Source organism: Chenopodium album, chromosome 3 (genome assembly GCF_948465745.1).
Source record: "Chenopodium album chromosome 3, dcCheAlbu1.1, whole genome shotgun sequence".
Classification (NCBI taxonomy): domain Eukaryota; kingdom Viridiplantae; phylum Streptophyta; class Magnoliopsida; order Caryophyllales; family Amaranthaceae; genus Chenopodium; species Chenopodium album.
Window position 1 is genome coordinate 68,142,258 of NC_137836.1, and position 72,089 is coordinate 68,214,346.

The window sequence follows — 72,089 nt, forward strand, 5'->3', positions numbered from 1 at the left end:
AGAGAAACAGGAGTTGAATTCTGAATTGTTGAGTATGAGGAAGGAACTGAGGCAATGTAAGCAGCATGTTAGGAAAATAGAGAGTGATTACCTGCTGTTGAAGATGAGAAGGGTTGCTAGACTAAACCTAGGGGTTAATTGTGATTTATGGAAAGTGGTTGTTCTGTTATTTGTAGGGTTTTGTTGGTATATGTTTAGGATGTAATGTATTGCCAATAATAATGTTATATGTAATGTAGATCAGGTTTACCTTACTGCTTGCCTTTTCTCTTAGATCTTGCTAGGTCCTGTAATCACATTATGTAATGACTTGCTTGATTAATGAATGGAAATGATATTGAACTACTGAAATGAATTTGTATTTGCATAACTTGTAATACCTGCAGTGCTTGACTAGAAATTACAGATGATTGGCTCTGTTGGCTTGACAGGGGGTAGTCTTGACTGAAAGAGTACACAGTCTGATCTCCCTCATAGTCACTGTAAAATGCTCTCTGCACTTGTTGCCTTGGTGGAGCAGCTTGTGCAGAAGGTGGAGGGTGTGCTTGAAAATTTGCAGGCTGTAAAAATAGTAGTGTTAATGACCTATTATCAACAGATAGAACAATTTACAAATTAATAAAGTAGTCAACTTACAGTAGCAACTCTTTGATATCCATTGGGGTAAGTGTAGACCCCAACCCCTCTCATGTGCATTGGAACAGTAGGAGTTGTAGATGCTTCCTGTTCTGATGCACTGGGTTGGTTATGTGTGTTATGTTGCCTTTCTTGACCAGAGTTCTTGCAACCTCTTTTGTTATGGCCTGTGACACCACACAAGCTGCATTTCATGGCTGTTCCAATCTTTCTCAACCTCCCAGTTGCTGTTATTTCTCCCACCTGATACCTCCTGTTTTTCTTGGGTCTTCCTTGAACTTTCTTTAATTTTGGTGCAATGACAACACCATCAGCTTCAGGCCACTCTTGGGGCCCATTCAAAGGCTCTAGAAGGTAGTCATAGGCCTTAAGATAAGTCTGTTTTGTGAAGTACTCATTAACATAATGCTCAAGCTCATCCACTTTGTTCCACACAGCAACCACAGCATGTTTGCAAGGAATTCCACTTATTTGCCAAGCATTGCAACTGCAGGTTCTGTGTTGTAAGTTGACCACAAATTTGTCTTGGGTAGCACCCTGCCTCTCCCCATAACAGAAACCCCCATCCCAAAAAGCATTCCACCCCCTTGCCCATATCTTATTTCTCTCAAGAGTCTTTTGGATCCTAGGGCATAATAGTATGTCTTTGTTGCCTATTTCATCTCTTTTTTTGTGAAGCCTCTCCATTAATCCCTCTCTAATATCTTCTAACATAGTGATAATGGGCTTATGCCTTGAGGTGAGAATGTAGGCATTGAATACTTCACTCATGTTGTTTTCCACACTATGACAACATGACATAGGGGTGTAGAATGCCCTACACCACTTCTTGTAATTTCTGTTAAGCAAATCCTCAGCAGCATCTTCTGATATTGCTCTCATCTGATCAATGTTTGCTTTAAAATCATTTTATGTGTTGCTCTTTGCAATTATCCAAAATTGCTTCCTATATTCAAGCCCTCCTCCAAATACAGTCCTGAAATTGCAGTATACATGTCTGGCACACACTCTTGTCTCAGCCTCTGGGAATACAGCTGCAACAGCTGCTAATAAGCCTTTTTGCTGGTCTGACATGAAAGTGTATCCAGCCCCTTGTTGTGTCCCCAAGTCATCTGCAAGTAGGGAAAGAAACCAGGTCCAAGTATCTGTTTTTTCAACCTCTACAACTGCCCATGCAATAGGGAACATTTGATTGTTCCCATCCCTTCCCACTGCAACAAGTAATTGACCACCAAAATGCCCTTTTAGGAAGCAGCCATCAAGAGAAATAAATGGCCTACAATCTGCAAGGAAACCCTTCCTTAGAGCCTCAAAACAGATGTACAATCTCTCAAACACATGATCATTCAACTGCAATTTCACAGTGTTCCCACTGTTACACCTCCTTATTTCTGCAGCATACCTAGGCAGGAGAGAGTACTGCTCTTCATACTCTCCCACAATATTAGCCTGCCCCTTTTTTCTTGCCCTATATGCCATTAGTCTGCTCACTTTCAGTCCTTTCTCTAACCAAAGTGTCTGAATGATGTCATGGACCTTCATGTAAGGGTTAACTCTAAACCTATTTGCAAAATATTCTGCAATCCACTTTGAATTCATTCTCTTTATCTGCATAGACCTCCCACAAGTATGCTCCCCATTGTGAAGTTTAACCTGAAAATTCCTTTTACCCTGCTCAAAGGATGCCCATATCTTCCAAGGACAACCCTTTGCAAAATTTTTGCATTTAGCCCCAACCCTATTTGGATCATTCCTATAAAAATGTAAATTCCTTCCACTCTCAATTGTGTATTTTGCTAAAGCTTTCCTGAAGTTCACAGCATTTTCAAATTTCTGTCCTATAAAAAAATTAGACTTTGTATTGTCACTTTCCATAGCTCTGTGCCTTTTTTCACCTTGAGGTGGCATAAGGTATCCAAAGTCATCCTCATCCTCATTTTCACTAGGGCTGTCAACATCACTTTCACCCTCCCAATCATTGCCAATGAAATCAGCTTCCCCACCCTTAGATTCTGCTACCCTCTTTAACATATCCAGCTCCTCTTCATAACTCTTTTCCTCTAACTTATGTTGGCTTACCTTACTCCTAGCATTGAGGAGTTCATCATCATCCTCATCTGTCCCTTCACTATCATAATCAACATCAACCCCAACATCTTCATTTTCCCTAGGTGCTGAACACCCTACCCCACCACCAGTAAGCAAGTCAGTGAAAGATCCATGACCCAAACCCATACCAGTTGTATGTAATGTAGCCCCTAACTCATGTTCTTTGTAGATATGAATTACCTTAAACTCCAACAAAAGAGACAAGAAAGGATCAAATGTCTTACTATCAAAAGCCAAGAACCTAATACCATCAGCCAATGTTTTCCTAGGATCTAAGTAATGCATCTTCACAATGTCATCATGTCCTAAAAACTCAATTATATTCTTCACATAATCTGAATCCACACACTCAGGTATGTCCTCAAAGACATTAACCCTACCCCCACTATAATACATATCCCCCCTAACCAACCATTGACCACCATGATGAACCACAATGCAAGGGTTCAAAGCCATTATTCTGTCAAAAAGTAATGTAACACAACTTTAGATTTACCAAACCATGATCATCACAATCTATTTAAGTTATATATGGTTCTCAATCAATTTAAGTTATAATTAACACAATATTCATTAATTATACACACATAATTCAGTTCATATTACATATGTTTCACATTCTAATTTAGTTTGGATGAACACAATATTCAATTATGATACACCATGATCATCAAACATAAACAACACTTAATTAAATCAAACATAAATAACAACATTAAACAGATTGATAAATAACCATAAACCATTCAAATTCAACTTTTATAAACATCCAAATCCCAAAACCAGCTTTGTTAATTGTTTACAAATGCATACATACTTAAAATGAAACTAAACAATGTCATGGTAGTGACAAAATCACAAAAGGCCCTACATTTTGTCACTCCAAAAAACTACCTTCCCATGACGTTGAATAACTTTGCTATAAACACCATAATTAACTTAACTAAGCAGCATCATGACTATACATTCATTCCTAATCAGCTGCACCAAAAAAAAACCCCCCTTCCTACCCTACCCTCAGCCTAGGTCCACTAATCCTCCTTGAAGAGCAGAGGGAATCCATCGAAGTACACCGTCATGTCTTTGGTCATCCAGGCATGGAAGTCCCTGCCCCCATTGAAGACGATGTCCTTCATAACCCACTCCGCCACTTCAGCATGTGGGCCATAGAAGGGGAGACGGAGAGCCAAGTGACGGAGGCGCCACCAAATTCTCCACTTCTTGCACACCAGCTGGACGTTCACTTCGTCCTCCCAGTTAACCCTGCTGAAGATATGGGTTACGAGGAGGTCCTGTTGGCTGAACATAGGGTGCGCGTGCCCAAGAGCGTCCATACCTAAGGCCAAATCAAGGTATATATCAGTTTCTATCTAGTTCATGTCTCAACCCCTGTTTTACCCACACACCCATTACATCAAAACCCTAACCTAAATTGCAGAATCTCAACACACTAACAAAAATTTATATGATCAACTATGTTTTTTCATGGTGTTTACACAATAACAACACAAAATCATGAACAATTTTGAGAAAAAAAAAAAATTAAACTCATAATTCTAATCAACAAAATACCAAAACACAGAAATACACAACTATCACTATCAGAATTTAACACAAAACAACAAAGAAAAGGAATATACCTTCTTCTGAGTAGAGCTTAGCGTATTTGCAGGAGTTACACTCTGAATCAGCAGGCCACATTAATGAACACACACGTTTGAGAATTTCTCTGTTTAGGGTTTATGTGAAAGAAGATGAAAATGATCTTTTTACCTTTCTTCAATTCTTTATATAAGAAGAAATGAGTGGTGGAAAGGCTTCTGCCTTTTGAGTTCGCGCGCCAAACGAAGGTCATGATGGCTTTTTGCATTCTCGAGGCTTTCTCTGACATTTTTTTTTTTTTTTTATATTAAACTCTTAAATTCGAAGTAACCTGAAGCAACAGGTAGCAAACGGAAAGGTAACCTGCTCAGATGGTCATAGTACTCTAATTGATACATTTGTAAGTTCAGTACCTTAAGTGATACAAATAGCAAAGTTTAGTACCTTGTAGTGTATATTACTCTACTGTAATAATTAGGCTTCTTTTAATTTATATTTAAGGGACATCTAATCATGTTGTGGGATCATATTAACTTTGACTTGAATTGAACTTTCAATATCAAATTAAATTTTCATTATTTTCACATATTGGTTACTCCGTATTAAATATTAGCGATGAAAATAATGTATTGATGGACAATGAAAAGCATGAATGAAGAAGTGTTAGGGCCTGTTCATATTTACTTATTTTCAGTTCAGTTCAGTTCAGCTCCAATCAGTTCAGTTCAGTTCAGCTCCAATCAGTTCATTTCAGTTCAACTCTTAATTTCCCTCTCTCATAAAATATTCATTTCAGCTTAGTTCAGTTCAGTTCAGTTCAGTTCAGTTCAGCTCAGCTCAGCTCAGTTCAGTAAATATGAATAGGCCCATATAAAATAAATAAAATCAAATAAATAAATAAAAAAATAAAAAAAGTTAATAAAAACAGAGGACCAAAAGTATTAAATTAATTAAACTAATACAACTCAAATACGAGTTAAAAAAACGAAATTAAGCAATAATTAATCAAACACATCCTATATCATAATATCTTGCAAATCCTCTAATCAATATATAATATTAATCGATAATAATATACTCCAATATTACTTGCTTTCCGGTGCATCCACCTGAAGAGTTAACAACACTAAAAATACTTGCTTTACGAATCTAATGAAATAAACTTTTGTTCCAAAATAATAATAATAAAAAAAAAAAACATTTAATGATTTCGTTTGGTAAAATATGCTGTAATAATATTACTCCGTATAAAAATAAATCATATCAAAGGTACACATTAGTCAATAAAAATGAACACTCATAATTTGATGTAATACAATGGCCACAATTTTATTGTGGCCATTTGAAAACTGTCCGATTAAACTAATACAACTCAAATTTATTGTGGCCATTTAAAAACTGTCCGATTAAACTAATACACCTCAAATCGAGTCAAACCCTAGTAATTTCTACAATAATCCATCATCACGGTTCACTGGCATAGACAAAGGAAATAATTAAGCATCCATATAGCCCGCAGAAGTGAAGAACTCTCCTTACAAAATTGATAAACTTAAGCAATAATAAAACACATTATTCTATATCATAATATCATGCAAATCCCTTCGTTTGATAAAATATAATACTATAACAAAGTTCTAATAAAACATAGATAATCTTGAACTAATGACAGTACAATTCAAGAAACTACTGTAGTACTTAATTATCATGATAAACCAACCAATCCTTGTAACAACACCTCTCATTCTCGCTTCCATCCGTGTGATTATCGTCGTAAAGACATCCATGACATTCTTGACGGCTTTGATTAATAACCATAATCTTTTCCTCTTCCTTGTTGTTCTTCAATGGTGCATTATTAGAATCTTCATTCAAACACTTTGCCTCGTCGTTCTTGCTTTCATCCGTACAACTATTTTCGTAACTTTCTTCAAATTCTAGACCACTTTGATCAACCACATTCTTTTCGACTTCTCTTTTCTTCAAGGCGGCATCATCAAGTCTAGAGACAAAGCCATTAATCGTATTTGCGAAATTCTCTACTAGCATATCAAAGGAAGTGAAAGGACAAACGACTTTATCCTCAATACCATTAGTGAAGTAACGCTTAACGTGGTCGTCTACGACTACTTGAGACGTATTGCGTGGAAAGTACAAACTTTGATCACACGACCATAAGTTCCATGACTCTTCCAAGTTTCGATTATAGGGAAATTTAGGTTTAAGATCATCAATCTTTGGTTGAGTTTTGACAAGATCAGATGATGAAGCCATTGTTTTGTTTAAGGTTAAGCTTAAGAGAAAAGAATAATATGGTGTGGCTAAGATAATTTGTGAATTGTAAGTGTTAAATGAACGTTTATGCATGATATACATGGGTACATATAATATGCTTTGGGTTTCCTACAAGATTAAGGATTTAACATAATCTGATATTAATATTCTATCATCATAAATTAATTAAGGAAAGTTTTGGTGAGTGATATTTTGACCAAGTCTTATCTAATACGGATGAAATACAAAATATCAACTACGGAGTAACTTACTAATCTTATTTTATTTATATTATGCTTAAAAAATTTCGACAGGAAAATTTATCTTTTAGCTGTAGATATACTTTATTTCTATAACGATGCAAATTGTATATATCAACAAGTGCATGAAATAAATTTACTACTACACTCCTGTAATATAAATTATATAATATCTACTCGGGTATTATTAATGATAGGACATTTAATGAAAAATTATCTTCTAAAGCACTTTTTTACAAGAAATTACCTAATCAAACAAATGTTGTAATAAACTACCTTATAAAAGGATAAATGTTACGGAGTAAGGGTCTGGTCTCATACGTTTATTTTCAGTTCGGTTCAGTTTATAATTTCCTTTTCTTATAAAATATTCATTTCACTTCAGTTCGGTTTACTAGTAGAAAAAACGTAATGAGAAGTCCCAAATGGCAAGCGGTTATTGAATTCCACTTCCAATAACACCTAAAAAAAAAATTAAAACAAGCAAATGGCAAGTGAATTTTGGGTGAACCGCTTGCCAAAATGTAAATGGCAAGCGGTTTGGACATTGAACCGCTTGCCAAAATGTAAATGGCAAGCGGTTTGGACATTGAACCGCTTGCCATTTGCTAAAAAAACCCTGAAAGCGGGGTTCTCTCTCCTCCTCACGCCTCTTCTTCTCCTCTCTCCTCTCTTATTTCTCACGCTCGTTTCTCTCTCCTCTCTTCCTGCTCACGCTCTCTCTTCTTCTTTCTCCTCTTCCCTCATTTCATCCCCTCCATTCTCGATCTCCTTCATTTCTCTCTCCTCCTTTATTTCTCATGGCGATTTTTTGTATTTACACCATGAATTCCCTTCTTTTCGAGCTCCTCTTTCTCAACCCACAAAAATGGTGAGTCTTTTTTTTTCTTTATTTTTGATCTCCTCTACCGCCCGCAACACCAACAACAACCACCACCCGCAACACCACCAACAACAACTTCGACGAGCTTTGTTCTCGATCTCACGAACTTCGATTTTCATGGTTTTTCATGTCAAATTCGACCATGAAAACTCTAGATCTAGAGTTTTCATGGTCGAATTTGACCATTAAAACCCAAATTTCAAGCCAATTTCAAGGTTTTGGTGGAATTCAAGGTATCATCAGTTTTTTTATCTTTTATTTTGTTTTTTTAGTAATTTTTGGTAGATTTTTTTTATTTTTTTATTTTGTGATGAGGTTTAGGTCGTGGTGTCCTGGGGGATGAGGGTTTTTTTTTTATATTTTCTGGAAATTTATGTTTGATTGACTTCGAATTTGCTTATATTAGTTGATTTGTTGAATATTTTTGTTGAATTTGGTATTGATTGTGATTTATTTTGGTGAAATTGATTTTCTAGGGCGAAGAAACGTAAATTTGAAGCTGATTTTAAGGAAGGCTGTCAAAGGCTGGTGGCAGTGCGGTGGTGCGTGGAGGGCTGGTGGCGGTGGTTGTGATGGTTACGGTGGTGGGCTGGTGGCGGTGGCGGCAGTGACTTTTTTCTAAAAGTGTTTATTAGTTTTTTTTTGTTGAATTATAATGTAATTTTTTTTTTTTTGTGTTGAATTATAATGTAATTTTTTTTAGGAAGAATTATAATGTAATATTACAAATAATTATGGAAATATATATTTTTATACATATGTTTTATTTTTGTGTATCAATTTCTGTGAAAAAAATTTTAAAAAAAAATATTTTTTTAAGCCATACTGGGCAGCGGTTTGGCGCCAAAACCGCTGCCCTTTCACTACAAATGGCAAGCGGTTCAGAACCGCTTGCCATTTAAAAGCCCAAATGGCAAGCCCCTAAGGGCATGCGGTTCAAAACCGCTTCTTATTAGGGGGTTTGAACCGCTTGCCATTATGTTTTTTCTATTAGTGGTTTAATTCAGTTCAGTTCATTTCAATTCAGTTGATTTCAGTCTATTAGAACAGGCCCTAAGAGACTACCATTGGTCGGAAAGTCACAGTTGACTTTCATTTTTCGGCGTGGACCACATCACGTGCCAATCACGTGACTGTTAATTCACCATTTCCCTCCTTTTTTTTCTTTGTATGTGACGTGGTCAAAACCAGAAAATAAAAGTCAAGGATAACATTTTGACCAAGGGTGTCTCTTACAACATTTACCCTTTTATTAGCTAGTTTCTCGTAAAAAAAAGTGCTTTATAATGTAGTTTTTTTTTACAAAATGTCCTTAGTGATAAGCAATTGGTAAAAATATACGGAGTACTATATTATTCGTCCAAACAATGTCTAGGGTTGTTGTATGTAATTTGAGGGTTTTATTTTTTATTTTATTTTATTTTTTTGACTCAATGAGGTGCTTCTTGGGCTAATATGTTAATCTCAATTGTTTAAGCAAATTTACACTATATTTACTAAAAATAATCTTAACGAGTCCTTATTAAATAAGCATTGTTGCAACTAAAAAAACATTAAGTATGTAATTAATATTAAATAATATCACATGCTCATAATTTTAGTAATATATAATTATAAGATGTACTTGATAATCATTTAATCACGCTAGTATTATTCAACTAAAACTTTAGCATACCCCGATTTACAGTAATTTTATTGTAAATCTAATATTTCGCACTTGTGAAGAGTAATAGTATTAGTTTTTTTTTTTTTCAAAAACGACCCATATTTTCATAAAAGTGACTCATATATTTTATAAAATGACTCATATTTTCACAAAAGTTATACATCATCTCACTAGTTTTATTGTTCTTTTTTTTCCTCAAAAGTGACCTATATCTTTACAAAAGTGACACTAATTTTCTCAACAATGACCCATATTTTTACAAAAGTGACCCATATTAACAAAATACTCGTAAGAGCACATTAACATGGAAATCACTAAACATCAAACTAAAAATGCAAAACAAAGCTTGAAAATTAAAAAATTAAATAACAACATATAACATGAACGGTGAAAAAAAAATTAAGACACAAAAAAAAAAAAAAAAAAAAAAAATGAAAATCGACATACTATAGCAACAAAATTAAAACTAAAAATAGTTGCATGTAGATCGTCTTCAGGAGAAGGTAGATTGGGAGTCTTCTTTATTGTGTTTATGAGTAGCAACTAACTTGCAAATCAGCTGGAAAATAACAAAATCAATCGGTTTAAGGAACTCATAAAAATAAAGGGCAAGGATTAAATTACGTATCAAACTAAGAAAAAACATAAAAAAAAAAAAAAAAAAAAAATAGAGATATTAAGATAAAACTTGAGTAGAGGGGAGAGAAAAAAAAATAGAAAAGAGAGAAAGATGACCCCCTCTAATTTAAGCACATATGCCCTATTTGTTTGGATTGCAATTAGCTAGGAAGGTAATCTGGATTTCAATGGTACATTTTTTTTTTTCTTTCTTAAACGTATAGTGGTACATTTTTGTGTACTATAATGCATGTATAATGTATCATTTTTGTGTATTATTATGCATGTAGTGATATTTTTTGCCATCATATTTTCCACCTTCATATTCCCATTATTTACAAAAATGTCATCCTATATGCAATGTTAGTAAATAAGGCCTATGCGCCTATAAACCAATAATTAACCGATAAAAATGGCAGCTAGAAGAAGTAGAAATGAAATGAGGAGAGAGAGAAGTTACGTAAGAGTAGTAATTTTAATTTTGGGTGGGTAAAATTTGCACACGGGTAGAGTAGGGTAAGTTTCCTTTTTTTTTTTTTTTTTTTTTGTCCGTCACTCACTAATTAGTGAACACTCAATGTATGGTTGTCTTTTAATCAATAAACTCATAGTCTATTACCTTCCTATATATTACGAAGTATTTACTTTTAATAATTTGACCTTTTCACTGTTCATATACTCCGATACACTTTGATTACATACCTTTAATATAATTTATTATAGTTAGGGAAAAATATGATCATGTTTGGGAGCATATTAGATTTGACTTGAATAATACTTTCAAAGTCGTATCAAAAAATTTAGCGACAGATCGAAATAATACATTGACAAGTATGAATGGAGAAGTGTTACATTTTTAAAAAAAAAAATTAAGACATGTGAGGATCAAAAGTATTTATTAAACAAATACAACTCAAATACGAGTCAAACGCCCGCTAGTACTTAGACTAATTTCAACAATAATCCACCACAGTTCACTGACATAGACAAAGGTGAAAATTGATGAAATTAAGCAATAATTAAACACATCCTATATGGGCTCTATATCATAATGTCATGCTAAATGCTTATCCCCTTTCGTTTGATGAAATAGCATTATAAGAAAGTTCTACAGACTTTGTGAAGCTAATTTGGAGGTTAAATATCCAGTCTAGTTTGGTTTGTTCCTTTGCTATTGTAAAAAAAAAGGAAATTTTGAAAAATACGGCATGTATATTTGACATTTTGTACAATGTCACCTCAAGTTTTTTTTTTTTTTTTTTTTTTTTTTGCATTTTACCACCAAGTTTTTTCAAAAATCTTAAAAATTTCTACCACTTTTGCCCTTCACTATATGACGTCACGGTGGGTCCCACTAACCAATTTTCCTTTGAATTTTATCTTTCTTCTTCCCTAATCATCCTAATTAAACAATTATACCCTCGACTTTGCATTGTCGTTGGCTTGAAGAACAAATTAGCGAATAAAAACCTCTATGTAACACCTAATTTATTTGCAAATTAATATAAAAATTAGACGGAAGAAGAAGGAAGAATAGAGGTGAGAATCAAGGGAAAAAGAGACGTAGTGAAACCCACTGTACATCATATCATATAGAGAAGTCGGGCAAAAGTGGTGGGAGTTTTAATTAAGCTTTTTTTTTTAAGATTTCGAATATATAATTCTTTGACAAGTGTGAATAATGGAGAAGTGTCAGAAACTCTAGCGTGGACCTGGTCCACAATAATATTACTTTCTCCGTTTCATAATATTAGTCCCATATGGAATCAATCATATAAAATAAGAAAAGAAATATATCTGGAATCTAACATTAAAGTACAATATAGTTCATAATTAGTTTACCTTATTTAACTTTTTTGATTTTTTATTAGGAAATCACAAGTCATAATTGCATAATTTAAGGTAAATATTTCCTTACTTAGAGTCATGTCATCAATTCACAACCAATTAATTCCAAAAAAAATCAAGTTATAAATGAAATATATTCAATATGGGTAGATCTTTTTGAAACGCCCAAAATAGTATATGGGACTAACATTATGAAACGGAGGGAGTATTGTGAATCTAAGTTTTATATACACGTAACTGACATTATATTCAACATAGTGACCCCTAATTTTAATATAGTAACCTTATTTTTAACATAATAACCTTTTTTAAAACTAGTGTGACCTTTAATGTTATTATGAACTTAAAATACGATATTATATTAAATAATGACCTTATTTTAACATAGGGGTCTTTGTTATTCATATTGAACATTATATTAAAATTTTTATTAAAAAAATTAATCTCTTATAACTTTTAATGTCACACTAACTTATATTACAACATAATAACATTTATATATATATTAGTAAAGTAACCTTTATTTTTAATTAGTAAAACAATCATATTGTCTCTAATGTTGGTGTCCACAATAAATTTGTGTAAACCAGGTCCATTTAAGAATTTGTAGGAGAAGTGTTACAAGGAAAAAAAAACCCAAAAATAAATAAATAAATAAAGAAAAAGAATAGAGGATCAAAAGTATTAATTAAACTTTTTCTTTTTAGGGAAGTATTGATTAAACTAGGATGGCTTTTGAGTGGCTACAATAAAATTGTGATAATTGTATTATATCAAATCACAACCTTTTATTTTTATTGACTGATGTAAACCGTTGAATATTTTACCTTTGGGTTTTTCTAAGTTATACCCTTAAGGTATTCGAGTTTCTAAGGTGTACCCATGCTTTTTCAAGTTTTTAAGCTGTGCCCTTCAACTCCTTATCAATACCAAAATGTACCCTTATTAGTTATTTAAAAGTTATTTAAGAGTGTGATTTCGTGGCTTCAGTTTTCATTATTAGGGTTGCGGTGGCTAAGATTTCTTTCTCCTACCATTTCCTTACCTTTTATCATCTTTCTATTAAATTTATAGTTAACTTTAGGTGACGTGGAAGTCCCAATGAGGGTACCATTCATTAATGGTAGTGAGTTGAGGGGCACGACTTAGAAACTTGAAAAAGCATGGGTACACCTTAGAAACTCGAAAACCTTAGGGGTATAGCTTAGAAAAACCCTTTACCTTTTATTTTATTTGTTAAAATATTGAAAAAAAAAATTTTTTTTTTTAAAAAAAAAAAAAAAAAAAAAAAAACTACCACGTTCTTTTTTCAGTTTCTTCTTTGTTTAAGCAACATTTGTTTCCCTTAACTTCTCTTCAATCTTTCTTCATTGTTTTGAAGTGGATACAAATAATTTAATCATCAATTGTACTTTTACAATCCAGTTTTCTATTTAAATTACTTGCAGTTAAAGTATTTTTAAAGACCAAACTATATTGTATGGCTGTATCTTTTCAATATTGCCGCATCAAGCCATCAAGTACCTGTAATCTGTAATCAAGCAAAAAATTAAAGCAATCTTGAATTCAAGCAACTCTATTTGGATGGTTGGACTTGGAGCCAATTGTTATAAACAGATTGAAGAGAAATAATAAAAGGTGATACTGAAAAGAAACTGACAAGAACTTGAATTTTTTTTTCACGAGTACTAAATCCAGTACAAAATAACCTAAATGCAGAAATTAATTAATGATATGAAAATAATAAAATGACTGAAATACCCTTTTTCAAAATGAAAAAACTAATTTGCCATTTCACCAGGTTTTTTGTTTTTACATTTTTTACTTTGCAATTCATTATATTTGCCAATTTTTTTCATTCACAATTTTAGTCACCATTTTTTTTTTTTTTTTTGCAATTCATTTCATTCCACCATTTCCCTTAAATTCTTCAATTTGAGCCCTAGAGACGAAGAAGTCGTTCACCGCTCATAAACCATCCGGTCTTAGGTTTTTTTTTCGTTTAATTTTTTTGTTGAATTGTTATAATTTTTCATTATAATTACCCCGGCTTTGTTTTTCGAGGGTACTAGAGACCCCCAGAAATCTTAGCCGGGGGTATTGGAGACCCCCAGAAATTGTATAATGGGGATGCTAGAGACCTTCAAAAATCTTAGCCGTATAAGATGGAAAATTTATGTTGTTTGATTGTTCATCTATTACAGCACATAATTTTCATACCTCAAAAAAATGTCGTAGTAAACTTCATTATTGTCTAGGAATTTGTATAGTATTGAATACTCCGTATTAAATAGGATACAAGATTGAATACGTTAGAATATGGTTGTAAATTAAACAGTTGAGATGATCATATAGTTAGGAGTGTACATGATTTAATTTTAATCATTTAAAAAAAGTGTAAAGGATTAAGTTAAAAAAAGGACAAAATTGGAATATAATTTTTTTTAAAAAACATAACTTAATTCTGCATTTAGGTAAAATTGTCCTGCATTTAGTACTCCCTTTTTTTTTTAATTTTTTGTTGACAAATTTTTTTAAATATATAAAATAAAAATAAATCATATCAAAGGTACACATTAGTCAATAAAAATGAACACTCATAATTTGATGTAATACAATGGCCACAATTTTATTGTGGCCATTTGAAAACTGTCCGATTAAACTAATACAACTCAAATCGAGTCAAACCCTAGTAATTTCTACAATATCCATCATCACGGTTCACTGGCATAGACAAAGGAAATAATTAAGCATCCATATAGCCCGCAGAAGTAATGAACTCTCCTTCTCAAATTGATAAACTTAAGCAATAATAAAACACATTATTCTATATCATAATATCATGCAACTCCTTTCGTTTGATAAAATATAATACTATAAGAAAGTTCTAATAAAACATAGATAATCTTGAACTAAATGACAATTCAAGAAACTACTGTAGTACTTAATTATCATGATAAACCAACCAATCCTTGTAACAACACCTCTCATTCTCGCTTCCATCCGTGTGATTATCGTCGTAAAGACATCCATGACATTCTTGACGGCTTTGATTAATAACCATAATCTTTTCCTCTTCCTTGTTGTTCTTCAATGGTGCATTATTAGAATCTTGATTCAAACACTTTGCCTCGTCGTTCTTGCTTTCATCCGTACAACTATTTTCGTAACTTTCTTCAAATTCTAGACCACTTTGATCAACCACATTCTTTTCGACTTCTCTTTTCTTCAAGGCGGCATCATCAAGTCTAGAGACAAAGCCATTAATCGTATTTGCGAAATTCTCTACTAGCATATCAAAGGAAGTGAAAGGACAAACGACTTTATCCTCAATACCATTAGTGAAGTAACGCTTAACGTGGTCGTCTACGACTACTTGAGACGTATTGCGTGGAAAGTACAAACTTTGATCACACGACCATAAGTTCCATGACTCTTCCAAGTTTCGATTATAGGGAAATTTCGGTTTAAGATCATCAATCTTCGGTTGAGTTTCGACAAGATCAGATGATGAAGCCATTGTTTTGTTTAAGGTTAAGCTTAAGAGAAAATAATAATATGGTGTAGCTAAGATAATTTGTGAATTGTAATATGGTGTAGCTAAGATAATTTGTTAATTGTAATACGTTTATGCATGATATACATGGGTATATATAATATGCTTTGGGTTTCCTACAAGATTAAGGATTTAACATAATCTGATATTCTATCATCATATATTAATTAAGGAAAGTTTAGTGAGTAATTTTTTTACCAAGTCTTTTATTAAATACGGATAAAATACAAAATACTACGTATCAACTAACCATCTAACGAACCTAGTTTTATTTCTAATATGCTTAAAAAATTTCAATATGAATTTTTATCTTTTAGCTGTAGATATACTTTCTTTAACGATGCAATTTATCTGCATCAACAAGTGCAAGAAATTAAATCTACTACTACACTCCCAGTCTCCAATAATATAAAGTTTATAATATCTAATTAATTTGGATATTATTAATGTATAAGCAATTGGTAAAAATATGTATTATATTATTGGTCCAAACAATGTCTAGGGTTGTTGTATGTAATTTGAGGTTTAGGGGGACTCAATGAGGTGGTTCTAGAGGAATTTTAAAGGGAGGAATGTTAGGCATTTAGAAATGCATAACAAATGGTATTCATGTAATTATGTATATGTACAAACGAATAAATATTCTGATATCATTGGATGATCAAACGATACCATTGAATATACAGTGATACTATATGTGCACATAATGGTATTATATATGCATCGGTTGTACTAAATTTATGCGTAAATAGTACCACTGAGGATTCAATGGTACTATATAAACTTTCAGTGAAACAATCAGCATGTGGTCCCCCATCACGTGATATAATATGACCATAAAATAGGTGTGGTCCACCTACATGCCTCTCTCTTCCTATCTCTCTCCTCTTTTCTCTCTCTACCATGTGTTTTTATAATATTTTAATCAATGTTATGCATTAGTAAATGCATAACTTTCCTCCATTTCTAGTTCCTCGTGGTTCTAGGCTATGTTAATCACTATTTGTTTAAACAAATCTACGCTACATTACTTACTAGGCAATGTATTTCCAAATTTAATATTTCATAATCATTATAATTATAATTTATATACTCTGTATAATATAAAAAATAGAAATAAACAAAGAAAAACCTATTTTGGCTAGACCTAAAAAACATTCAAATTAAGAAATAGGATTTTTGGTATAAGTCCAATTATAGATACAAGCAATCTTTTCGTAAGAGTCGATTAGTAGTGAACAATAAAGATTACAGTAAAATCTAGGCAAGTGAATAGATTGACCTTGAACAACTACTATTAATTACTATAAGCTCGTATTTTATCTTTGTTACCTTTTCTTAACAATGAAAATCTGTTTGGAAGAATTGAGTCAACTACTAGAAGTCTAAAACTGCTAGTTTTCAAGCCAATAACAAATGAATAATAGACTTGTTCCTTATTTAATTGATAAAGAAATTGAATAAAAATTAGAATCTGAACTCAAGCACGAATGAGGGTTTTATTCTAAAAAAATTCAGATCTTTCAAAAAAAAAAAAAAAAAAAAAAAAAAGGTGTCAATATAAGGTCAAAATTTAGTCTGAATTGAAGTTTCACATATCTGTGATTTATACGCTCATTATCAACCCTCTGAATCAACCCTCTGAATCAAAGTTTCACATTATCAATCAGTGAGTTATATGTTCATTACCATTACAAAAAATGGTGCCCAATGAATTTTGGATAACCTTTCCACAGACATGGCATTCCAAATGCTTAATATCATCTCGATATTAATAATGAGGAACAAAACAGCTTGCAATCTAACGTCCATTCTGCAGCCTCCGAGCTGATGGCAAACATATCTGAATTATTCAGAAAAACAGAGCTTCCTTAGAGTTATGGAAGTCCTCCTTTTCTGATCTATTTCTTGTCCTTGCCAAACCTGAAATTCCGGTTTGCGATTTATCTCATGCTTCCAATGATAGCGAGCATCCCCCCACATGATAACTAAAGACCCCGGGGTCAGGTATACAGGGATTTTTGTTGCTAATGGAATTTCTCCATTCCCTTCTTCTGGTGAAAAGTGCATGACACAGGACGACTCCAAAGAGACTATAGCTATCCCGTCTTCAAATCGCATCAGATCAACATGAGCACAGATACCCTGTATGATTCTTAGCATATATTAGACTTTTATACATCAAGAGAATGTAACAAAGTATGTGCCCATGCTTTCACAGCTACAAACTTCGTAAATTCTGTAAAAACTAATAGCATGATGTAATGATGTGAGTAATGTCATCATTAAATTAATTTGCGCAATTCATTTGATGTGGATTAGAAATATGCAAGAATTTGGGCTTATCTTGCTAATAACGTTCTTCATCTAGTTAATTGAAACAGGATTTAATTGAAACAGGATTTGATAAACCAGATTATCATCAATATTGCACCATTACCCATCAACTTCAATTCCCTTCAAAGGAGGGATCAGAATATCTCAAAGAATTGTCAAACCATCATAAGGTGACAAAACTGGGACTGATCACAAGCAAACTAATCAGATAAATCCTGGCACTAAATCATAATAACATGGCCATGTGAATATGAAAGTTAGGCCCAACAAGCATACGAATAATACGAGTGACTGAGTTCACAAAATTACTTTCCATATGGATAAAAGAGGCTTGTTAGTAATCAATAATCAATAAAGCAACATAACCAAATCGCACCTCACCTGGCTGGTATACATTTACAATAAGTTGATCAAAAATTGGATCTCTAGACAGCAACTGAGAAGGCAATACATAGGCCTCACTATCAAGATTCAGATTTTCACTATTTGCTTCCATATCACCAAAACAGACAGCTTCATGTATTTGATCAGAAAGATCAAGTGCCCATAAAGGAAGGTCCCCAAATCTCATTGCCTGCACTGAGAAAGTTATGTTAAATTTTCATCAGTGATTGAGCAGATGTATGGGAAATATGAAGCAAGAAAAAGGCATTTAACAAATAAGACAGAAACACATCACATAAGTTAGCGTGGTTTGCTTCTCCCACTCCTTCCCTTCAGACCATTACAGACATAATATTCTGACTGAAATAGACATTCAAAATTTTCAGAGATCATTATGCTTTCCTAAGACAGTTGATTTCAATATTTCATAGCTTTTAAGCTATTACACATCAAAATTTTACAGTACACTTCTTTGCTTTCAGTGTTCGGATAATTTTAACCAAATAGATTGGGCAACTAACAATGAAGATTCAATTCATTCCTATTCTTTTCTTGGACCTCATACAATTTGACAACAACGATAACAGCAAAAGAAAACACTCAAGAAATCTACTTGCTCAAGTACACTATTCGTCTAATACTCAGCAGTCACAGTCAGTAGATTCCCCCAAACATCAACACAATTCACAAGAAAAATAGTTAACAAAATGAAGCTTTAGAGAGAGAGAGAGAGAGAGAGGAAAAAAAAAACAAAAACAAAAATAAAGGTAAAAAAAGATCCAGGGAGGATAGGCTGAAGGTTCAAAAAAAGAGTTGCTTTGAAGAGCCAGCTTTCTCTTCTACGATTCTACCAGGGTCCAGCCTCGTAGGAAGAAAAGTATTGCCATACATTTCTATTAAAATAAAGCATTTAGAAAAAGAAAAAACTACCAACAGTAAACATCATGGAAGTTGTATGATTTTGGTCTGAAATAGAAAGATGGAGAAATTTGAATAGAGACATACTTCCTCCATTCCATTTAGTTGACAAATTTCTTTAGGCACGTTTGCCAATATGTTATTTCAAAATTAATACTTCGTATCTTCAATCATCAATAAGAAAAAATAATTTTTTACTTGAAAAAAATACAATGACATGAATCTAACAAGACCAAACATAAGTTAAAATGAATTATGTTAATAGTTCCCAAAGTCAAAATGTGTCAACTAAAACAAACGAAGGAAGTATATCTTTTTCAATAGTACACAACTAAACTTATGGATCGGTACCTGGTTGTGACCAGCTTCAGTGAGCCACCCTTCTGCAAACAATTTTATGCTTTAGCAAACATGAAATCAACTGTAACTATAAGAAATTAATAACAACAAAGAGTTATATACTAATCCACCAAACACAATGCATTAGCTATGGCTGAAGGAAAGGCGAGTTAAGGGCCTAAAACATACAATCATGGCAGTGAAAAACTCAAATCTGAATCATGGCATCTATTTCGTCAAAAGAACAGAGCAAATGAAAATTTATAACAGAGTAATTGCTTCTTAATTATAATGTCTCATAAATAATTAGAGCCAACAGATAACTAATGAAATAGACGAAAATATAATGACAAACGAGCTCCACTAATACTTGTTTGAAATGGGTTCGGTACAGACGCTGCATAAATTTGAGCTATAGTAATTGCTTCTTAATTATTGTTTCATAAATAACAAGAGCCAACAAATAACTAATGAAGTAAACGAAAAATTAAATGACCAACAAGCTCCACAAATACTAAGTTGGAATGGGTTCTGTACAGACACTACTTAAATTTGAGCTATGCTCTTTTGATTTAACATTCAGCTAGGTATGATTTATTTCAGTTTGTAGTGAATTTAAATGGTCAGAACAAAAATTGAAAAAAAAAAAAAAAAAAAATTCAAACAGTAATAATGTTCATACTAATTATCAAGTCAATTCAATTTGCATCGAGTCAGTTTCAATCGATGTTAAAATTTTGGTCATCATGTTCACATACAGTTCAGCTTAATTCAGAGAAGGTAATCAGGTACAAGAACAAGACGTTCAACTCAGCTTTGCCAAGCAAAAACACCAAGTGGCTCACTAGAGTTCTCAGAAACAAAGTATCAAACTGTTTTTCTAGTTCATTATGCCTATTCCCCCTTTTGAACTTCAATTTAAATGATACGGTATCACTTTTTCCCTCTTCACTGTTAATTGTTATGCTACTTGAACTTGGAGACAGGATTCTACAATAAAACTTCAGGAAACATTAGAATTTGGCATAGAAAACAAAAAACAATCAAAGAGAACTTCAAGCACTAGACAATGGGCTTGTTTGGTACTCCATCCATCCCTTATAGTTTGCCCAATATTTCATTAAAGGTACCCCCTAAGAGATTGCTCCATTTCTGTTTTAGATTAAAGGGACCACAAGTTTAATCTCACGTAAAATACAATTGACTCCACCACTTTTGTCTCTTTTTAATTGCACTCACCCAAAAATTAACAAAGAAGAAAATAGCTACGGAGCAAAGCAGACAAACAATTGGGGGCGAAGGAATAATAGACTTTTTGTCATTTTTTATTTTTTATGTGGTGAAATAATCAAAAGGTATGTTTGATAATTAGTTTCTTAGTTGGGTTTTGCTTTATAATCAAATTGAAAGGCTGATTGGGGCTCTAATTGATCATAGGTAGGATATTATGCACATTATCAACAACTAATTTTACCAATCAAATTTGTGAAAAAACAACCATTAAAATCCCGATTTAAATCTTAGAATATTATAATTTTACGATTCATGTATATCATACGATTCGATTTACGATTCTATCCGATTTTACATATTTTTCTTAACTAGCGAAATCCTTACAAGTAAAAAACATGTTTATATAGGTTTTTATAAATAAATATTGTCAAGTATAGGGGTGAAACAAACTCGGTTTAAAACCGAACCAAACCGAAAACCAAACCGAATAAGAAATTTGGTTTGGTTTTTTTTGGAAGTGGTTCGGTTTCGGTTTTTAAAAAAAAAAAATCGGTGTGTGGTTCGGTTTCGGTTTGCAAAATTAAAAACCGAACAAAACCGAACCACACCGAAATATAGGCCCAAACTAAAAAAAACCCTAGCCCAACATATTTTTACCCTTAGTATATATAGGAAAAAACCCTAATCCCCCCTCTCATTTCTCTGAGTTCCCCCTCTCTCTCCTCTTCTCCGCCCTCTCTCTCCTCTTCTCAATCTCACTCTCTCTCCTTTCGTCTACATCTCTTCTTTCTTCCACCCTTTCTCCACTTTCACTCCCATCTCCTCTTTTCCCCACTCGCCCGCATCACCATCAACTAAGGTTTCAAGGTTTTTCGAACTCCATAAGGGCATAAACTATGGTTTTTCATTTCGTACAACATCAATTAAAGGGTTTCCATGTCAAATTCGACCATGAAAACTCTAGATCTAGAGTTTTCATGGTCGAATTTGACCTTTAAAACCCAAAATCGACGTTTTTTGGTGTAATGTGAGGACGTGAGGTAGTTCTTTTTTATTTCGTTTAATTTAATTTGGTTTAAGTTTTGTTTTTCTACATTATTTTTATGGTGGTTTGTGATTGAATTGTGATTTGTGGTGGGTGCGTAATTGCGGATCTAGGCTAGGGGTGTGGTTTTGTTTGGTTCGGTTTTGATTGGTGTGGTTTGGTTCGTTTTTTTTTTTTGCTAAATTTGATGTTTATTTTCTTTGATAGGAAAATTCGGTGCGGTTTGGTTTTTTTTTAGAAAACCGAAATTTAGGTGGTTTGGTATGGTTCGGTTTCAAAATTAAAGTGGTGCGGTGTGGTTTCCAAAATCTAGAAACCGAAATATGGTGGTTCGGTTTGGGCAAAAAACCAAACCGAAAACCGAACTTTCACCCCTAGTCAAGTATTGATTGCTTAATGGTTAAATAATTATTATCTATCAATAATTAGGTTTCAAACTCATAATTTCAATATATTTAATTAAATTTATATTTAACGTCATGATTATGCATGTCGGTAGAATCTTACGATTCTACGATTCGATTTTACTATTCGATTCTGATAGCCCCTTTTGATTCAAAGTAAAATCCCGATTTTAATAACTTTGCATACAATAGACTTAAACAACAAACACTAACACTAACACCAACTTGTCAAACAAGCCAAGTGAACTAGCCAGCGGCACACATAGAGCAACTACTCATAGCTATTAAGAACTAGCCAGCCAATTGTATTTTCCCAAATGCTCAATAGCACATCCTACATCCCTATCTCAATATCAAAGGTTTGTAATCCCATACGAAATCATTTTTTCTTAACAGAAAAGCCATTTCTTTGAAGAGAAACTGGTACCCGTATGTTTCACAATCAATTCGATCCATTGAATTTCACAAACCCAACAATGTTCTATAAAACTTTCATCATCAATGTAGGAATCAACAATTAAACAAAATATCAAACTACCCAATCCTTTCTTACATATCAAAAATTGAAATCCACAAAGCTGATTCTATCATTGCAAACTTAACCAACGACAATCACAAACACAAGGTAGATATAGCTTCCTTCCAACTAAAAGGGTACCAAAAAGACACCCATAAAATTCACATTTGTTTCGAATCTTCGGTCTCTCACAAACCTATAATGTTCTGTAGCATTCCCATCACCATTGAAGGAACCTTAAGCTCTACAACATCAAGATATAATCTCAAACTACCCAATTCATTCTAAATTTTGGCAATTCGAAACCTAATAATCTAAATTCAACAAAATCAATAATATAACCAAAATTAAGCTAAAAAAAACCGAAAGTTTGAGAAGAAATTACCAGTATGAATGGAAGAAAGAAGAGAAGATTGTTGTTGAGAAGAAAGAAAACCTCTGCAAAACCATAAACCCTTGATTGGAGCAATGCGTTCCCAAATAAAACTAGGGTTTGTTATTGATTGTGAGAGAAGAAGAGCGTGTTCTTCAGTGTCAGAATCTGAAGATGATGATCCTCCAAACACTTGTTTAAGCAGATTTTTCTGATTGTCTTCCTCCATAGCAACGCGCCAACGCCGTGCACTTGTTCAGTTGTTTGAGAACTACTCTCAAGTTATAAGTATGGTGCTCCTTGGGTACCATACTATGACCTTGTTCTTTTGAGCTTCTGGGCCGAGCAGAATAGAGCAGATTAAAATTTCAGGAGAGCAGAATTCATATGATGGAGGTATACATATATATATATAGTACAATAATTGATAGAGTTTGCTTGGAGAATAATAAACCCTAAACTTCTAGAGTGATATAAGATGGACATCCACAAATATGTTTAGATAAGAATAAATCATATATCTAGAATATTCCGGAATGATATAAGGAGCATAATGGTCATCCACACAATATTTCATTACACTCCCCCTTGGATGTCCATTATCGAAGACTGTGTCTCGTTAAAACCTTATTAGGAAAAACCCGATGGGATAAAAACCTAATGAAGGAAAAGGAGTACAACATTCTTCGTAATACGCTTGAGATGTCGCCTCATTAAAAACCTTACCAGGAAAAACCAATGTGGGACAAAACCATGGTCAAGGGAAAAAGAGTGCAGCGCGTATTTTCTCCCCCTGATGAATACATAACTTGAGATCTTCTAGTGCCGCAACAATGAATCCAATATGTTTGGATATCTTTTCATATGTAGTAAGTAATATATCATACGTTGATCTTCGAATCTCCTAAGCTGAAGTTGCATCTTCAATTCTTCAAGTCTTCATGTGAACATGTGAAGTGTCTTCATTTCACCATACATGTGTTTATCTCTAATATCACCATTCCAAATCACTATTTAATAGTTGATTAAAAAGGTTAAACTCATGCGGTTATGACTTCTTCTAGAAGTCGTTAATAATAAATATTGGTGATCATTATTTGATTTAACATTCATTAATAATAATTTGATGACAAAACTTGATAATATTAATGTCATTCTTCAATCTCATATGAATTATAATATAACATATGTACTTATGTACACTAATCATGGTTCTTCTGGACCATGAGAAAACATTCTCGCGCATAAGTATTCCATTTATATTATTTAGATGTTTCATGATTGACAGGATAGTTCTCTTGTAAATACAAATAGTAAATCTTAGTAACTCTCATATGCTCAAACTTCAGGTTGAGATGTCAATAATGTAGTCACATAGACTTTTCAAGAGTTTGATAATAATTGCAATATTCAAGACATAAAAATTTGTAGGGTTGGGCATTTAATAGGTCGTATATAAGTTCTTCAGGAACTCCTTATACATGATTCATAACATGTTATTAAATAAGTGTCATCAATAATTTCAATACAATTATAAGCCCATTGGAATATAAATATCTCTTTCTAATTTTTCATTAAAGTTGTAAATATGTCTTACTATATTTTGAATGAACATTCACATACACCACGGTCATTGTAAGAAATTAATCCATGCAATATGAGATATATAAAACATGGTAACATATAAACAAATTATACAATGAGTAATGCATCTAACTTCCTACATATGCAATAAACCATTAACTTATGATTCACATACACATGAATTTAAGACTCAAAATGATGCAAGACACTGTACATTGTGGATTTAAAATTCCATATTTCATTGGACTTCGAGTCCATGATAAACTTATGATCATTATCATTATGTCGACATCAAAATTACATATATTTCAGATCCCTTATTTATTAGTCCATTCCATTATGCATATGCATATTATTCATCGGTTCCATTATGTACCGGTATCATAAATTCCTTGAACTTACATTCCGCATGCTATTTTACTATGATATCTGAATACATTTCTCATTTGTACCATCATAACTTTTCTTACATCATAGGCTATCTATTATAATAATTCAGATATCTATACCACTTTTAGGGTATTTCATACACTATGGTATTTATATACTATTACACAATTAGTGTCAACTGCACTATCTTGCTAAATATCATATCTATTAAACATATATCTTTATTTTGGAACCGATCATATACATCCTACACTTCAGGTGTAGTGATTCAAGTACAATTGGCAAGATTTTATCTCAATGTATACACATAATTAATATGACCAAAATGTATCTTCAACGCTATGCAACATGAGTCATAACTGAATACAAATCAAATCATAAATGTGCAACATATCTTGATAATATATATACAAAAGTTGGCATATATATAACTTTTCAAACTACCATTATAGGGATCATAAATATTCTTTATTTATTTAATTTTTTTTCGATTTTCCCAACTTTTGCTATTTCTTCTCCCCCTAAGTTGGTAAAATATCTCTTTTATAGGGGCGTCTAATTCTATACCAACTTAGTATATAAATTTGCATTAAAATTCATTTCATTGAGAGGATCACAATCAAATTTTATCTCTTTTGGAGAACAATTTCGATGAAGAATCATTTATTCATTAACTTTATATTTCATGTGTATTTATTATTAAATTTTCAATAATATTTTCTCTTCTGGAGATCAATGTCAATGGGGAGACATATGTTGTGCAGTTGTACGTTTTTCTTTATTCTCCTATTTCATATGTGTTGACATATAATAGCCCTAATCAAAAGAATTGTTATACAAGCATAAATCACTTGCTCGTAATTCTAGTAGGTGATGATCTTCTGGATCTTTAAAGACTTAAATATTGTATTTGGTGAGCTTCATATCACTTGATAGTTAACAATAATATATAAGTTATTTTAGTGAACTTCTGGTCAGCCATTACTCATTTATATAAAAAAATTTAAAACATATTAAATCTTGAAATATTCATCAATACAAATCCAAATATAACTCACAATCCAAATATAACTCAATCTCAATGTTATGTCTTGCCATTCAATTCATTTTATATATTTAACATTGAGAAAGCGTCAGCACATTATCAAATGAAACTTCAGGTTTCCATAACGGGTAATTATTATTAAACCCGGATGACTTAATTTAATTATCACATCCAATAACTTCTCTAAATTTGAACTCTGGTCAGTTTTCAACACTAGTGATCACTTTATTAAACTTACTATGTGCATGGCCATGAATGTGATGTGATATTAGAACACCAACATGTGTTTCTTTATACAATTGACAAGACAATTAACTAATTAATATTTTATCTAATAATTACTTATATATACTCTGCTGGAGTTTTGACTATAATCTTGATACATGTTAATCTTGTTGGACATTTCATACTCTTTTGGAGTCTTTTACATAATCATGGAACATATGAATCTTACTAAAAGTGATTTTATTCTAAAAATGTAATGAGATTTATCATTTCCTCAAATTTATCATCATTGTCAATAGATGCTCCATTCCTTTTCCAAAAGTTCTTATATTTTAACTCTATTAGACTGCAACGCTTCAGACGTGCTTTAGGTTCATTAGTAACCGATATTGTCCTTCTGGGACAATAGTTTAATTGGAGCATTTGTAATTAGTATATGATCAATCATTTATATCCATCTTCAAGATGGTATCATTTAAAAATATTTAAATAATATGCATGTGGTCACTTCTATTAAGTAAATAGTTAATATTTGAGTTAATGTATATTCCAAACTGACCATCAATATATTTTATTATTTATATGCAAGAATTACATACAATCTCCCCCTAATCCTTGCATATAGGGGTATGGAATGAATCAATCCAACAACCTTTAAAATCCTTTGGCAATGTCATGTATCAAGTAACGTGTTCCTTTTAGCAAAAACATGCTTATATAAAATTATACTTATAGAACACTTATCATGTTCCTCATGCCCAATTACATTCATCTTAAAAAAAAACGAAACCTCTTATATTTATGGGCTTCTTGGTCCAATAGTTAATATGTAATCATCTTTGCAATTCTAATTAAGCATTTCAATGATTTGTAATTATTAAAACATAATGAAAATATGCTTCCTTTTATTCACATGAACTCTCATTGACTTATGGAGTGAATAAATATAGTAATTTATGTATCTTCAATACTCACTTAGAGTTCAATACCTAAAATACATTCAAAACCTTTTGTAAATTCTTTCTCATGGAATTGTAGTGTCTATATATAGGCGCATTAGTATCGTGGATGCTTTTTAGCAACATACTTTATTAGAAAGTAATAGAATTTTCTAGGTCATATACGTATCTTTATGTCATTTTTAGGGTTTTAAAACCTTTATAAATTTAAGGAACTTCAGGTCCATATATATGTGTAAGTATTTCATGTTTAATTTATTCATTATTCTTATAATCCAATTCAACTTCATGTATATATGTATATAAACAAAATCAATCATACGCAAATTAACATTAACACATTCACGTTAGTGGAAAACCACATGGTTCATATCATACTTGAAATATAAAAACATAATTCAATACATAAGTTATAAATAGTTTCACATGTGTCTTAGGCTTACTTCGTACAATTTACAAACATTCAAGGCATTAGACATAGGATTTCACAAACAAATTATATGGGTAAATAATTGCTAAATCAAACCTTTCATATTTGCTATGAAGCATAGAGAAATAACCAAACTCATTTACGAATAGGAAAAGTAATGCCAAAATCTAGCAAATATATGTAATACAAGTTCATGAAAACCATACGTTCATAAAATTAACACCAATAATAATTCTAAATACCCTTTTAGATTCAAACTAAACAAAACTCATAGTCAAAACAAAACTACTAATTAGTTATTTTCTGCATAAAATCCAACTATTCCCAAATTGCTCATTGAACTCTAGGAATAATAAAAATACGAAAATTTGGGAAACAATATAAACATATTATGTAAAGGTTTAAAATTAACAATAACAGGATAGTTGTGAATGAACTTTCCTGATATCAAAATCTTTCCCACTACAAAAACCAGCCTTATCGTCAAATTCATGATGTCAACGTCATCTGCTAGCCTGTAACTCATGAAAACGTCAATGAAAAGAAAATAAAATATATCAATAATTCAAGATAAACAAACCAATGCAACCGAAAAATAATACGAGAGTTCTTTGTAATTAAATAAAGCAGCACTACCATTAACATTCCAAATTATTAATACCGTGAGACTACTTGTACTAGTCCCAAATTAATTAATGAGGATTGAGAATGATATGACATTCTTGAAACGTGTGATTTCATTATTAAAAGATCAAAACCCATGATCAAGATTAATCTCCTTCTAATTTCTTCCCAAAATGCAACACAACAAGATAATAATGAGTATAATTTAGCACATTCAGTATACAACGAATTAATCATTAACCTAAGAAATCAACAATAAAATTTACATATTGATTAGAGCTTTGGTGTTGATAACATGTTGTAAAATAAGGAGAAATATAAAGATTGAGAGGGAATTGAAATGTGTATTCTACTTGTCTTTCATATGATGGAGGTATACATATATATATAGTACAATAATTGATAGAGTTTGCTTGTAGAATAATAAACCCTAAACTGTAGAAAGTTCTAGAGTGATACAAGATGAACATCCACAAATATGTTTAGATAAGAATAAATCATATATCTTGAATATTCCGGAATGATATAAGGAACATAATGGTCATCCACACGATATTTCATAACAATATTATTATTATTAGTAATATATATTAATGTTATTATTATTAATTTTTTATTATTATTATTATTATTATTATTATTAATGTTATTATTATTATTAATACTATTATTAATGTTATTATTATTTATGTTGTTGTCATTATTATTATTATTATTATTATTATTATTATTATTATTATTATTACTATTATTATTATTATTATTATTATTATTATTAGTATTAGTATTATTATTAGTATTAGTATTAGTATTATATATTAATGTTTTTGTTGTTATTATGTATGTATGTATGTATACCATATTTAACATATGTTAATAGTAGAAACATATGTCAATGAACTAACAATCAATACCAACATACATAAAATGTTTCTACAAATTGTGATTATAACATCAAATGTTTATAAAAGAAATTGTTATTAATTGTTATTATTATTATTTAATTTTTTGAAAGCAGAATTGTTATAATTATTAGAAATTATTAATTAATAATATTATTAAATATTAATTCTTAATAGTTTGAATTATTAAATATTAATAATGATAAATATTATTATTAATTATTATTATGATTAATAAATATTAATTATTTTTAATATTTATAATTATTATAATTATTTTTAATATTAATAATTATTATAATTATTCAAAATAATAAATTATTATCATCAACAATATTAATTATTATTATTACTGAATATTAATTATTATTATTGTTATTATTAATTATTATTTAAAAATAGAGCAGAGCAGAGCAGAGAAAAGAAGAGCAGATTTCTTTTGAGCAGAGCAGATTTGATTTGAGCAGAGCAGGGCTCAGCAGAGCAGAGCAAAGCAAAGCAGAATAGAGCAGAGTAGTTCTAAAGAACGGGGCCTACCATATTCTTCATGTTACGGAGAATTATGTTAAGATCATGTATTAATTTACAAAAACATTATGCTTCAAAAAAATTTTACAAAAATATTAGAGTTATTTTGAAAAAACCTTATTTTATTTTACAACACACGTGCTATTTTTTTAATTTTGAATTGTGTTTGTTCCTTCCTTTTTTTTTTTTTGTTTTTTTTTTGGAGACATTGTATTATTTTTTTCTTGTTATATATTGGAAAAATTGTTAAAATAATACAAATTTTAAGCAGTCCGTTAAAAATGAGTCAATCATTTAATTATATTTGAATAATACAAACTTTGTGAGGTTTCCGCTTTAAACAAGTAATTTTACCTACAACATATTTGGCCGATTAATTTTTTAAATTATCTTACTTATTTGACATTTTAAAAAAAATAATACAACATATAACATGTTCAACAAGTAACTAATAGTTTTAAAGCGAATACCCCTCAAAGTTTGTATTATTCACAATTGATTAAAAGTTTGACTTATTTTTGGCGGGCTGCTCAAAGTTTGTATTATTTTTGACAATTTTTTCATATATCTTTTTGTTAATTTCTTTAGATATATATTGCTTATTTTAAGTTTTAACTTTATGTTATTATTTCAATTCTATTGTTATCAATTTAAAACTTGTGTTATTTTTATCTCTTTGTTATCTTGTATAAAAATTGTGTTACTTTGGATTGAACCTTATATTATTTCCCTTATACCTTTTATAATATTTTGTTTAAACATAATTTACATCAATAAATATCTAAATAATTACTGAGAAAAACAGTGAAAGAATTCATGAAGGCTGAAAATAAAGTGAATAAATAAAACCGAAATATTAGTAGAGATGAATATGGTGAACATAACATACAATATAATAATATACTCCCTCCGTTTTTAAATACTTGCTCCATTTCTCCATGCGCGGAGTTTTAGGAGAAATTGGAAAAAGTAATAAAATATGGAGGTAGTGGGGTAGTTAAGATATAAAAAATTGTAAAAAGAAAAAAATAGTGGAGGAATAGGAGGAGAGAGAATATTATGTTGGGTCCACTAAATGTGAAAAATAAATTAAATATTGTAAAAGCTTTTCAAAAAAGGAAATGGAGCAAGTATTTAAAAACTGCCGAAAAAGAAAAGTGGAACAAGTATTTAAAAACGGTGGGAGTAACAATAAGTTTCGTACCTAATAACATAATGTTTGATCATACAGAGTAGCATAATGCATTAAATAAAGTAACATCCATCTGTTTACTATAGTTAATCTGTATAGTAAAATGATTAATGATGATATTGATGAACTACGTAATAATAAACTGCATAATAAAATAACATTATATACATTATTAAATAATATAATAAACTCTTAAAATAGCATGAAACAATAACAACCTGGAGTACAAAGACCATCGTACTCCAAGAGCACAAAAGAAATTGCCCTTGTTTGACACCCGTGCGCATCAATTTGTTGCCCAAAAATGGTTTTGTCTTAAAGCTATAGGGCATGTTCGACTTGTTACTAGCTTACTACTACATCTAACGCTACCAATAGAAAATGATTTTGACACACCTTTGATTGATTATAGCATGAAGCACGCAAACTTTATCAAACACTTAAAAAGAAATATATTGTACACAAATAGTAGAAATATCTCAAAGGGGCACACTAGTCTTTTTCTTCAAAAGTGAGTTATTTATGTCATTTCATCTAGGGGTGAGAATGGGACGGGTACCCAAACCCGTTTTGTTAGTACTAACGGTTTGGGTACCCGATAACAAAAATCCCTAAAAGTGATATCCATAACCCGATCTGTTAAAATCACTGAAATTATATTTATTGATTTTCTATTATATTTCTTCTTTAAGTTACTTACTTTTATTGAACTGAAATTATTTTTACTGAACTGAAGGTGAAGTGAACAGAGCCTAATTTTAAAATACTTAAAGTTTTTTTGGTTTAATTTCTAAATTCTCCTTAGTATAGAAAACCGCTTAATAGTTGCTCAAATTTTAGGATCTTGACAGAAGTTATCATCCAATTAGCAAAAATTACAATGTAGCATGTGTAATATTGTAATTTGAATTGAGGATCTTATTAGCAAAAATTACAATGTAGCATGTGTAATATTACAATTAGCAAAAATTACAATGTAGCATGTGTAATATTTTAGGCCTGTTCACTTTAGCTTAATTTCGGTTTAGTTCAGCTCAGTTCCTAATTCCTTCTCTCATAAAATATTCATTCACCTCTATTCGGTTTAGTTTAGTTCAGCTCCAATCAGTTCAGTTCAATTTACTTCAGTAAATGTGACAGACCCTTATTCCTCAAATTCTTGAAGTTTTTTCGGTTTGATTTTTAAATTCCCACAATCTAACTACTGTAGCATGTATAAAATTGTAATTTGAATTGAGGATCTTATTCTCAAATTCTTAAAGTTTTTTTAGTTTGATTTCTAAATTCCCACAATCTAACTACGGTAGAATGTGTAATATTGTAATTTGAATTGAGTTTGTGGATTTGTGCAGAATTTGATCATTCAAGATCCTCCTACTTTTCATTGGGTCTGCTATAGGCTCCCCATTGCCTCCTCATGTTTTTTTTTAGTTTCGGCTTTTATCTTTCTGCTTCTTAGCTACAGTTTTATGCTGGTTTGGTGGTTTTATAGAATTAGGAAGCTTGATGATTTCCATTGATATATTAAGAGCCTTTAAATAGGCGTACAGTAGGTACAATAGCTAAATATCTAGAGTATTAACAAGGTAAAAGATATACACTAACTATGCTAATGATAGACCAAGACTAACAAACTATTAACAAAAGATAAGAACAAGAGATTAGTTCTAATTGAAATAGTTAGAGTTTGTTATAGGGGATCTTTATGTTTTGCTAATTTTCTCCTTTTAGCTGGTAGCCTTCCACCTCTTTTGTTTCGAACTATAATTCTGAAAAACTAAATGCATACTTGTACTGTATATATGTTTGTGTGAAATTACTGAGTGAAATTGAAATTATAGTTATTTTCAAATGTTTAGTGTATTTTTTATAAAGGAAAACTAGAAATGGAACCTGGATTATTTAGTTGATATTTTAGAAACATATCTTATGCTGTTTTTTATTTATCAAATGTGACTACTGCAATTGAATACGGAGTAGTAAAGTCATTGTTTTATTTTATTTTATCAAAATGACTCACCAGGACCCACATGTTATCTCTTTCCCCACCCAAACTCATTCTCTACTCTGCTATTTATACTTGTTTCTTTCATTGTATATACAAAAACAAATAGAATCATCTTGGAACAACTTGAAGAAATTAAACAAGAAATTGTGGAAATTAAAAGGAGGTTTCATAAAAATAATCCCAACTTTAGCTCATTTGCTCAAAATAATCCTAACTATGAATTATTTTTAAATAATCCCAACTTTGAAGGTGATTCGCTTTAAACAGTCCCAATTGGTCAGCCAACTTGTAATAATAGGTTACGGGACACATGGCACAAAGTGATTGGTTGGATTAGAAAAACGGTTTTTTCACCACATAACCCTGAGTTTTTTGTTTATTCAATACAAACCCATGAAAATTTTAAAATTCACTAGATACCCCTAAGTTGTTACAAAATTCACTATATACCCCTAATGAAAAAAATGAGTGAAATTTGATTAAATATACCTCTAAACCATCTAAGATCTTTCTCCCTCATCCCCAAAACCACTTCTCTCCTTTTTCCAGCCCCCGAAAGCGCTCCAAATCTCCATAACTATATCCATATTATTGATTTTGAAGATGAGAATAGGAAAATTAGGGTGGTTTTGGGGGTGGAAAAAGGAATGTTGGTGGTTTTGGGGGTTGGGGAATGTATTTAGGATGGTTTTGAATCATAATTAACTCTAATGATTGAAAAAATTAACAGTCATTAGTTATCAAGGGTATATGGTGTATTTTTGTGAAAACTTGAGAATATATGATGAATTTTAAAAAGTTTAGAGGTATATGGTAAATAAACAAAAAACTCAGGGGCATATGGTGAAAAACCCGTTAAAAAAAACTAAAAACAATTACAGTAAAATAAACCTAGCCTAGCCCAACGTGAACACCCTCCCTACCACCACCCACTAGTCTGATTCCGGCACTTCCTTCCACTACCACCGCGCGCTAGACCCGCCATCCCTCGCACCGGCGCCGATGTTTTTTTTCTCCTATCTCCTTAATCACCTAACCACCACCCTAATCCACCATTATTAACACTCCAAATAAAACTCGTAAAAATCCCAGCCCCACCACACCAACACCACAATTGGCCCTCCCCCACACTCGGAACCCTAGTCACTCGCGTTTTGAGGGTGAGGGAGGGCTATTAATGGTGTTTTCGATGGGGTTGGGTTTTTATAGGGGGTTTCGGGTTTGGATTTGGAAAATTTGGGGTGGGGGTTATGTTGTTGCTCAAGATGAACAAAGAACTGGTTTCATAAAAAAAAAAAAAGAACAATCAGTGAAAGACGGAAGAGACTGAGTGGGAACCACCAACACTTTATCAACGATTAGCTAGAGCAAATGAACCAGATCAACAATTCATCAAGATTGTTGGGGAAATTAGGAAAGATGACATGATTTGGTGTTGCCATGGATGATGTTGATGGCACAGACCATCCAAAGGGTGGCAGTGTTGGATGAGGGCTTGCGGAGGAGGAGATGTAGAAACAGGAGCTAGAAGTGTAATGAGAGAAGGGTAAGAGAGTGGAAATGGAGGTGAATCTCCGCTAGTTTATGCATACTGATTAGAAAATATTGTAGGCGGTGGATGTCGGAAATCCAAGTTGATTTTCAACTATTTTGTTTTAAAATAAAATAACTTCAAGTTACCGGTCACTTAGAACCGTTTAAAGCGAATTATTCTCAAATTTGGGATTATTTAAAAATAATCCATAGTTGGATTATTTTGAGCGAGTGTGCTAAATTTGGGATCATTTTTGTCAATTTTTCCAAACATTATAAAAAATAAGTTTTACTAATGAAAAAAATATGAAATTGGAGATTTTATAGGCAATGGATCTCATGAAAGGATCTAAGTTCAAATCAATAGAGTCAATTACCCCACTTGTCTGTAACTATAATTTTATGAGTTAGCTATCTAAGATATATGTAGTATTGAAGTTATATATAATTTGTTATTTTATAATAATTTTACGTAATTTGTTAATGCATAAACAATTTTAATAATTCATATTTTAGTAACTAATTTTATTTGAACAATAATACCGATGGATTACACAAGCTTGAATTATATATATAATACCCGAGATTTTAAAACCCGATTTATCATACTCCAATATTTATTTTATTAGCTTAATTAAGGTTTTGTCTATATTTTAATAAGTACGAATGTTTTAGTCTTGAATTTTATTTTTTCTTTTTAATATTATATTATTTCATAAGCTAATTTTACGAAGGTTAGCAATTTATTATTTTAAATTTTATTTCTGATATGTAAAATGTTTAAAGATTTGCATCAAAATCTGTATTTTTCCCCGAGAAAGCAAAATGACCAAAATGCCCTTACTTATCATAAGAGACAAAATCAACCTCTTAAGTTCATCCTTTCTTCACGACTAAGAAAAGGATTGACAATTTCATTTTTCATTGTTTCCTTTACCATTGGTTGCCCAATTCTTGTGATAATTTTATCACTTGATAAACTCTTATAATCTTTTCTTGTAAGCTATTGATCCTTCACGGTTAAGAAACAAAAGAGCAAAGGATAAACTTTGCTTCATTCAACTAGAAAACAAAACCCACCTCTTGCTTCTCTATTCCCCTCACGGTTAAGGGATTTATAATTGTAGACATCTAAAAATGTCTCCCCAAAACCAAACCCGATGATGAACAACCTTTCACCGCCACTATTGGTCGGGTTCAGTATTTAATCCCGAGAGTGCTTAAAAAATCGTATTTAATTAAATTCAATTTTTGAATAGTCCATGGATTAGTCTTGATGTTTGGTCAACGCATAGTTTTAATTTCAGCCCAAACTTATTATTTAATTTTAGCCCAAACCTTTTTTTATTTTACTGTTTTATTATTTATTTTGGCCCAAACTTTTTATTTATTTTATTTATTTTAGCCCAAATAATAATAAAATCAGAAAATGACCTGAAATTATCCATAGGCACTTAAAATGCTGAACGAAATTAGGGTTAAAAATGAATTAAGACGGAAAAGCGGACTGAAAATTCCCGCGTCACGGCAACAGTCCACCGTGTCACGGGAAACTTTCCCGTCTGACGGTGGGGTTCCCTGTGACACGGGAAACCTGCCGTGACACGGGAATTTCCGTGTCCTTTTCGCGTAAACCCTTAACGCATTTTCTCCCCCGTTCACTGAATATTTCCCGCGTCACACAAAATGTGCACCGTGTCACGGGAATGTTTCCCGTCTGACGGTGGGATTTCCCGTGTCACGGTACACTTTGCCATGTCGCGGGATACTTTTTTAGGGTTTTTATCATTTTAGGGTTCTGTGTGTTCCATCAGCACATTTTTTTCTATAAATACCCCCTCATTTCTGATGTACGGGGCAGAAATTAATTCTCTATTTTTCTCTCTTCTATGCTCTAGCCTAAACATTGGCCTACCCTTATTCTTTCAAAATTCCTTCTTCAAGCACTCCCAGGAGTCCATACTTTACTCGTGGTTCTGTCCTTAAGCCAAGGCGTGAAAGGTAGAACTGTTTGAGGGTTTAGCCCCAGATCAATTCTATTTAATTTAATTTAATTATTGTTTTATTATTATTTTCTTGAAGTTACTAACTCGTTTATTATTTTGTAGTTGCAAACAAACAGAATCAAAGTAAGAATTATGTTCCTTTTATTTCTATAAATTTTCTAACGATTTTGTATTGTTAGAATTATTGTTAAATTGCTTCCAATATTAATGTTTATTCTATTATTTTTATGATCATCATATTGCATGTTTAAAGGGAATATGTAATTGAAATCACGCCTAATAAGATAATTTGGACAACCAGTTTAGGTTCCTTTTTAATCTTGTTGCTTAATTCAAGTGATCACGAATTTTATAGAATTATGTGTTGCATTAATATTCAACCAATTTAGCTAAATAATAGTTTGGAGCAAATTGAATATTTTGTTTGTATGCCTTTGAGATCGCAAGAATCACTTTTCACTATAAGAATCGAGTAGAGGCCAATACGGGCGAATGAGACTCCATGACTCACTTCGTACCATCATCCCCAATCCTCCTTTCGTGGTTCCGAACCATATGGAGTTAGTAATCTCATGGATTATGAATGGGGTGTAACCTTCACGGGTCAATCGTTGTTGCCTATCGTTGTCCCTTAATTGTGGTTGCCTTTTATGATCCGTGAACGGTTTACAAGTTCCTTAAAAACTTGTTGACGGCTCCCTACTTTCCTTGTCCCTAATCGTATATGTCAATTCCCACTTCCTATGAGTGCCAAGCATATTCATCACATGCTTTAACGTAGTCGCACTTCGAGCGACGTCTACAATAATACAAAGTCTAATTTTGCCTTTTCATATAATTGGTCACTCAAAACCCCATGATTATCAATTTAGCAAAGCTTAATCTTATCTTCTTTTTATTTCAAGTTCATTCTAGCAACCATACTACTCTATATATATAAAACGCCACCACCGTTCACTGGTGTCATTAACTCATTGTATACTTTCTTTTCTCCTTTCGTTAACTTTCTTGTCAAACTAATGAAAATGGTCTTCTAAGACCCATTACCTTATTCCTTCGTATACTACTAATTAGCCCAAGGTATAAGTAGTATTGTTGTAATGTTCATATTTATTCTTTAAAGAGAAATCTTGTTTTATTTCTTACACGATTATCTATTTATCTAGTATTGTTTTTCTTGTAATATAGAAATAATTTTTTTTTGTTTTGAAAGTAATTCTTATACTTAAGTTAATGATTTAGTGGAAAAATTATGACTTCTTTGAGTCATAAAGCTACGTATGGTATTTACTTGTATTTAGAAATAAGTTTGTTGATTTTATACTAAGATAATTAAAGAGTATAGTTTTAATCATTTTTCCTACTAATGCAATAATTTATATTTTCAAGAAGAATCGGACCTCAGAGCTCAGTGAGAACGATAGAATAAAGGCTAACAGGAAGGTTATCAGACTGTAAATCGAGGTAACGACTATTGCTAGTACCCGCAATTCTCTTCAAAATGTGTTTATAAAAGCATGATGTCGTTTTTGAAAGTTGTTTATATCTCTGGATTTAATGACTTGCGGGATGATGAACGTGTTTATTAATGTACTTCAGTTTAATGATTTATATGAATGATTTTATTGATATACGTTGTTTTATTGATCTTTGGATCTTACGAAAGTATGTCATGAATCTATGAATGACTTATGTTAAAGTTACACAACATGATAAATAACAGTGAAAGACCTAGTCCGTCTGGCAGTATATGTTTATAGGTTACTTCTCGGTCATGCATGTACCCATGGGGCATTAGCCCAACTATGTCGAGCATCTGCTCTATGTTATGGGTACCGGCCCATCGTGGAAGACGTTCTGCCATGTCATACTTGCCAGCGACTAGCATGTTAATATGAACGTTATGTGTATCATTATATGAATTTTATTAAATGTTTTAAGATATTCCATTCTCCCTGTTTTGTTAACTAAAATGAATTGAAATGATGTTACACTACTAGAGTAGTTCATTACTGAGTCTTTGGCTCACCCGTTTTTATGTTTTTATGTTTTAGGTACTGCTGGGGATGATGGAGACAAGTAGTAGCGAGGATTTTATTTTCAGTTATCACTTAATAGTAGTTATAGTTTTAAGTTGTTTAATTTGAATAGTAAGACTAAGCTACTTAGTAAGTTTGTGATAAGATAGGATTTGCTATTATAAAAAAAAAAAAATTAAGAATAATGTTTGTAATAAATAGATTACTATGTTTAATAAATCAAGTTTGTTAATTAAGTATGATTGTTGCCTTATAAATCTCGTAAGGGATTTATGGCAGTGACGTTCCGACCGTGTTAGGTTAATTCCGTTGCTAAGATTCTCTTAATAACTGAATTAGAGGTCGGAGCGTTACAATATATATATGAATCATTAATTATATGAATCATTAAATTAACATTTAATGATTCATATAATTAAATTTATTTTATTTGAATCAAGTTAATTTTTTTAATTTAAGCCACTTAAAAAAATGATAGATTTGTCTCTAGTGGAGCTTATGGTATAGTTTTCATAGTTACTGATGTGGAGAAGCAATAACAATTTACTATGAAGGTGATTTCATTGCAAAATAATGAAGTTACTAAAATTTTGGTAAGAGAAATGTCTATTATAATGGAAACCCAACCTGAAAATATTGATAGGTGAAATTCTATCTTTCTAATCATTATAATGTTCATTGATGACAAAACCAAAAGCCTATCAATCTTGTTTTGAGATAAAGGTATTATTCTTATCATTTTTATTTTTTTGATCAATTATCAAAAAAGCATATTAAAATGTATAACATAAATTATTTTTTGTAGAAAAATATGAAGCAAATTCTTAATGCACTGTCATATTTGCATGAGAAAGGAATCATACATAGAGATGTGAAACTGTAGACACCAATTTGTGTCTCCCCAAAACCAAACCCAGTGATGAGTACCTTTCACGTCGAATCATAATCGAATGAAGTAAAAGTGTGGAAAGTCTAGTGTTGCAGATAGTTTTAATTTCTTTTCTCTTCTCTCTGTTTTTGAAAACCTATTTCAAGAAAACAGTCAATCCAGTTTGGTTGGTCCATGATATGGGTCCAATAATAGTGTCGTTGGATAGGGTTTGAAAAGACCTTTCCGACGATATATTATAAGCCTAATTCCGATGAATATTGAGGAAGTTATGGCCAAATTACTAAAATGGGCCTGGTTTGAGCCTTATATGCGGCCCAATGATCTAGAGGAGGGCCTAATATGGATTTATCATTCCTAATTCAATTAGCATTGATAAATTGACTTTTGTTGACTTTTTAGAATTTTAATCAGAATAAAAGAATGTTTTTGAGGAAAATACGTTTTTATCCTCCTGTATGGCAATTTCTATCTGATTTTAGAAAACGCGTCAATAATTAAGTTAGCGCCAAACGCCAGAATTAGCGCCTGACGCTAAGCTTGGTGCCTGGCGCTAACCTCATTTTGCGCGTCAGAACTCTGTTTCGATTTTGTATCTTTTTGGTTGATTTTCTCTATAAATAGCCTTCTAAAAACTCCGTTTTCATTTATCAATTCTTATTCTCTCTAATTCTTCTCATCAACTCTCATCAAGAATTTCTTGATTCTTTCTCTCTTTCTAGCCTAGCCTTTTTACAAACACAATTCCTCATACATTAGCACTAGACATACCTAGCATTATTCGAAGTTGCCTTCGCCCTAGACGTGAAAAGTTTTAATTTCTGAGGGTTTGGTCCCAAATCCCTATTTCAATTATTTAATTTAATTGTTTTAATTATTATTTTCCTTGAAGTTACTAACGTGTGTATTTTGTTATTAGAAAGAGGTACGAGGCATCAAAATAAGTGCTTTAATTGATATTATGATATAGAAATCATAATTCTTAGGTTGTTATTATGATTCCTAGTATCATGTTAGGATGTTTTTCTTAATTTGATGTTTAGAATGACAACAATAAGTTCCTATTATCATGTTTAGGGTAATGAATATAATGTCAATTATGATTTCTATGATGTCTTTTATTGTCTTTCCTAATAGTATCATGTTAGGGTTAAATATTTGATCTTTAATGGTTAGTGACATGCTAGAGTTTGTTATTAATCTTGTTAGTATCATGCCTAGGATCTTGCTTTTATTATGCTTTAACATGATTATTTTAATTATCATTATTATCATTATTATGATTATAATTGTTTTAATTATTATTATTATGTTGCTTGATATTTATTATTATTGCTTGATCACGCCTTTTATGTTTAAAGGGAATTGGTACTTGTAATCACTCTTAATGAGATAATTAATAATCTTGTTTAGGGTTAATTTGATTATAATTCAAGTGATCGCCAATAATAATTTTATTTGCGCATTAATATTCAACCAAGATAGATAAACAGGTTTAGGGTTAATCCTATTGATTGTATGTTAGTCAGAAAGCGCACATGAATACGATCAGAATAAAGTAGAGACCTATTATTAGGGAAGGTTCAATCTCTTTTAGGTTGGATTTGTACATTTATCCCCGAACTACCAGTCATGATTCCAGACCTATTGGATTTAACGATCTCATGGATCGTTAAGGGGTGTAACCTTCACCCGGTGAACGGTTTACAAGTTCCTAAAACTTGTTAGCGACTCTTTTTCTCTATCTTCTTTCCCTTTGGACGCCACCGTACTTAAGTGTATGATCACAGTGAGGTTTAAGATAGGGGTAATGCTTGAAATATTCCCTACAGAAACCAAAGAATATTTTAATGGAAAAACTTAAAGATGGAGAAAAAAAGGCTAAAGCTGACTGATATTGATTCTTTAAAATTTATTGGTGGTTCACATGTCCCACAGGTTTATATTTTTGGTATTATATTGTAATTTTTGCTGTTGAAATATTAGTTGGGAAATGAAATTGTGTTCCTGTTGATTTTATAGGCAGTGACACTCCAATATAGAGCACCAGAGATATTACTTGGTTATGTTGATTACACACATTGCAATGGACTTATGGTCTTTAGGGTGTTTGTTTTAAGAGTTTTTGAAGTCTAGGCCACTTGTGGAAGATGGTTCCGAGGCTGAAGTAATCGAACAAATTTTCTAGTAAGTATGTTTATTTAATAATTTGTTTGAAGAATTACTAATGGGCATTAAGTATTTAATAATTTGTTTGAAGCATTACTAATGGGAATTAAGTATTAGCAATGTTGTCTAGCTATTTCGATCAGTGTATCAAGACTAACTTGGACCCATTTATTTGTAGACGAAGGAGGTTATTAATTGAACGTTTCAGAGGTTACATACCTTGAGAGTTACGCACGATCAAGGTAATTTTCAACGTATATCATCTTAGCATCTCGTTATTAGGAAATTATTTTCGTTTACTGTGTGCTTATATGATTACATGTGATGAGTATGATACCAATAATTTTGATACTTTTGATATTTTTTGTGTACTAGTATAGTATTTTCAAAAATTCGATTAATTGGTATTGTATTAATTAGTTTTCGAATTATTAAAATTTTGGAATTTGGATGAATGACTATACATGTATTTGATGGTCTCCAAGGCCTAATTGACAATGAATAATTATAATTAATATGTCACATAGAATGACTTTGTTCTATTAATAATGAAATTTAAATATTGTTGCTTGAGGTTAAATTGATTTGTGCAATACTTGTGTGCAATGTGATCGAACAATTTAATCTATTAAAATGTACATTGAAATTAAGAAGGGAAATGAAACCCGAAAGGATGAAGAACAGGTTGCCCACTAGTAGTTATGGTTGCTACTAGTCGATTTGAATCATTAACATATATCGTTGTTTAGTCTTCCTCCTAATCACTAGGTATTAGTGAGGGGTATGCATACTAGGGACATGCTCTTTTTATTTCATGGCCATTTGGGATTACGCGCGACCCTTTGTAAAGTAGGTGGTGACAGGGACTAGTCCCAACTTACTAGCGCTCTCTTTCCCTTTCTTAACCATAAGTAATAAATGATTTTGAGCTGGATTATTTACTTTACGGGATGGAGTTGGAATTACTCAGTTTATATGATTTTGGGAATTTGTCTCTCTTTTCTTGTTTTCGATTTATTTTGCAGGCGGGTAATAAGAGGGTACACAGTTACGTGTGAGGAGACGTCAGAATAATCACGTAGCTATGACAATTTAGTTTACTACCGAACTTATTTATTTTCCTGAAAATTACTTTTCTATATAAATGTTTTACAGTTTGGATGTAATGACTATTTTATTTTTCCACCACTTAGACCATTTAGTTTATTAAATTATATTTTTGTTTTGTTTTGCATTTATTTTCTATGAAAAATAAGTGTAGTAGTAACACTTCCAAAAATTCGATGGTAGGGTTTTGAAAGTTAAAAAGGTTAATCTTATTGTATTAAAAGACTCGAATTTAATTAGTGGGCGTTACAATGTTCCTCTAGAGGTCTTATTTCTCCGGCCATTGCATCTCGATCTCCAACCTGCATGTTTCATTGCCTCTTTGAAAGATTTAGGCTCTGCTCATGCCTTACTGTTATTGACGCAGTATACTTTTTTACGTTTCTCCAAAACACGATTATAATCAAAAAAATATGTGAGAGGGTAAGCAGTACTTGAGGAAGATGATGTAGAAGTTCGTGCACTTGACAATTGACAGTTTTTCCGGATCGTGTGTGTCACAAAGTCTTGATATTTCGTGTTCATTAGCACTTTTTCATTTCTAGAGCTCCTCAACATCCACCCCACCCTCAAGCCCAACTACATGGTCTTGCTCACGCTCTAGCTCTCTCTCTCTCTTGCTCGAACTTAGTTGTCGATGCTACTCTCTAGCGCCCGTTGGCTTTCCTACAAGATAAGCAGTGAGTTGATGCGGTTGTCGCTGCTCGCACCCATTGCCCATTGCCTTTCCATTGGGCTAGGCAAGGGCTGGTCATGGCTGCTAGCCCTTGAGGCCAGCACCCGCTGGGTTACCATCCGATCATGGCTGCCCTTACAACACCATCCCAGCTCTTCATCATCGCCTACTCCATTTCCATCATCACCAACGAACTTGAGAAGTAACACGGAACCCCTCATCATGACTAACACCTATCAAATGTAAAAATATTGTAATACCCAAATTTTTTATGATTTTATATATTATATTTTATAAAAAAAAATAGTTATTTTTATTTATTAAATAACTTTCCTAATCTTATATTTTTATTTTTGAGTTTGAAAAGTTTTAAAACCCTATTTTGTTTAAATAGCACTTTACAATTTTAAGAGTACATAAGCTATTTTAAACCCTAATAATTATCTATATTACTTATATATATATATATATATATATATATATATATATATATATATATATATATATATATATATATATATATATATATACCTTTATTTCTGTGCGCACTTCGTTTGTCGTACGAGAGTCCTCATAAGGTTGGCAGTAAGATGATTTTTCATCTGATTCCACTTCTTTGTTTCCCTAAAAGCAATAATTATCAATTACCTAACCTCATGTTATCCTTTTTTTATTAGTATTGGGTAAACTTGTTTCCTAACCTTCTTCCAATGTGATGAATTTTGCATTCCATAAGCCAACTTTTGATATAATTCTGTCCGTGAATTTTGTGAAATCGGAAGTCGAATGCTCTTAATTGAGTCCGTGGGTTATTACTCTCGAAAGGTAATCACACGGAACTTATTTTGGAGTCGTTTGTATTATGTTTCTTATTATTATATATGAATTGTATGATTTATTATTTGTAATCTTGTACATGTATATAATTGATTATTATATGGTATTATATGATTTGATTGGTATTGAATATTGTATTACTTTTGTTGTATTGTATTATATGATTTAATTGTCGAATTAATTATTGTGTTATTCGTGTTAGGGTTTTTAATGTTGTTATTTTAGAAGTATTGTTATATTGAGGTATTAGGGTTACTAATGCAGAGTATTATTTTGGGTTGAGAATTGATTACATTTGGGTAACTAGTATGATTGCCCTATAAGAGTTGAGATATACTACGATTGAATCAAGTTCGAATTATTATATTACTAAGGCAGCCAACGTGCGCGTTGCGCGCGGGATGGCTAGCCGTTGCGTCTTAATTTTTCTTGTGTTATGTTTGCGCTTCACATGGAGGAATAATGGATCAGTAAAGGAATATATCTCTATTGCTTAGGCATTGTTTGTTTGTAGTCGTAAGTTGAATTTTACATATAAAATATCTCGTATATTGAATTTAAATCTTTATTTTTATTTAATGTATATGTCAATAAAAAAATTAAATGTATATATTGTTTCTTTTAATTGGAATACTATATAGAGTTACGTAAGAATATAGTTCTTAGTTTTTCAATAATGCAGAAAAGGAACAAATGTCATAATGTTTGTTTATTTTCCTAGTGTTGATATAAGTATAACTTAATTGTGTTATTGATACAATATGAAATAGAGAAAGAATCATCAATGATGAAACCGAAATGACCAATTATTCCTAATCCACCACAGAGGTTAAATCAATTTGATATTAAAATGATGAACACTCCTACAGTCAATGGTATTTTTATATGATACTTCCAAGCATATTATGTACTGGTATTAATTTGGTTCCTCACAATACATTATATCATAGCAAGAATATGAATTCTTCTGAATCATATCAATATTCCTCACCTTGATTACCCTCTAGTGTTCATACGAATTATGTTAAATCGATTTTGCCTTTTGAATCACCAAAAAACCCAGCAAGTGTTGGTTAATAGCCATTTGCTTCCTTACAGTAGGCTCTGAGATGATATTAGTTGACATGGAGCTTGCAAGAGAGAAGCCTACATATTTTATTATTTCAAAATTAGGCAAAGAATGCAGGAATTTTAGGTTCAAGGAAGAAATCATATGCTACCTTTGTATGTGATACGATTGGGCATAAGTGTGTGAAGGCTGCAACTATTGGGCTTATAGTAAATGAAAATCAGTTACAAACTCTAGCAAATTCTTGAGCTTGGTTTTAATTAGAATTGAATTGAAATGATAAGAGATAGAATTTGAAAAGAATTACAATTAATTGTAAATGGGAATAATTATTGCTAATTATTTTTCAATGTTGTAGTATTCTAAGCTTCTTAGATGTTCACAATGAATTAAATCTAACCTCCATTGAGCAGATTAAAAGCATTTCAAAATTATCATCTTTATTGGCAGTCAATTATTACTTTTGATTATATGATTTAGAGGAAATGTTGTGAGTGTACTGATATACGAAGTAGATTAGATTTACAGCCTTATAAACATTAGTCTAACATTTTCAACAAGTGATATGTAGAGTAAATAATACGGAATAGTTTTAAATCACAGTAAAAGGAAATTACTATCTATAACGATCGATTGTACTTTTAAATTAGAAGAAAGTACTTGTAAATATATTATACTAAAGAAGCCCATATCCACCTATCAAGTCCAATCTAACCAATGAGTTCTTAGACCATCTGAGATAAGCAATCTTGACATTAAAAAAAAAAAAAAAAACAAAACAAAAACATAGACATAATTTTGCAATCAAAACCTACATATTGTGATTATATTAAAAAAAATAAAATAAAAGAGCAGAATCAAAGGATATAAGAAAAAGAATAGAATCAAATTGATCGATCTCCGATAGAATGGCCAAACATCATTTATATGATTTCCCTCTAAACAAGTAATAATTTTCTAATCAAAATAGGATTATAAAATGTTTATTACAAAAGTTAATAATGGATGTGTACAAAACATTTATACTCATGGTCATAGAAATTAAAGTCGATCAGTGAGTAGCTATGGAGAGATAAAAAAGCAGAGAGGATAAATAAAGAGTTACCGGAGTGGTCGATGACCTACCGCCCAGAAAATTCGGCCGCCCTCTTCCACTGCCCCCTTCCCTTCTCGAGGCTTCCCCAATTACAGCCCGTCGACCGCGAAAAAGTTTCGTCATTTCTTCTTTTTCCGCTATATCTTGGTACATTGTCAACTTTTTTTTGGCCACAATTTGATTTAGAAATTTTGGGAATATGGTGATATGTCCGAATTATATAGTATTTTACCCCCGTCCCTTGGTCATAATTAGTAGTGTTTTTGGCTCTTTAGAGCCACTTTTGTTACTAATTGGTGTTTTCTAGTGTTTTTCGTAGATTTGGTTGACTTTTGCAGGGATTTGCACTTTTGGAGCATTTTCCCGAGATATTATGGAGCAATTACGAGCATTGGAAAAGCACGACCAGATTCTATAGCCCAGGGCTGGTTAGAGTCATCGAACTGGTGATTAAGGGCTCGGTATATGTGATACCAGGGCATTTGGACCGAGTATTCAAGACCCGAAGAGGAAACCCAGATTGGCCCGAAGAATTGGAGCCCAATCGTAGTCCAAATAGTGGCCCAAGAATGTTGCCCGGCCAAAGAGGCTGGCGCCCGGAGGCGCGCCTGGCCGGGCGAAGGAAGCAAGGCTGGCGCCCGATCTCGCACCTGGCTGGGCGTGAAGAAGTACATCTGAAGGAAAAAAGGCGCGCCCGATCGGGCGGTGCCTCGCCCGATCGAGCGCGTGTTATATTAAGGCGTTAATTTTCGACGATTAAAGTTTGTTTTAGTTGAGGATTCTTGCTTAGTATAAACACTTTTCCGTTAAGCGAGTTTAGGATCTTCTTTTACTCTTTTTTAATTCTTTTTTTAGATTTTCTCTCTCTACTTAGCTTTTAGATTAGTTTCTCTCTCTCTCTCTTATATTTTGTTCTTAACTTTATTCTTAATTCCAGATTTCTTTGGTAACGATTTCTCTTCTCTTAATCTTAGTTATTTATTATTTTATTCCTTTGATCATGTCTTGTTTTATTCCTTTGATTAGTTTAGTTTTTATTATGTGTGAGTAGTTCTATTTCTAGGGTTTGTGGGGATCCATAAATAATATGAAGGGGTAATTTATTGTTGTTAATTGTCAATGCTAGATTAATTTCCTATTGATTGATTTAATGCTCTGTGACTAGATTTGCGCAGATCTTTTATGCATGAGTTTAACAATATTGATTCGAGATTCGACAGATGAGAATTAATGTTTAGGTCAAGTTTCAATAGGCAGGTTAATTTATAAATGGTTAAGTCGAGATTCGAGAGATGAGATTTAATACCGGTAGATTAATTGTGTGATTGTAATATGTAGTGAAAGCCATTTATGATCTGATTAATGTATGCATTGATGATTGATTATTATGTTTTACCCTGGAATATTATTTAGTGGTGAACCTATACCCTAGGCCTTTTATTCATTGTTTTCTCCTTATTCTTAATCTTCGTAGTTTAGTTTCCTCCGATTATTATATTTTGGTTACTTTATAATCTAGATTATATTAATTAATTAGGAATAGAAAGACTCGTTTCTCTGTGGATTCGACCCTACTTCCCTATCTACATTAGTTAGAGGATTTAGGAATTACTTTTTATTAGGTGATACGACTTTATCCTATCAAAATTTGGCGCCGTTGCCGGGGAAACGGTTTTATTTTTTATTTCTGATTATTTTTGTAGTCTAGGTTATTTCTTTTTGTCTCAGAGAACGCTACTTCTTTGAGGCAAGTCTCATATTTGCTTTTAGGTTTGTTTTTTTTTTTTTTTTTTTTTTTTTTTTTTTTTTTTATGCCCAGGTGTTCCAGATCAGGGTACATCCCATTCGATCCTGAGATCGAACGATCCTTCCATAGACAGAAGAATTTCTACAAGCAAATTCTGGCGGATTCTGGTGATAATAATAATCACCGAGATCCTCCAACTAATTCTAGCGATTCAGAGGTATCATCAGATCCATAATCAGAGATGACGACCTCAAAGAAGCTTAGTGATTACTCACAACCAAAGCTTACAGATTTTCCACACCTTACTCCCACTCCGGCTCTTGATAGGGTACAGTTTGAGATTAAACCCCAATTTATAACGATGATAGAAAGGAAGCAATTTAGTGGAGCTAAGGGTGAAGACCTAAATATTCATATTGCAGACTATTGTTAGTATTGTAATACCATCAGGCAAGCTGGGGTCACATAAGACCAAATCAGGGAAATTCTCTTTCCTTTCTCTTTAACTGGAAAAGCCAAATTATGGTTTAATGGATTAAATAGAACTACACTTGGTATAACTGATTGGGAAACTCTTGTTTAGAATTTTTATAACAAGTATTATCCTGCAGAGAGAATAGCCGTACTACGGAGTGCAATTCAGAACTTTGCCCAAGAAGCCGATGAAACTTTATATGAGGCTTGAGAGAGGTTCAAGGACCTACAAAGAGAATGCCCCCACCATAATTTGGCACAATGGCAGTTAATCCAAGCCTTTTACAATGGCATTGGCATTTCATCTAGAATAATCTTAGATTCTGCAGCTAGTGGGAGGTTTATGAATCTTAATGTTGATGATGCAGGTCAAGTTATCGAAGACATGGTGATACATAATTCCCAATATGGGAATCCTAGAGGCTTTGCTAACAAGGGGAAGCATAGTGCTGACTCTGTATCCTTTTTGCAAGCTCAATTAACCTCTATCTGCCAGAAATTAGATAATCTTAGCACTGCTAATATAACTAATGTTTCTGCAATTAATAACAATAATGCTAATGAGTCTTTCTGTGAAAATTGTGGAATTTTAGGTCATTGGGAACAAGATTGCAGGAAATCCGTGGAGCAAGTTAATACCTTTCAAGCTTATAGGCAGAATAACCCATATTCCAACACCTACAATCTTGGGTACCGGAATCATCCGTACCTTTCCTACCGGAGTACTAATGTTCAAAATCCACCACCACAAGAACCACATGCGCCACAACAACAACAGCAAAAATATTACCACCCCAATGCTGGCCAGAAGAACCAACCACAACAACCCTCCTCATCTTCCGACCCTGCTTTGGTAGAAATTAGAGTGATGCTGGTTAATATGCAGAAGCACATGGAGAGTAGAGATGCACAAATTGCTTCAATTCTAGCACACAATAAAATTGTAGATAATCAAATTGCGCAACTTTTCGCTACTCTACAAGCCCGCCAACAGGGAGCTCTGCCAGCACAGTCGACCAGGCCTACGGATCAAGCCTATGCAATTACTCTAAGGAGTGGTTCAAACTACGAATGGCCCCTATGACCAGATATGATGAACCTGTTTTAATAAATAATGCTAATCTTAATTCCGTTAAACCAGACAATGCAGCTAATAGCTCCGCAGGGCTAAAGAGTAGTACTAATATATCTAATTCTACATTGCAGGGTACGACTCCAGGGAAGGTGGCCACTCCAGATAAGAGCAATAATGTTCCAAAGCCAGTTATCAAACTTCCATTCCCCAATCGTCACTTGAAAACAAATTTGGACAAGCAGTTTGGTAAGTTCCTAGAGATGGTAAAAGATTTAAAGGTAACAATTCCCTTCACTGAATTAATCACACAGATTCCTGCATATGCAAAATTTATGAAGGAAATATTGACAAGAAAAAGGTCTATTATGAGGTAGAGACAGTAGCTTTCACTGTAGAGTGTAGTGATGTACTTCAAAATAAATCTCCACCTAAATTAAAAGATCCGAGTAGTTTTTCTATCCTTTGTCATATTGGCAATCTAATGATTGATAATGCATTGTGTGATTTGGGTGCTAGAGTTAGTGTTATGCCCTTATCTGTGTGTTCTAAGCTAAATATGGGTAAATTAAAAGCTACTAACATTACTCTACAAATGGCCGACTGTTCTTTCAAATACCCCGTAGGTGTTTTAGAGTATGTTCCCGTTAGAGTAGGTAAATTTTATATACCTGTTGATTTTGTTGTTCTTGATATGGCTGAGGATATGCAAACCCCAATTATTTTGGGTAGACCATTTCTCAACACTGCAGGAGCAATTATAGATGTGAGAAGTGGCAAATTAACACTATCAGTAGGGGACGATAAAATTATTTTTAATCTTAATAATACCCCTAAAAGCCCCATGACAGAGGAGAAGTGCTTTAGTGTTAATGTGGTTCATAATTATTCTAACAAGCCCCAAGCTCTTGTAAAAGGGATAGAAAGAGCCCTCTACACTGTCGGTCTTGGTTTTGAGGACGAAAAGGTGGAATCAATCAAGCAAGTTGTGGAAATTGAGCCTACGGTGAGTGTTCCGCCTGATCGAGTTGCAAGTGCTAAATGCAATGACAATTTGAAGCAACCCTCGATCAAAGATGGATCTTTAGTGCGTAGCATTGAAGAGCCCCCAATCCAAGTCAAGGAGGATCCACCAGATAAAGTGAATTGGCGTCCCACAGGGTATGTCAGGAAGCTGCGTCGTAGCCTAAACAACGCTCGACCGGGTGAGAAACCACCCGACCAAGCGTTGGGTCAAGGGTCCTAGTTCTTGTACTTAGTAAGAAGGTCGTGCGGGATCTAGATAAACCAGCGCTTTGCGGGAGGCAACCCGTATTTTAATGCTTTTTAGACTAGTTTTTCTTTATTTTTCTTATGAGAGGAGAGATGAGAGAATTTAATGAGTTTTATGAGTTTGTACAGGTTTGAATTAAAAGAGTTAGCAAAAAAAATTGAAGAAAATAAGAAAGTAAAAAAAATTCGTCAAATTAGCCTCGGGCCCGACCGAGCGCGAGAGCAGGGTTGAAAAAATCGGGTGTTTTTGCCCGACCGGGCGACTGCCGCCTGACCGGGTGCGAAACTCGTCGTATACGGAAATATTCGATCGCCCGATCGGGCGAATCTCGCCCAACCGGGCGCGAGAAGTGATGAAAATTCAAGCACCAGATCGCCCGATCGGGTGAAGGGATCTCGACCGGGCGCGAGAGTAGAAGAAAATCGAGTGATTGCCTACCCGACCGGGCGCGAGATCAGCTCTTAAAACAACCCAGATCGCCCGATCGGGCGACAGGCCGCCCGACCGGGCGCGAGACGCCCGACCTTCTTCTTCTTCTTCTTCTTTCTTCTTTCTTTTCTTATTCTTTTTCTCTTTCCTCCATAACTTTCTCTCTCTAAAACCTTAAATCCTCTACCTTCTCTCTAAGATTTTATCTTCATTTCTCACCCAAATCCAAATATTTTTACATATTCTTAATCCTCTCTTCATCCTCTACAATTTATATAAAAATTTCCAAATTCCATTCAAATTATTTTTCATACTCATTTTTACTATGGCTTCAAAGAGGTCTCGATCGATTTTCGGAAGGAGTTCAAGCTCGAGGGAGGAGTATGACCCGGATTTACAACTCCCCTACTGGCCAACGATCCGTATTGCTATCCAGGAGAAAAAGGAACGACTAGAACACCTAGCCGGGCGCGAGGTAATTCCTTCACGGTGGTTACACCGCCCTACTTTAGAAACTTATGGTTTGTATGATTTTGTTAAACGATTTTTGAATGACATAGTGTAGGGAATAATTTCAAGCCTTTAAAATCCCACTAGCTTGAACCCCACCGTGATCATACACTAAAGTACGGTGGCGTCCAAAACGGAAGAAGATAGAGCAAAAGAGTCGCCAACAAGTTTTTAAGGAACTTGTAAACCGTTCACGAGGTGAAGGTTACACCCCTTAACGATCCAAGAGATCGTCAACTCCATAAGGTCATGAACCAAATAAGGGTTCGGGGATGATGGTACAAATCCAACCTAAAAGAGATTGAATCTGCCCTAATAATAGGCCTCTACTTTATTCTGCTCGTATTCATGTGCGCTTTCTAATTAACATGCAATCAATAGGATTAACCCTAAAACTGTTTAATTTATGTTGGTTGAACATTAATGCACAAATAAACTATTATTGGCGATCACTTGAATTATAATCACAATTAACCCTAACAAGATTATTAATTATCTTATTAAGCGTGGTTAGAAGTTCAAATTCCCTTTAAACATGCAATAAAGGTGATCAAGCAATAACAATAAATAATATATCAAGCAACAATAATAACCATAATAATAATTATCATGAATAAAATAATCATCATCAAAATAATAATAATAATATTCATAATCATCAATTGTAATGATTATAATCATAATCATGTTAATGTTAAAGCATAATAAAAATAGCAAGATCCTAGGCATGATACTAACAAGATTAATAACAAACCCTAGCATGTCACTAAGCAATAAAAATCAAATCTTTAACCCTAACATGATACTAACATGAATTAATATTAGGAAGAACATAGGAAGCATCATAACAATCATATTTAATATTAAAAATACCCTAGACATGATACTAGGAATCATAATAATAATATAAACATGATGTTTACATCATAATATCAATAAATCAATTAAAGTACTTACTTTGATGCCTCATACCTCTTTCTAATAACAAAATACACACGTTAGTAACTTCAAGGAAAATAAAATAATAAAAGCAATTAAATTAAATAATTGAAAGAGAGATTTGGGACCAAACCCTCAGAAATTAAAACCTTTCACGTCTAGGGCGAAGGCAACTTCGAATATGGCTAGGTGTTTCTAGATCTTGTGAATGCGGAATTTTGTATGAAAAGGTAAGAAAGAATTGAAAAAAATCAAAGAATGCTAAAGAATTAATGAAAGCTAATTAAAACTAATCGTTGATGAGAATTCGTAAATGAAAGATGATGATCGTAGATGAATGAATTGTAGATGAATGAATTGTAGATTGAATGAATTGTAGATTGTAGATGAATGAAAACAGAGTTTTCGATACGATATTTATAGAAAAAATCAGCCAAAAAAGATAATTTAACAAAACAGAGTCTGACGATCGCAAAACAGGATTGGCGCCAACCCTGGCTAGCTGGCGCTAGGCGCCAATGGCTAGCGTTTGGCGCCAAGCCTGGTTCCAGGCGCCAAGGCCTGGGTTTGGATGCCAAACTGAATTTAAACGCGTTTTCGAAAATCTGATAAGTTTACCGTACTGGAAGATAAAATAATATAATTTCTTCGAAAATGCTACTTGATCTTGATTAAAACTCTGAAAAGTCAACAAAGTCAACTTATCAATGCTAATTGAATTAGGAATGAAAAGAACCTTCTAGAAGAATCTAGAAGACCAATATCATTCCTAATTGCATTAGGAATGATAAATCATATTAGGCCCTCCCCTAGATCATTGGGCCGTACATAAAGCTCAAACCGGGCCCAGTTTAGTAAATTGGCCATAACTTCCTCAATATTCATCGGAATTGGGCTTATAATATATCGTTGGAAAGGTCTTTGCAAGCCCCATCCAAGTACACTACTATTGGACCCATATCATGGACAAACCAAATTGGATTGGCTGTTTTCTTAAAATAAAGTTTTCAAAAACAGGGAGAAGAGAAAAGAAATAAAACTTTCCGCAACACCAGACCTTCCACACTTTCGTTTCATTCGATTATGATTCGACGCAAAAGGTACTCATCACTAGGTTTGGTTTTGGGGAGACACAAATGGGTGTCTACACATAGGAATGAGAAAATTCGTTGATATGCATTATCCTACATACCGTGAATTAACTTGTGAATTCTTGTCTTCTTTGAAAGTTGTAAATAGTAGAAATGGGCGGAACTTATATTTTAGATTGAACAATAGGAATATTAGTTTAACATATGTGGAATTTTGTAAATTGTTTGAATTGAATTCTGAATTACCATTCCAATGGCATGCTGATTACAAAATGGGTGACATTTATCATGCTCTTACTGGTTTGCCTACCCCCGACCCCCAACATGCTAGTACAAAACCTATCCATCACCCTATTCCAAAAATCTGGCAAAGATTTGCGGGTTTGTGTTTTCTGGGTAGGAATGAGCCCAAAACGCCCAAACCAACGAACTAGCTATTATAGGACACTATGCATATGGGTTTGGGAAACTGAACATGGGTAGGTACATCATCCACCATTTGAGCAGACATGCCACAGCCAGTACCCAGTCTCGTACCCCCATTCGTATAGGAGGCCTTATCCCTAGAATAGCGGTGAAAAAGGCCGGTTTTGTTGAGAGTGGACCCCACCAACTGATCAACTGTGGACCGAATACCTATATGACTACTAGGTATTTTGAGGAGTTGGGGTGGGTACGACTGGACAGTAAGCAGACACCCCACTGGTGTATTAGGACTGGGACCGAGCAGCCTTTGCCCATCTTTTCCCTACCTAGTCCTGACTTGACCGTCTTTCCCCCCGAGAAAGTGTCCTACACATACGACCTTTTAGTTGCCAACACTAGGGGGAAAGCACCACCAGTACCACCACCAGTTCCACCACCCCAGTCTGAGCCCGAGGCAACATTTTCTCCACCTCGCATGTCTCACTCTGTCCCCCATGTTGACTCTGACCCAGTTTGGGACTTTCAGAGTATAGGTCAGGCTTTAGGCCGTATCGAGCATTCTCACACTGACCTTAGGAGGATGGTAGGCTCCATTGACCAGAGGTTAGGGTACCTTGAGAGGAACTAGGGTAGAGCTCTCTACCCTATGTACGATGATTATGCTCGTCGGGGTAACATTTCCGACGATGCTATTTACCCTGACTGGTTTCAGCCGCCACCCCAGGGATACGATCGGGATCCCACTGCCCATGGTATTTATACTGACTATTTTGCCTTCCATGGGTACGACCAGGACATTCTTTTCGGGGGACCGGCGGGGGGGAGTTTTCATGCTGATTATTTTGGTGGTAGCTCTTCTGGTGCAGGTGGTGCAGGTGGCAGTGGAGGTGGAGGTTTCGGCTCCATGGATGAGGATGATCAGGACTAGTTATGCTGGGCTAGTTCCCGAGCCAATGAGGACATTGTCTAATTCTGGTTTGGGGGAGATTTTGGATTTGTTATCCTTCTTTTTCTCTTTTCTTTTATTTTTGGTGTGTTTTCTTAGTTTAGATTTATTTCTTTCTAGGTTAGTTTATTGCTTTCTTATATATGAAAAATACAAAAAAATTGAAAAATAAAAAAAATTCCAAAAAACGTTGTAATGAATTATAAATCATGCTTCCCTGTGCCCCATACTTGAGAAAATTGTTTTGATTCTTGATATATGATGATAAGAACTGTGGATTAGTTGATCATGATTTAATGTTTGATTGCCTTGAAACCTTAACATGCGTCAATTTTTCCCAACTACTTGTGAATATAGTGTTTAACTAGTTAATTTGGTAAGGAATGTGTGTTAGTTCCTGGTATGTTAATGAATTTGAGTATTGATTTGGAACTATAAGTAGTGTTTGTATGACTCATTATTATGCACATTGTGGAGGACGAAGGCATTTGTTCTTTTAGGTGGCCTTTAGATGATTGTAGATACATTTGTTCCCTTCTTGCTACCCATGTTGTTGCCTTGACTTTTTGTTATTTATTAGCCACATTACAAGCCTATTTTGCCCCATTGGTTACTAGTCCCAAGCTTGGATTGGGGGAGCTATTAGTGAGTGAGGCGAGGGAGTTTGTAGTGTGCTTATTATTTGCACAATTTGGGTGGGTTTTGAGAAGTTATTTTGTTCTTGATCATGTTTATTTTTGATGAGTTTGAAAGTTATATTTTCTTGGAAAAAATAAAGCATGATGTTATGAAAAAAAAAAGAGAAGTTCAAGAATAAAGAAAAAAAAAGAAAAGAAAAATAAGTGAACTTCAAAATAGAAAAAAAAAAAAACAAAAAGAAAAAATTGTGTTCAATGTTCAAATGTTCTAGTCGGAGGTTGATCAAAAGGAAGAAAAAATTGTGCTTCTATGAAAAATTCAAGTTGGAAAATAAAATTTGTTTATTCACTCTAGTTCTTCATTAATATACCTTATGGGTGAAATTGTAAGAGTTGGGATTGTTTATATTGTTTGGAGTTGTATTTGGTGGATTTTTGTTGGGATTGGTTATGTAGGAGATGTTGATCATTATTTATTTTGATCATGGGTTTTACTAGGATTTGCTCCCTTAAGCATAGCTTTTCTCTCACTTGTTCGCAAATGATTCCTACCCTTTACCCTAGCCTTACATTACAAGCTTTAAAGACCTTCCGACCTTTGTGCATAAGAGTTGTATGAATGTGAAGTGTTGTTTATCAATGCAAGTTATGATTTGACATATTTCGAGTCGACTATAGGTTGAGCGTTCATTGCTTTAAATATACGACAGTGTGAGTTGGGAGGGCATTGTTAACATAAAGGGGTTGGTTGGAGAGCGATCGAGTACATTTTTTACTCGCCACATAAATGAGAGTTGAGTGTGTGAGCACTAGTCTTGAATTCTATATGCTCTGGTAGTTTGCTCTATTTGAAAATTGTTAGGGAGGAAGGGTAATGGATGGATTTGATTGATTGACTTTGAAGCATGTTTATTGGATTTACCTTGAATTGTTTGTGCTTGATTTTTACTTTTTAGGGTGAAGCATATTTATTTATTCATTGATGAGATCTTTGCTTAGGGACAAGCAAAGGTTTGGCTTGGGGGAGTTTGATATGTCCGATTTATATAGTATTTTACCCCCGTCCCTTGGTCATAATTAGTAGTGTTTTTGGCTCTTTAGAGCCACTTTTATTACTAATTGGTGTTTTCTAGTGTTTTCGTAGATTTGGTTGACTTTTGCAGGGATTTGCACTTTTGGAGCATTTTCCCGAGATATTATGGAGCAATTACGAGCACTGGAAAAGCACGACCAGATTATATAGCCCAGGGCTGGTTAGAGTCATCGAACCGGTGATTAAGGGCTCGGTATATGTGATACCGGGGAATTTGGACCGAGTATTCAAGACCCGAAGAGGAAACCTAGATTGGCCCGAAGAATTGGAGCCCAATCGTAGTCCAAATAGTGGCCCAAGAGTGTTGCCCGGCCAAAGAGGCTGGCGCCCGGAGGCGCGCCCGGCCGGGCGAAGGAAGCAAGGATGGCGCCCGATCTCGCGCCCGGCCGGGCGCGAAGAAGTACATCTGAGGGAAAAAAGGCGCGCCCAATCGGGCGCGTGTTATTTTAAGGCGTTAATTTTCGACGATTAAAGTTTGTTTTAGTTGAGGATTCTTGCTTAGTATAAATACTTTTCCGTTAAGCGAGTTTAGGATCTGCTTTTACTCTTTTTTAATTATTTTTTTAGATTTTCTCTCTCTACTTAGCTTTTATATTAGTTTCTCTCTCTCTTATATTTTGTTCTTAACTTTATTCTTAATTCCAGATTTCTTTGGTAACGATTTCTCTTCTCTTAATCTTAGTTTTTTATTTTATTCCTTTGATCATGTCTTGTTTTATTGCTTTGATTAGTTTAGTTTTTATTATGTGTGAGTAGTTCTATTTATAGGGTTTGTGGGGATCCATAAATAATATGAAGGGGTAATTTATTGTTGTTAATTGTCAATGCTAGATTAATTTCCTATTGATTGATTTAATGCTCTGTGACTAGATTTGCGCAGATCTTTTATGCATGAGTTTAACAATATTGATTCGAGATTCGACAGATGAGAATTAATGTTTAGGTCTAGTTTCAATAGGCAGGTTAATTTATAAATGGTTAAGTCAAGATTCGAGAGATGAGATTTAATACCGGTAGATTAATTGTGTGATTGTAATACGTAGCGAAAGCTCTTTATGATCTGATTAATGTATGCATTGATGATTGATTATTATGTTTTACCCTGGAATATTATTTAGTGGTGAACCTATACCCTAGGCCTTTTATTCATTGTTTTCTCCTTATTCTTAATCTTCGTAATTTAGTTTCCTCCGATTATTATATTTTGGTTACTTTATAATCTAGATTATATTAATTAATTAGGAATAGAAATACTCGTTTCTCTGTGGATTCGACCCTACTTCCCTATCTACATTAGTTAGAGGATTTAGGAATTACTTTTGATTAGGTGATAGGACTTTAGCCTGTCAATATTTGGCGCCGTTGCTGGGGAAACAGTTTTATTTTTTATTTCTGATTATTTTTGTAGTCTAGGTTATTTATTTTTGTCTCAGAGAACGTTAGTTCTTTGAGGCAAGTCTCATATTTGCTTTTTTTTTTTTAATGCCCAGGTGTTCCAGATCAGGTTACATCCCATTCGATCCTGAGATCGAACGATCCTTCCATAGACAGAAGAATTTCTACAAGCAAATTCTGGCGGATTCTGGTGATAATAATCATCACCGAGATCCTCCAACTTATTCTAGTGATTCAGAGGTATCCTCAGATCCATAATCAGAGATGACGACTCCAAAGAAGCTTAGTGATTAATCACAACCAAAGCTTGCAGATTTTCCACACCTTTTAAAATTGTGCCGGGCATAATATGATTTTGTCCCGGAAAAATCTGTCTAAAACCCGCCCAAAATCTAGATTGTTTTGCACGAGGACAAACATCGATATCACAAGCTTTATTATATTCTTAGAAGAAATACTCACATTCATAATCAATCTCAATACCGACTCTTAATAATGTCGTAAGTCAAACGAAAAATCTCCATCTACTGCTACAATCTTCACTTGAGGGTCACCACGAAATAAGTACAGTCCATCCTCGCATTCACCTACACCAATCACCCTCCGCGTCTGCGGATCGCGTATAGTATATATTTTATTAGTGAATTGCATTGTACAATTAGATTCATCACTCAATTGAGTCATAGAAAGTAATTAATTGCATGTTAATTGAGGAACATAAAGCACATTATCAAGTTGTTTTCCTCCTGGCAAAATAATCGTCCCTAATTGATCTGCATTAGCAGATTTCCCATTCGAAAACCAAGGAGACTCAATTTTGTATTCTCTTCACATTTAAGCGTCATAAAATTACATGTAACATGATTTGATGCCTTGGTATACACAATCTAAGGTATTTTATTTTTCTTACCATGTAATTGTTAGTTCTTTGGATTAAAGTATCCATAATTTGTTGGACTTGGGTAACAGTCACACCAATTTAACCTATTGTTGCATCATTAATCGAAGACAAAAATCCTGCTGCCTTCATGTGTTGCTGTGAAGAGCTACTGCCAGCTACCTTATTTGGCCCTTACGGACGAATGTTGGGAGGAAGATGTGTTGTTTCCCGTACCACGCCCTGGCCTCTTGTACGACCACCTGCAGTTGCACCCCCACGGCTTCCTCCTCGACCACCACTACAACCTCCTCCTCTACCACCTCGACCACGATCCCCCCACCACTTAGGGTCACCGATTATCTGAAAGCACCCACTCTCCTCATGGCCTTCTATATTGCAATGATTGTAAAATAATTTTCCATTATTATTCTCATATCTTGGCCTTTCTTTAGAATCAACCTTGAACGACATTACATTCTCCACCTTTATACTCCCACCATGAAGCCTTTCGATCATCTAGTTAAACAATATCAACTATTGAAGCGATTTTTGAGCAAACAATTGTGCTCTAATAGTCGCATAATGATCATCCAATCCACTCAAGAAATAGTGAAACTTATCAAGACAATGTTGCATTCACACTTCCCACATGCACACTTCACACTTGGGCACACACATGTATGTGAGAAGCTCTTTTCATAGCTTTGCAAGGCGGCCAAAATAATCAGCTACTACGGAGGAGGACGAAGACTGCTTGCACCTGCCCAAGGAACGAAGTCTTCAATTGACACACACGACTCACTGCAGTACACAAAACCGATTCTTCAAATATGTCCACAAGAGACTAGAATCTTCATAACCTCTGATTGTCGAACGGAGTTTCGTGTCGAGGGTATTCGTAATCCACGACATCAACATGGATTGAACATCAATCCAATCTTCCACCTTCAAAGGGTTTTCCACTAAACCATCCACAAAACCGAGTTTTCGCTTAGCCATCAACGATCTTCAAATACCTTGTGCCCATTCATCATAATTAATTTTTCACATGCGCATTGCATTGGCGTGATAACGTTTTCAAGACTATTACTCAACCCTAAATAGTATACTAAATCAGCATGAGGTGATCACCGTATGATCTTCCTTTATCTTATTCTGTATTATCACTTTTTTTTTAATCTAATCTCACGTTAAAATTGTTTGGCATGTTTCTTTGGCTCATGATATCATATCAAATAAATCTCAACCTCTCCAGTTCTCATTAATCACATCATCTCAAGTATTTATAGAGAGTGAAACGAACCTAGTTTGAATAAGAATCTAAATATTTATCCTGGGGAATAATTAACCTATTAGCTATCATAATAAAAGATACTCCCTTCATGTTCTAATAAGTGTTACATTTTGATTTTTTCACTAATTTATCTAATAACTAGGGGTGAAAGTTCGGTTTTCAGTTTGGATTATGTCCCAAACCAAAATCGAACCGAAATAAATTCGGTTTTAGTTTTTTCAATCCAAATCCACACCGAATTGAATTTTGGTCCAATCCAAACCGAATCGATTTTCAAATGTATAAACCGAATCCAATCCATACATAGAAATTTTTACTTGTTTTTTTTAGGTATGCGATATTATTAAGCAAAATTTATAATTGTAATGACAAAAAAATAAGAATTAATTTAGTCTTTAGATCCATATTCAAATTACCCAAAATAATAGAATTAAATAAATTCACATTCATTAAAAGCATATGAATATACCGTGAAAGAAAATAAATGAAACCAAGAAATTACAGAAACTACTTGTGATATTCCTTGTTGTCATTCACCTCTAGCTTGCATTTACATCATCTATGGTGTGAAAACCAAATTCATAGATCAAATTACATTGTAGAAAAGCAGAGGAGAACAAGCGATTGAAGGTCGAAATATTTAATATTTGAGCCATGAGAGAGGAAGAGATGAGACAAGAAAGAACATAGATGAGAAAAGATTGAAAGAAGGCGAATGAAAGAGAAAGGGCATCTAGATACTTAGGGTTTCTGAGGGAGTACGAACACCGGGTCTGAGGGAGTAGTTGAGTACGAACACGAAACACCGGAGTAAGGAAATAAGAGTAGTGGTGAGATACGAGGTACGGTGGCCAGAGTGAGGTGATGACTGATGAGGGAGAATAAGGGTTTTGGTGAGGAACTAAGGAATGAAGGTTGAGATGTTGGGCGCAAGTCAGATTGGATGAAGGACGAATATTAGGGTTTTGCTATATATATGTAGGGGAATTGGGCTGGAAATCTATGGGCTTAAACATTTCAGTTTGGATTTCGGTTTTTGGTTTTTTGGGACCCCAAACCGAATCCAAACTGAAATAATTCGGTTTCGGTTTTTTGGAACCGAATCCAAACCGAAAACCGAAAAAGCCGATCCGAATTTCTAATTCGGTTCGGTTTGTATCGGTTTTTGTCCAAACTACTTTCACCCCTACTAATAACTTTAACTTTATTATTTTACTAATATATATATATAAAAAAATCAAATGTTATTGTATTACATTGTTGGATTCGTGATAATGTAAATTTTCATATTATTAAATTTCCTATGATTTTACTAACATATAATTAGAGAAATTAAGGGGATGCCCCAGTTTTTCATAGTGAGAAACAAACACTAGTAGAAAAAATGTGATGGGAAGCGGTTATAGGCAAGCGGTTTACAAAATCCGCTTCCCATTTGATTAATAAAAAAAAAAAAAAAAAGAGGGAAGTGAAATGGCCAGCGGTTTTGGCGCGAACCGCTTCCTTTTTAACTAATGGCCAGCGGTTTGGCCTTGAACTGCTTACCATTTGTTAAATTGGCAAGCGGTTCAAGGCTAAACCGCTTACCATTTAAAAAAAAAAAAGCGGGCTTCACTCCTCCTCTTCTCCTCCTTGTTTCATTCATTCAATTCCAACTTCCTAAAATTTTCAATTCCCCCGCCTTCACTCCTCCTCTCTGTCTCCCTCATCCTCACCTGTCTTCTCACTTGTTTAGATTCCGGCCACCACCACCACCACTCCATTCATATTCATTTTTTTTATTTTGCCTTTTAAATGAATTAAGTGAAGCTGCGGCGTTTGGGGGTCGTGCGTGGGTCATGGGTTGAGGCTGCTGCTGGTGGTGGATCGAGGCGGCTGCTGCTTGGTCGGAGGTTGATGGTGGTTGCTCGAGGATGCCGGTGTTAGCTGGTGGTGTTCGTGGGTGTACTTGGTGGTGGTGCATGTTCGAGGGTGTTGTTGAACCGAGCCCAAGCACGCACTCTAGCTTCAATCTTCAATCTTTGTCTTTCTCCTTCTCAAATTAGGGTGAGTTCTTGCTAAATTTTAGTTTCATATGTATTAATTAATATTAATTGTTTGTTATTCCAAAATTTCAAGTTAGGGTTTTAAGTAGTTAATCCAAGTTTCATATGTATATATATATATTGTTTGAATTTGAGTAGCTTTAAATGAAATTGATGAATAGAATATATATTAGTTAACATTTTAGTTTGTTAGATGTGGTTAATAAATTGCAATGTATATATGAATATAATGGATTGATATATATATATATATATATATAAGTAAACTTAGTTTGATTTTGTATGTATGTTAATTTAATTATTAGCCCTATTTAAATGAATGAACTTGTTTACTGTTGAATGTCAAATAAATGCAAATAATAATTGAATGCTTGCATCATCATTTTCCTAGATACCCGTTCGAGTCTTTCTCAATAGGAGAAAGTCTTGAATAGTCCCCAGTTGGGACTGTTCTTGGACGTTTAATCTCACTTAGGTAGTGAATGTATGTCTCTTTTTTTGATTTTAAGGAATATCCGGGCTTCTCATTTTCTCACCATGTTCTCTGGGTACATATGTAGGTAAGTTATTACCTACATCGTGTACTTGGAGAACTGGGGGGAAATGCTGCTGGATTTTCCTTAAAATTGAAAAGTTGACATACATTCACTAGTGAGATTAGACGTTCAAGGATGGGTTAGGTTGGAGTGATAAGGACCTTTTGGGAGCATTCATTTTTACGATTTATGGATGATATATATGCTATGTACTTTGATTACATAATATATGTTACATTTATCATTGTTTGAAATGTGTTGGTATGTTTAAAGGTAATTTAAATCGTTAATGGATCGCGGTTGGATGTATGGTAGACGTGATACATTGGAATTTTTTAATGGGGTTCAAGAGTTTTGCAAGAGTGCTTCACAGTATCAGCTTAGAACGGGTGTCAATTACCTTTATTGTCCTTGTGTCAATTGTAATAATGTCATAAGGGTCAATAGTGTGGATACCATCATGGCTCATGTACAATGTCATGGGTTTAGGCCTCAATATCATGTTTGGGTTTGGCATGGTGAGAAGGGAGCGTATAGGGAGAATGTTGTTGGCAATGAGACGCATGTTGAAAGTGCCGAGATTCATGTTGAAGAAGAAAATGGGAGTGATGATGGTGGTGAAGGGGATGACACCGAGGATGGTGGTGGTGATGATCACTTGGATGAGATGATGCGTGATGTTGAAGGTGAATTTGGTGACCGACCTGATGTATTTGAGTCATTATCAGAGGCTGCCAAAAAGCCTTTGTATCCCGGGTCCAAAAAATACACAAAACTCTCAGCCGTGCTTACACTATTTAACATTAAGTCTAAGCATAACTGGAGTGACACTAGTTTCACTTCTTTGTTGATTGCGTTATGTGATATGTTGCCAGATGGGAATGAACTTCCTAATTCCTATTATTATGCAAAGAAACTAATGTGTCCATTTGGTTTGGAGTATAAAAAGATACATGCATGTCCTAATGACTGTGTTCTTTATCGAAATGAATATGAAGAGTTGGAGGAGTGTCCACGTTGCGGTAAGTCGCGTTACAAGCGATCAAGCTGCAATGCTGGTAGTAAAGGACCTCCTGCCAAGGTGTTGTGGTATCTTCCTATTATTCCAAGGTTAAAGCGTCTATTTTCAATTCCAAAAGACGCCAAGAACCTGAGATGGCATGCTGAGGGAAGAAAGAAAAATGGTTTGTTGAAACATCCTGCTGACTCTCCACAATGGAAGAACATCGATATGAAGTTTAGGGAATTTGGTGGTGAAGTCAGAAATTTAAGGCTTGGGTTGTGCACAGACGGTATGAATCCATTTGGCACTCTTAGTACTAAACACAGCACATGGCCGGTACTTTTAGTGATTTACAACTTGCCTCCGTGGTTGTGTATGAAACGGAAATATATAATGCTTTCACTTTTGATAACGGGGCCAAGGCAACCTGGAAACGACATTGATGTTTACCTTGAGCCCCTTATTGATGATTTGAGAAAGATGTGGGATGAAGGTGTTACCGTTTATGATGCCCATAAGAACGAGATGTTTCTTTTGCGTGCTGCCCTTATGTGGACCATCAATGATTTTCCTGCATATGGAAATCTGTCCGTTTACAAGAACAAAGGGCATAAAGCATGTCCCATTTGTATTGATGACACACCGAACGTGTACCTTGACCACTATGGCAAAGATGTGTACGTGAGGACCCGAAGATTTCTTAGGCGCGATCATCCGTATCGTAAGCAGAAAAAGGCCTTCGATGGGAAAGTTGAGGAGGGGGTTGCGCCTAGGCCATTGAGTGGAAAGGAGGTTTATGAGAGAGTGAAGGGTATTCCATGTGTTTTTGGTAAAACAACGAAACCAATTGACCCACACGCTCTCTTTAAAAAGGAATCAATATTTTGGAAGCTTGAGTAATGGAAAGAACATGATATTAGACATTGTCTCGATGTGATGCATATAGAGAAGAATGTTTGTGATGCAATTCTGGGGACAATTATGAACATTTCTGGAAAAACGAAGGATGGCAAGAATGCGCGTTTAGATTTACAAGAGTGGGGTGTTCGTCCGGAGTTGTGGGTTCAAGCTATGGTAGGGATGTCGAAGGTTAAGGAAAAGGGAAACGAAGATGGTGGTCAAAACCGTAAGGGGAAGCGCAAGGACAAGGCCACGGGTATCCCAAAGAAGAAAGGTGATGGAAAAGGAAAAAACCAAAAGGTGTATTTACCTCCAGCTTGCTACACATTATCAAAGGAAGAAAAACGGAGGTTTTGTGCTTGTTTGTATGACATTAAGCTTCCTTCTGGGTTCTCGTCAAACATGAAAAGGTTTGTTTCCTTAAATGGATAATTGAAGTTGACAAGTATGAAATCCCATGATTGTCACATGATGATGCAAGTTTTCCTACCGATTGCACTTCATGGATTTACCAAAGCATGTGAGAGAAGTTATAACAAGCCTCTGTGGGTTTTTCAATACTATCTGCAGCAAAGTTCTTGATCCCTTTACACTTGCTGCTCTCCAGCGACTGTTGTGGTAACTTTGTGCAAATTTGAGATGTTTTTCCCACCTTCACTTTTTGACATAATGGTGCATTTGATTCTGCATTTGGTTCGTGAGATTAAGTTGTGCGGTCCAGTATTTATGAGGTGGTGCTACCCTTTTGAACAACACATGGGTACACTGCAAGATAAAGTAAGAAATTCAGCCCATCCGGAAGGCAGTATGATACAAGGAATTGTGTCCGAGGAGATTGGGAATTTCGTGGCAGAGTATGTTGCCGTTGCCGAACCTATTGGGCTTCCTACATCCCGACATGAAGGGAGACTTGATGGTCATGGCACAATCGGGTCAAAAAGGATCTGGGCTGCTCGAGATCAAATCATGCAAGCTCACTTATTTGTGCTTCATCATATTGCGGAGGTTCACCCATATTTAGAAGAGCACATGGATAGTTTGCGTGTTGAATATCCATCAAAAGGGGAAAGAGCACTAATGCAGTTGCATAATAAGATGTTTGTGAAGTGGTTCCATGATCGTGTGATGCGTCAATTGGATGAGACTGTGTCTGATACAATAAAGTGGCTAGCTTATGGTCCGAAGGAAGATGTTCATTCATTTGAGGGATATGATATAAATGGGTACACATTTTGGACTGAAAGTCGGGATCAGAAATCTTCATCGACTCAAAATATGGGTGTCACTCTTGTGTCTTCATCAAGAGAGTTTGCCAGTGCGAAGGATACATCACCAGTTGACGCACTATTATCATACTATGGACGAATTCAAGAAATATGGGAACTAGATTACCGTGACTTCAAGGTTGGTATATTCAAGTGTAAATGGGTCGATAATAATAGGCGCAACGTGAGAAATGATGACTTCACTCTTGTAGATCTTGGCCACTTGCGGGATAGTCTTGAACCATTCATCCTTGCATCTCAAGCTAAGCAAGTGTTCTATGTAACTGACCCGTCCGATCCAAGATGGTCCATCGTCCTGTCTGGCAAAAGGAGAATTTTAGGGGTTGGAGAGGTTGAGGACGAGGAAGAATATGATGCATTTGATGATTCTCCCCCTTTCACTGCTCCTACACTTGATATAGCAACTGATGTAGATGATGATGCTACTTATATTCGATCTGACCACAATGAGGGAATACACGAATGAGGTACTTTTATTAATGCATGTTTTATTTACTAAATATCTTATGCTCCAACAAGTTTGTTTTTATTTCGGGAAGTGTTTTATTTTTTTGTATTTTCAACGTATAAGCATGTAATATTCACTAAATATATGAATTGTTTAGAGGATTATATGTGAATTTGTTATGAAACCAAAGAAGTTGGGTAAGTGTTTGTCTTTCATCGTGCCTCAGAATTGATTGCCATTACTGATGACTAACAACATGCTTTGCTTGTTTACTGTAGGTGTGCACATATCATGGATCCTGATGAGAACCTTCATTCTGATGAGGATATAGATTATGATTCTGGGGACGAGTTGTATGATGTTAACAAGGAGACAGATATGGGGGAACCGGAAGACCAAGCTTATGACCAGTTCCAACATAAGCTTGATGAATTTGAGCGTATAGCTGAAATTGCCCCACCTATTAATGATAATGTGGTTACCGAAGTTGTAGGTGATTCACATTGTGAAACTCAAATGCAAAGGCAAGTAAAAAAAACCGGTGGTGGAGGAGGGGTAAAGCCACCGATGAACAGAAAGAGTAGGGGTGCAACTAAAGCTTTCAAGAAACCCGGCGTTCCTATGGTGCTTGAGTTTGATGAGTTAGGTCAACCTACTGGCCAATGGCGCGACAAATTTTCTAGTCAAGTATGTATTCTAACTCGTAAAATACCAATCACACTTGAGTTTGCCGAGATACCTCACGGGTTGCTTCAAACATTTTGGGACGATACTATGGTAAGTATTTATTGCAATCAAACTTTTTTTATAAATTCATATATATCAAAAAAAAAAAAAAAATTGCAAAAACAACCCCCGGGCCTAACCCGAGGGCTGCAGCCGGCAGCTGCCCGGGGCTGCTGCCTGGGTGCTGCAGCTGCCTGGGCTGCTGCCTGGGTGCTGCAGCAGCCAGGGCTGCTGCAGCTGCCTGGGCTACTGCCTGGGTGCTGCAGTTGCCTAGGCAGCATCCTAGGCTAGCTGCTGCAGCTGCCTCGGCAAGTGCCTTGCCTGATTCTCGGGTTTTTTTTTCCTTTTTTTTCATTTTTTTTTCTCTTGCCTAACGTGGATGTTTGCGCCAATTACAGAGTATGTTCCATATTCCTGATGAGTCGGCCAAGAGAAAAGTGTTTGAATCTTTTGTACAAGAGAGATTCAAAAACTTCAAGAGTTACTTGAGGACGAGATGGATCCATAAGAGAAGAAAGAGAAGACCAAATAAAAATATGCCTGCAGATGGAGAAGAAGAGAAACCTGATAAGAAACCGTGGGATTTATATCCACAAATAACGGTGGATGATTGGGAGAAGTTTGTGGAAAAATCTTCCACTAGGACCGCACTTGTATGTTTTTATTTATCAATAGAGTCGGCTACTCATATTTAGTTTCTTATAATGACTGATGCTAACATATATATCTGAATGTGTAGGAAAAAACCGAACAAGCTAGAATCAATGCCGGAAAGAAATTGTATAATCATCATATGGGTTGTAAGACCTTTGCGGAGTCAAGACCAAAGTGGATCGAAGCGGGTCTATACCCCAAATCCATAATGTCATCAACTGATAAACCACTTTCTTCCTCGGTGACAACTTTGGTTACTCGTGCAATTGACTGGTGGTGTGCTATGCATGGGTTGGACAAGGAAACCGGTAAGTATGTCATGTAACCGGATAAGAAAGTAGTAGCAAATGCACTTGTAAGCAAAATTTTCTACTTATTAATTGTATTTCCTTGTCAAGTACATTGTACTTAGATCTGATAAATTTTTATGTGTTGTTAAAGCTCGAGCATACTTTGGAAGAGATTGAAGGCAAGCTGACTCCAAGCATCGCACATGATCCTTTCACCTTAGCTTTGGGAAAACCATACCACCCTGGGCGAGTAATTGGTTTTGGCGGGTGTAGGGAATAATTTCAAGCCTTTAAATCCCACTACCTTGAACCCCACTTTGATCATACACTAAAGTGCGGTGGCGTCCAAAAGGGAAGAAAATAGAGCAAAAGAGTCGCCAACAAGTTTTTTAAGGAACTTGTAAACCGTTCACGAGGTGAAGGTTACACCCCTTAACGATCCAATAGATCGTCAACTCCATAAGGTCATGAACCAAATAAGGGTTCGGGGATGAAGGTACAAATCCAACCTAAAAGAGATTGAACGTGCCCTAATAATAGGCCTCTACTTTATTTTGATCGTATTCATGTGCGCTTTCTGACGAACATGCAATCAATAGGATTAACCCTAAACCTGTTTAATCTATGTTGGTTGAATTTAATGCACAAATAAACTATTATTGGCGATCACTTGAATTATAATCAAAATTAACCCTAACAAGATTATTAATTATCTTATTAAGCATGATTACAAGTACCAAATTCCCTTTAAACATGCAATAAAGGTGATCAAGCAATAACAATAAAAATAATGTGTATCAAGCAACATAATCAATAACATGAATAATAATTATAATAATAATATCATCATAAATAAAATAATCAACATCAAAATAATAATAATAAATAATAATCATCATAAATTATAACAATTATAATCATAATCATGTTCATGTTAATATTAAAGCATAATAAAAATAGCAAGATCCTAGGCATGATACTAATAAGATTAATAACAAACCCTAGCATGTCACTAAGCAATAAAAATCAAATCTTTAACCCTAACATGATACTAACAGGAATTAATATTAGGAAGAGCATAGGAATCATCATAGGAATCATATTTAATACTAAAAATACCCTAGACATGATACTAGGAATATCATAATAACAATATAAACATGATGTCTACATCATAAATCAATTAATCAATTAAAGTACTTACTTTGATGCTTCGTACCTCTTTCTAATAACAAAATACACACGTTAGTAACTTCAAGGAAAAATAATAATCAAAGCAATTAAATTAAGTAATTGAAAGAGAGATAATTGAAATAGAGATTTGGGACCAAACCCTCAGAAATTAAAACCTTTCACGTCTAGGGCGAAGGCAACTTCGAATATGGCTAAGTGTTTCTAGATCTTGTGAATGCGGAATTTTGTATGAAAAAGCAAGAAAGAATTGAAGAAAGAAAAGAATACTTGATTGTTAAAAGCTAATTAAAACTAATTGTTGATGAGAATTCGTGAATGAAAACTTGCGAATGAAGAGAGTTGGTCCATGAAAATGGAGTTTTTAATACGATATTTATAAAGAAAATAAGCCAAAAATGATAATTTATGAAAACAGAGTCTGAAGATCACAAAACAGTATTGGCGCCAACCCTGGCTAGCTGGCGCCAGGCACCAGTGGCTAGCGCCAGGCGCCAATGGCTAGCGTCTGGCGCCAAGCCTGGTTCCAGGCGCCAAGGCCTGGGGTTGGACGCCAGTCTTAATTCCAACGCGTTTTCGAAAATTTGATAAGTTTACCGTACTGGAAGATAAAATAATATAATTTCTTCGAAAATGCTATTTGATCTTAATTAAAACTCTGAAAAGTCCTAATTGAATTAGGAATGAAAAGAACCTTCTAGAAGATTCTAGAAGACTAAAACCATTCCTAATTGCATTAGGAATGATAAATCATATTAGGCCCTCCCCTAGATCATTGGGCCGCATAAAGCTTAAACCGGGCCCAGTTTAGTAAATTGGCCATAACTTCCTCAATATTCATCGGAATTGGACTTATAATATATCGTTGGAAAGGTCTTTGCAAGCCCCATCCAACTACACTACTATTGGACCCATATCATGGACCAACCAAACTGGATTGGCTGTTTTCTTAAAATAAGTTTTCAAAAACAGGGAGAAAAGAAAAGAAATAAAACTTTCCGCAACACTAGACCTTTCCACACTTTCGTTTCATTCGATTATGATTCGACGTGAAAGGCACTCATCACTGGGTTTGGTTTTGGGGAGACACAAATGGGTGTCTACAGAAGCCCCCACTTTGACTGAGTTTGGAGAAACGCAAGTTTCGAAAACAAAAGTCAAAGTATCAATAGGGACGGAGAATGATTCAGAACGTTCTGCGATCCTAAATCACTCTTGTAACGCCGATACCTGCAAAACTAGCGTTAGTTAAACAGATAAAAGAGTTAAGAAATGCGTATCTTGCACCGTCAAGCACTCGTCTCTAAAAGTAACCGATTTGCTGCTTTGTTGTTTTGATGACCTCCTACAAGCTAGAGAATGCCATCCCGCTTGAAAACCGCTACGCCCGTAACTGCTTCCAAATTAGAAGATTGCTTCGCCTGAAACTATCCTCCCCGCAATGATAATATTCCACATCCTAGGGAACATTATCGAAGATTATTTCCCTCGAAACAATCCTCATCCGCATTGATAATATTCCGCGTCCAAGGGAATACTATCGAAGATTGCTTCTCTTGAAACAATCTTCAGCTGTTTGTGACAACTCTCCAATATCTAGGGAACGCCACCTTGCTGTTTCGATGTTCACTCGTCTCTGAACAAAGAGCTTCTTTTTGATATGATCTTCTGAATGATGTGTCCACGCGTCTCTGAACGAAGAGCTTGATAATAGGATGCCCACGCGTCTCTGAGCAAAAGATCTTGAAAATAGGAAATGTCCACGCGTCTCTGAACAAAAGAGCTTGAAAATAGGAAATGTCCACGCGTCTCTGGAGCAAAAGAGCTTGAATGAAATGTCCACGCGTCTCTGGAGCAAAAGAGCTTGAATGAAATGTCCACGCGTCTCTGAACAAAAGAGCTTTGATGATATGCCTACGCGTCTCTGAACAATAGAGCTTCGGTGCTTGAATGTTTGTTGCGATAATGTTCTGAAGAAAAATTTCCGAAGGCCAACGTTTGTCGATCTCTAAAGCTCGCCTGAACTTTGCTTCGCTAAAACCAGTATGTCGGTGTTTCCGTAATGAGCCATATCTTAGGCGCTTTAAGTTAAGCGAGACGATCTTTCATCAGGTCGACCCCTTATTGTGATTGTAATCAAACTGACTACTTAATCATGTCAAATTGCTTATAGGGGCTAACTGGCGCACCAAGGAACCCAAAATTGTTGTATGAAGTCGAAATCACCTTTCTGAGAGGCTTCGAGCTTTGTTGTTGTTGAGATATTTCTGGCGCCAAGAATTGATTCTGTCGCCGAACGCTGTGATAGGGTCTTCCTTGTTCTGCTACACTTGTATTTATTTTTGACTATAGAACTTTGGCAATTTCTTTAATTATCTTAGGGTTGACCTAAGGCTTAATGTAGCTTGACTCATCGGCTTGACACGACTCAAGGTATAAACTTGACTCGATATGATTGACTGACTCGAGGTTGACTCGACTCGAAGTGTAATG

At 34.1% G+C, this 72,089-nt stretch overlaps 1 protein-coding gene, 1 long non-coding RNA gene and 1 other non-coding gene across 5 annotated transcripts; 1 reads left to right on the forward strand and 2 right to left on the reverse strand.

Annotated features, from left to right (window-relative positions):
- Nucleotides 1-16,896: 16,896 nt before the first annotated feature.
- LOC145615175 (uncharacterized) lies at nt 16,897-23,262 on the reverse strand. Of its 3 annotated transcripts, XM_081670255.1 has the most exons (5): nt 23,015-23,262; nt 19,443-19,474; nt 18,166-18,363; nt 17,291-17,597; nt 17,085-17,141 (listed from the first exon to the last, which is right to left on the reverse strand). In XM_081670255.1, exons 1-4 carry the CDS (start codon nt 23,229-23,231, stop codon nt 17,301-17,303), a joined length of 744 nt encoding a protein of 247 aa, XP_081526381.1. In that variant the 5' UTR covers nt 23,232-23,262; the 3' UTR covers nt 17,085-17,141; nt 17,291-17,300. The 3 variants fall into 3 exon arrangements, with proteins under 3 accessions (XP_081526373.1, XP_081526387.1, XP_081526381.1); XM_081670247.1 differs by having other exon boundaries at nt 16,897-17,597; XM_081670261.1 differs by lacking the exon at nt 19,443-19,474 and having other exon boundaries at nt 16,897-17,597; nt 18,166-18,368.
- Nucleotides 23,263-37,363: 14,101 nt separating this feature from the next.
- LOC145615198 (uncharacterized) lies at nt 37,364-38,642 on the forward strand. Its single transcript, XR_014107246.1, has 3 exons — nt 37,364-37,508; nt 37,818-37,892; nt 38,483-38,642. It is a non-coding gene; the product is annotated as an uncharacterized LOC145615198 (long non-coding RNA).
- Nucleotides 38,643-48,679: 10,037 nt separating this feature from the next.
- Nucleotides 48,680-48,786, reverse strand: LOC145625968 (small nucleolar RNA R71). Its single transcript, XR_014110858.1, has one exon. It is a non-coding gene; the product is annotated as a small nucleolar RNA R71 (small nucleolar RNA).
- Nucleotides 48,787-72,089: the final 23,303 nt, after the last annotated feature.

Coding starts and splice junctions, on each gene's coding strand:
- LOC145615175 (XM_081670247.1), bottom strand. CDS start 23,231: ATGGAGGAAGACAATCAGAAAAATCTGCTTAAACAAGTGTTTGGAGGA. Junction 18,364..19,442: donor CTGAAGCTGGTCACAACCAG/GTACCGATCCAT, acceptor TTCTCAGTGCAG/GCAATGAGATTTGGGGACCT. Junction 17,598..18,165: donor ATGTATACCAGCCAGGTGAG/GTGCGATTTGGT, acceptor AGAATCATACAG/GGTATCTGTGCTCATGTTGA.